The 72089-nt window shown below is 44.4% G+C and overlaps 1 protein-coding gene across 1 annotated transcript; it reads right to left on the bottom strand.

The window, feature by feature from the left end:
• Positions 1 to 47055: 47055 nt before the first annotated feature.
• Positions 47056 to 52180, bottom strand: LOC123189571 (plant UBX domain-containing protein 1). Its single transcript, XM_044602015.1, has 8 exons — positions 51892 to 52180; positions 50459 to 50561; positions 50300 to 50368; positions 50099 to 50172; positions 49274 to 49403; positions 48484 to 48588; positions 47956 to 48172; positions 47056 to 47466 (listed from the first exon to the last, which is right to left on the bottom strand). The coding sequence occupies exons 1-8, from the start codon at positions 52042 to 52044 to the stop codon at positions 47463 to 47465; spliced, it is 855 nt and encodes a 284-aa protein (XP_044457950.1). The 5' UTR covers positions 52045 to 52180; the 3' UTR covers positions 47056 to 47462.
• Positions 52181 to 72089: the final 19909 nt, after the last annotated feature.

The following is a 72089-nucleotide window of genomic DNA, read 5'->3' as shown; positions in this document are numbered from 1 at the left end:
GTGTTGTGTGCTTGTTCATATCTGTGCTTGAAGACTTTGACTGAAGACTTTCTCAATTTCCTCAGTTCAATTTCTTTAGTTTGTTTGTCTTCATCCTGTGTTATCCTGTGCTCACGCCTCATGTACTCTGTGCCTATCTTCATTTCATCATGATGACCATGCTTGTATTCTGTCATGTTTACTTTTGAGTACTTATTCCGCTGCTAGTAGTTCTTCGCTAAGGAATTTCCTCACCGGCAAATTCCTCAGTGAAAAATTTCATAAAAACCGCCTATTCACCCCCCTCTAGTCGATATAACACACTTTCAATTGGTATCAGAGCAAGGTACTCCCTTGTTCTGTGTGGTTTTGGTTTAACCGCCTGGAGTTTTAGTTATGTCGACCGCGGGTATGATGAAAGTGACATGCCCCATCTTTGAGGGTCACGAGTATCCCAAGTGGAAGGCCATGATGAAGAAGCGCCTCATGGCGATGAACAGCAAGCTGTGGACCGTCACTGAAATTGGTCTGACCGATCTGTGCAAGATGGTAGAAGCTGATGACATTCGCAAGTACACTCTTCTCAACCTCACGGCGAAGGATGTCATCTGCTCCTGTCTGTCTCAAAATTAGTTCAGGAATATCATGCATCTCGATCATGCGAAGCTCATCTGGGACCGTCTCTCTGAGGTCTATGAAGGCCATCGAACCTGTCATGATGCTTGGTTTGAGGACTTCAAGGAATATCTCAAAGCAATGACAATCGAACCAGAATCATCATCTTCTGCATCTTGCCTTATGGCAAAAGATGCTGAGGTAACTGAATGCTACCTTTCCGAGTCTAGTTATGATGAATCTGGTGATGAATTTGGACCCAGCTATGTCAAACTTGCTTCCCTTGCCACTAAACAACAAAGAGCTTTGGAAAAAGTTTACTACATGCTAAATAAGAGCGATGATATGTTGGGTGAAGAAATGGACCAGTCAAAAGCTTTGGCTGAAAGTGTTCAGAGACTTCATACTAAGTATGACACCCTTCAAGATCAACATAACACTCTTTTATCTGATCATGAGAAGCTTTCTTATGAATTTCTTCAAAGAAAGTAAGATCTTGAGAAGCTAAGAGTGAGTTATGAAGATCTTCAGAAGGAGCGCGATTCATTACTTGCTCAACAAATCAGCGCTTCTCAGGAAGAATTTGTTCCTCCATGTTTGAAATGCATTGAACGTGAACCTGCTAATTCTTCACCTGAATGTTCAAATGCTACTAATATTTGAAATTCTTCACATGCCCCTGCTATCACTAATTCCTCATCTGAGGACATTGCTAGTATCACTGACGATGCAGGGCTGAAGGAATTGTACATGACAGGCATGTACAAAAGCCTCAAAGGGCATCAGACTCTTTGTGATGTGCTTAAAAAGCAGATCCTCAACAGGAACCCTAGGAAAGAGGGTATTGCCTTTGAGAGGAAACTCAACGCTGATGGTACATTTTGGAAGCCTGAGCAGTACCCCAAAACTACATGGGTTGCTGCAAAGGGACCTCCAGTTGATCCATCTAACTTATCTGGATTTGCATGTGAATCTCCTCATTCTAATGATGAGTCATTTGACTCCAACTATAAACTGTTCAAAAATCAGAATGGTGAAGTATTTGCTAGATATGTTGGCACTAACTGCAGGAACAGTCCCCCTATGAAGAAAATCTGGGTTCCCAAAAGATGCCTTGAAAATCTTCATGTGAATGTCATCATGACGCCACCTGTGAAGAATAGGAACCCTAGATCAAATGCTTCATATGGACCAAATTCTTCATATGGATCCAAGTCCTCATACGGACAAAACTCCTCACATGGATCATATTCCTCAAAAGGATCAAAGTCCTCATATGAACATCATCGTGCTAACCCGTCTGTTTCGCAGGGAAGATCTAAGGATTATGGATATGTGCATTATTCTTTAAATTATTATGTCCATAAGTCCTCGAAGAATTTCTCTGCTTACTCTTATGCTTATTCTAACCCCTCTTATGTGAAACGAAATGGACTGGCTTCTATGCCATCCTTCTCGTATGGAGCTCGCAGAATGATGAACTCTTTGCCACCCCTTCAGATGTGGGTGGTGAAGAAAAAGAACTAATCTCTTCTGCAGGGTCAGGTCTCCAGACGTATGTAATCGTCTGAAGAATTTGCTGGAGACCTGAGAATGCCTGATAGGACGCAGGCTAATCATGAAGAAAGGAACTTTCATTTCTCACGTCCTCATATTGCTTTATCTGTTCTTTTGCTTGATGAAATTGATCTGATGAATTGATGTCATATTCTTCACTGATGAAGTATATGAGTTTGTAAGCTGCACTAATTCATCTGCAGGATGATCAACCCAAAGCCACTGAGTGGGTCCTCGATAGTGGATGTACAAACCACATGACTGGTGACAAGAATCTATTGATGGATGCTCCATTATCTCCGTCGCATCTGAAGCATATCATCTTTGCTGACAAAGGCAAAAGTCAGGTATTGGGTCTAGGTAAGGTTGCGATCACAAAGGATCGACACATGGACAAAGTCATGCTTGTTGAGTCCTTAGGATACAACCTTATGTCTGTCTCAATGCTTTGTGATCTTGATATGGTTGTTGTCTTTGGCAAGTACCATTGTGTTGTGGTTATGGAAGCTGACAATTCCAAAGTCTTCGAAGGCTTTAGGAGAGGAGACATGTATATTGTTGATTTCTCTACAGGACCACAACCAGCCGTGTGCTTACTTGCAAAAGCTTCAGAAGGCTGGCTCTGGCATCGACGACTTGGTCATGCAGGCATGAGGAATTTGCACACGCTTGCGAAGAAGAAGCATGTCATTGGCATCGAGAATGTCAAATTCCTCAAGGATCACCTATGCGGAGCCTGTGAAGCTGGGAAGATGACGAAGGCCAAGCATCCAGCGAAGACTATCATGACCACCACTCGCCCATTTGAATTGCTTCACATGGATCTCTTTGGTCCTAATCATTATTCTGCTGTTTCAAATGAAGCATCTCAATATGGCTTTGTTATTGTTGATGATTACTCTCGTTACACATGGGTACACCTTGTTACTTACAAACATGAAGTGCAGGAAGTCTTCAAACGATTTTCCTCGAGGGCTTCAACCAACTTTGGTGTGAAGATCAAGCACATCAGAAGTGACAATGGCACTGAGTTCAAGAATTCTGGTCTCGATGACTATCTTAATGAACTTGGTATTACTCATGAGTTATCTGCTCCTTACACTCCTCAGCAGAACGACGTCGTGGAGCGCAAGAACAGGACTCTTGCTGAGATGGCTCGCACTACGCTTCATGAATACAAAACGCCTCGTCGGTTCTGGACTGAGGCAATTGATACTGCATGCCACATCATCAACAGAGTATATCTTCACAAATTCTTCAAGAAAACTGCCTATGAACTCCTCACTAATAAGAAACCCAATGTAAGTTATTTCAAAGTCTTCGGTGCTAAATGTTGGATTAGAGATCCTCATCACAACTCAAAATTTGTACCGAAAGCACATGAAGGTTTTATGCTTGGTTACGGAAAGGACTCGCACACCTACAGAGTCTTCAACAACGTTCTTCACAAGGTTGTTGAAACTGTAGATGTGCGGTTCGATGAAACTAATGGCTCGTAAAGAGAGCACCTACCTACTGTGGTAGATCAACCAGCACCTGAGGAAACTATCAAGTTCAAGGCTACTGAGGATTGCATTCCCACTGAAGAATCTGTTGAAGAATTCATTCCAGAACATGAAGAACGTCGAGCTAGTGCACCTGAAGAAAATGCTGAAGAAAATGGTGCTGAAGAAAACGCTGATCAAATTCTTCAACGGTAACCAGCTCATCCTCGCATTGCAAAAGAAGTGCAAGTTAAAAAGATCATCAATGACATCAAAGCGCCAGGTCCTCTCACACGCTCAAAAGCTTCACATTTGTCTAACTTTTGTGGGCACTATGCTTTTGTCTCTATTACAGAGCCCACTAAGGTAGATGAAGCATTTCTGGAGCCTGAGTGGATTCAGGCCATGCAAGAAGAATTACATCAGTTCGAGCTCAACAATGTCTGGGAACTGGTCAAACGTCCAGATCCTCGCAAGCACAATATCATTGGCACAAAGTGGATCTACCGCAACAAGCAAGATGAAAATGGCCTTGTGGTGAGGAATAAGGCACGGCTTGTAGCTCAAGGCTACACACAGGTTGAAGGAATTGATTTCGATGAAACTTTTGCACCTGTTGCTAGACTTGAGGCTATTCGCATATTACTTGCTTATGCTAACCATCATGATATCACTTTATATCAAATGGATGTGAAAAGTGCATTCCTCAATGGTAAGCTTGAGGAAGAAGTATATGTTGCTCAACCCCCAGGTTTTGAAGATCCAAAGAATCCTGACAAAGTCTCCAGACTCAACAAGGCCCTCTATGGCCTCAAGCAGGCCCCACGGGCGTGGTATGATGCTTTGAAGCAATTCCTCATGACGAAAGGCTTCAAACCCGGTTCACTCGACCCTACTCTTTTCACTAAATCTTATGATGGTGAATTGTTTGTGTGCCAAATATATGTTGATGATATTATCTTTGGTTGTACTGACCAAGGTTATAGTGATGAATTTGCCTATATGATAAGTGAAGAATACCAAATGTCTATGATGGGAGAGTTGAAATTCTTCTTAGGTCTTCAAATTCGTCAACAACGCAATGGCATATTCATATCTCAGGAGAAATACCTCAAGGATGTACTGAGGAAATTCGGCATGCAAGATTGCAAAGGCGTCAAAATTCCTATGCCCACAAATGGCCATCTATGCACTGATGAAAATGGTATTGACTTCGATCATAAGGTATACCGCTCCATGATTGGTTCTTTATTGTACTTATGTGCATCTAGGCCAGATATAATGCTTAGTGTTTGCATGTGTGCCCGATTTCAAGCTACACCGAAGGAATCACACCATAAGGCTATGAAGCATATTCTTCGATATCTAGCTCACACACCAACACTTGGATTATGGTACCCCAAGGGCTCGGCTTTTGATCTCATTGGATATTCTGACTCTGACTATGCTGGTGATCGTGTGCACCGCAAGTCAACATCTGGTACATGCCATTTCCTCGGACGATCTTTGGTCTGTTGGTCCTCGAAGAAACAGAACTGCGTATCACTATCTACTGCTGAAGCTGAGTACATTGCTGCTGGTTCTTGCTGTGCCCAATTGCTATGGATGAAGCAAACTCTCAAGGACTACGGCGTCAACATGAAGAATGTGCCCCTCTTCTGTGACAATGAGAGTGCCATCAAGATTGCTCACAACCCTGTTCAGCACTCGAAGACAAAGCACATTCAGATTCATCATCATTTTCTTCATGATCATGTGTTGAAGGGCGACATTTATATTGAGCATGTGAAGACTGAAGAACAGCTAGCCGATATCTTCATAAAGCCCTTGGATGAGAAGAGATTTAGCAAGTTGCGGTGTGAGCTAAATATCCTAGAATCTTCGAATGTTCTTTGAAAAGGACACTCATCCTAACACTTATGCAAAATTGATGACTTAGATGTGCAACACATGAAGAAACGTTTCTCTTCAATTCAATGAAGAACAACACTCTTAGTGTGAAGAAATTAACGAAGAATTTGATCAGAACCCTACGATAATTGTACGCGGTGTCTGAAATCATCATTCTTATACGGTGGGTCATGCCACCACCAAAAGTTAAATTCCTCAATTATTCATATTCTTCAACTTTGCATTATCTTCACTGCTTCCGTCATTTTTCATCATTTGACTATATATATATATATATATATATATATATATATATATATATATATATATATATATATAAGTTTATGTCCCCTACAGCATTCACTTATTGCTAATTCTTCAAGTTGGTTCTTCTGCTAAGTGAATGTGATCAGACCCTTCCCCCTCTATGCTCTACTCAACCCAATCTATTCACAAAATCTTCATGTGCATTCTATTTGAAACTCGTTCAAAATCTTCACTGTGTCCTTGTCAGCTGAAGAAATTGCGAACGGAACTTTAAAACCTATCTTATTGAAATTTTCGGCTTTGCCGCTCAAACCGTTCCGCATCCCTCGTTATACTTATCCACTCACCCACAATCGCACACAATCTCCACCTCTCTGTATGTGGGTGACACATGTCAAGCGAATGAGAAGGGTCAGGGGCACGTTCGTCAAATTTCTTTGGGCGAGCAGTTTTTCACCGTGGCTATAAATACCCCTCTGCCCCTTCCTCACTTCTTTTACTCCGCTCGACCTCTCTCTCCAGCTCAAGCTTCTCAAACCCTAGCACCGCTGCTACTTCATCTCCGCCGGTGAGGAAGAGCTTCACTGCCTCGACCTCATCGCCGACGTACTCGCGCCGACCGCGGAAATCTTCACTCCACCGCCGTCATAGCCGTCTTCCTCCGCCAAGTTAGGGCATGGAAGATCTGCACAGACGAACTTCACATCTTCTTACTCCAGTTCATCGTGTTCTTCATCCAGAGTAATTAAAAGTTACTTTTACTACCCTCGTTGATTTGAATGATTATCTTCAAAATCTTCAAAGGTGTTTTTTTCATAATTTCACACACTAAACACCTCACAAGTCATCTGTTCTTGATTCGTTTCTCTAAGCATCAGTTTTCTTCAAGATTCCTCAATTGTGTGGATCTTCGATCTATACAACTCTGGAACCTAAGACAAAGAACGCTTAGTGAAATTCTTCAAGACTCATCTGGTTAAATTCCTCAAACTTGTTCTTTTGAAAAACCCTCTGAGAACGCATATGACCTCTCCAAATTCCTCGCAACTATACTCTGTTCACAGGTACACATGTCAGCTGCTGAATCACTAGGTTCTCATCAACTTAACTCATTTGTAGCGTTCCTCGAAGAAAAGTTGCATACTTCTTCAGAGAATTCAATTGTTCAAATTCCTCAACTGAAGAAAATGGCTGACGGTAAGAAGCCACTGTGATGGCCTGGCTTATTAGGGATGATAGACTACTCATATCAATAAGGAATTCCTTCTTTTCCGGTAGCCCATTCGGACAGAACTCCAAAGTTAAGCGTGCTCAGCTTGGAGTAGTGTCAGGATGGGTGACCGACCGGGAAGTTGCTCCCGGGTGCGCATGAGTGAGGACAAAGTGCGCAGAAAAGACTAGTATTGATCTGTGAGGCCAGTCTAGATCCCACCAGGAGTAACGACCACGGCGGGTGTGTCCGGGGCGTTACAAGTTGGTATCAGAGCCGACCCTTGCGGTTACACGGATGGTTGCAGACAGGTGCGCGGTCATGTTGTTCATGACGTTTGTGACCCGTCGTGGCACACGGCATGGCACATGTACCGGACTAGATGCACAGACGGTTGTGCCAAGAGGGAACGTTCCTGTGGCCCGACGAGGACGTCGGTTCCTCTGAGTGGGGGTGTATGTGATGGCCTGGCTTATTAGGGATGATAGACTACTCATATCAATAAGGAATTCCTTCTTTTCCGGTAGCCCATTCGGACAGAACTCCAAAGTTAAGCGTGCTCAGCTTGGAGTAGTGTCAGGATGGGTGACCGACCGGGAAGTTGCTCCCGGGTGCGCATGAGTGAGGACAAAGTGCGCAGAAAAGACTAGTATTGATCTGTGAGGCCAGTCTAGATCCCACCAGGAGTAACGACCACGGCGGGTGTGTCCGGGGCGTTACAGCCACAGAAAGGAGGAAAGAGGCCTGAGGTAAATATAGCGTTTGAGATCCCTGATGAAATATATGCTGGGTACTGCACACCTACTGAGGAAACCAAGAATGAGCGCAAAGTGCGCATTCAGAAGATAGAGAGGAGATGGGCAAGAGAATGGAGGGAGTACAGATACGTCACTCCTAAGTATATGAAGAAATCCGCACTCAATCCTCCATGCCCAAGAGCTCCATTGGCACCTGGCCAAATCGCTGATCCCACCAGCCTCAAGCGTGGTGAGGACTATCCTGATGAATGGGCCAAGCGCCAAGCCAAGTTGGCTAACCAAACCAAAGAAGCAGTGAGGAAATTCAATGAAGACTCTGCTGCTGCTGCTGCCTCTGCTGAAGCCTTTGCTGTCAAGCCAAAGAAGGCTATGTCAAAGAAGCCTGCGCGCAAGCCAAGTGCTTCACCAACAATGCCTCAAGGCCAAGTTTCTCAGCAATGCCCTCATGGCCAGAATCCTCAAAGCCCTCACGGCCAATTCCTCATGCTGCTCCTGTTCCTCCAAAGTCCTCAGCTCCTCCGCCTAAGCCCTCAGCTGTTCCGACTAAATCCTCAGCACCTGTGCATCTCGCCTCGTGCCAAAGGACTGCAGGCATCTCCATTGCCTTAGGTGTCTCAGCTAGTTCCTCAGCTGCACCAAGTTCCTCAGCTGGCCCCTCACTACCGAAGACAAAGGCCACTGCTGGACGAGGTCCTTGCCCAAGTCCTCAAAAGAAAAAGTCACGTTCCAAGTACCGTCTGAAGAAGACGAAGCTGATGATGATGAACTTGCAAAAATCATCAGAGACAGGCAAGTCAGGGCCGCTAGAGCCAAAGGATCAGAGGTGCCACTGCTTTTGGATCCCAAGTTGATCCTCGACTACATTGATGAAATATATGCTGGGTACTGCACACCTACTGAGGAAACCAAGAATGAGCGCAAAGTGCGCATTCAGAAGATAGAGAGGAGATGGGCAAGAGAATGGAGGGAGTACAGATACGTCACTCCTAAGTATATGAAGAAATCCGCACTCAATCCTCCATGCCCAAGAGCTCCATTGGCACCTGGCCAAATCGCTGATCCCACCAGCCTCAAGCGTGGTGAGGACTATCCTGATGAATGGGCCAAGCGCCAAGCCAAGTTGGCTAACCAAACCAAAGAAGCAGTGAGGAAATTCAATGAAGACTCTGCTGCTGCTGCTGCCTCTGCTGAAGCCTTTGCTATCAAGCCAAAGAAGGCTATGTCAAAGAAGCCTGCGCGCAAGCCAAGTGCTTCACCAACAATGCCCTCAAGGCCAAGTTTCTCAGCATTGCCCTCATGGCCAGAATCCTCAAAGCCCGGCCAATTCCTCATGCTGCTCCTGTTCCTCCAAAGTCCTCAGCTCCTCCGCCTAAGCCCTCAGCTGTTCCGACTAAATCCTCAGCACCTGTGCATCTCGCCTCGTGCCAAAGGACTGCAGGCATCTCCATTGCCTTAGGTGTCTCAGCTAGTTCCTCAGCTGCACCAAGTTCCTCAGCTGGCCCCTCACTGCCGAAGACAAAGGCCACTGCTGGACGAGGTCCTTGCCCAAGTCCTCAAAAGAAAAAAGTCACGTTCCAAGTACCGTCTGAAGAAGACGAAGCTGATGATGATGAACTTGCAAAAATCATCAGAGACAGGCAAGTCAGGGCCGCTAGAGCCAAAGGATCAGAGGTGCAACTGCTTTTGGATCCCAAGTTGATCCTCGACTACATTGATGTCTGGCACAAGGACCCCAACACTCCCATGCCTGACTTCAAGCTGACTCCTGGCCAAAGTCACATGCTGACCCACTTCATTCAAGAAGAAAAGTGGAAATTTGAGAAGGCCAGGCAGATCAAGAAACCGCAGTACAAGAAAGAGCGCTATCTGAAGAAAAACGTTGTCTCTATGACAACTGAAGAACTTGTCACTATCCAGACTGAGATCAAGAAACTCAGTGATGACTTTGACGCATATCGCGCTGATTGGCTTGGAGCCAAGGTTCGTTTTGTGAAACTTGCGGATAACTTCACTTCCAATGTTGCTGCCCCAACGCAACAGAAAATTTCTCAGACTGAAGCATCTGCTCAGCCTACTGAAGAAAATGCCAGCACCGCTGATGACAATCAGGCTGCTGAAGAAAATGTGAGTTCCAGGGATGATGACTGCATTCCAGCCACTGAAGAAATTGCCAGGGCACCCACTAGTGGTGCGCCTGAAGAAAATGAAGCCTATGACAAGTTCATTTGCAAATCCGATTGATGTTGTTCCCATCTCAACTAGACCATCAAAGGACCTTGTTCCTTTTGATGAAGAATATGTGATCCCTAGCGGATCTGATGAAGAAACTCCTTCTGCTACTTCATCTGAACCGTTGGATGAAGAAATTGAAGTGGATGCGATCCCTTCAACACCTATCATCTCCTCGCCTATGCCTCAGTTCACAGCTGAAGAGGCTGGCGTTGAAGAAATGGAAGATGAAGATGTGGACGTTGGCTGCTCCACACCTGTAATCAGTGATGAATTCTGGGAAAGTCAGCATCCAAACTCTCCAATGTTCACCCCCCTACAGCAAATTCCTCAGTCCCCCGCACAAACTGTACAAATGGGCTCTGAAGAAACTCATCCCACTGCATCTGTCCATGAGGAAATTTCAGCCACTAGCGCTGAAGAAACTGCTGCTGCTAAACAACCAACGACGCAGACTACCACTGAGGAGGAACCAAAAATTCCTCAGCCCGAAGAACCTGCGATTGAGATTCCTAAGGTCGTGATGCAACTCACTGACACTCCTCTGCCGAAGCCAAAGGATCCATTCTCACACAAGCAAAAGTTCAAGGCTGATGATTTCTTCGGCGAGCACGTATTCTTCGAAGATTACAACCCATATAACTCTGCTCGCATTAGGAAGAGGCGTTTCTGGACTGCTAGTGAAGCAAATTTCTATTCCTCAGTGTTGTTCAACAAGGAGAAGATCTTCTACCATGAGCATATTCCTCACATGGATATGGAATCTCTGCCGTGCTTCGCACCAGTCCTTAGTGTTCTTCATGATGCTGGACTGCTAAACTTTTGCTCTGACATCTGCGATTGGAATAAAGAACTGATTCTTCAATTCTATGCAACGATACACATCACCGGAGATGCTGAAGATGTGAATTCATGGGTGCTGGACTGGATGTCTGAAAACACTCACTACACTGCACTAGCCTCTGAATTGCTTCGTGCTCTACCACTCAGTCCTCCCCTTGAAGAAGCCCGTTGCATCTACAGTGAACCTGAGCTCACACATCATTACATGCAGGTGCTGATGAAACCATTGGAGCCAGGTCAAGCACCAAGAACCAAATTCCTCGTGAAGGAATTGTTGTATGTGCCCAGAACTGTCTATCGTATTCTTACGAGGACAATCAGTCCTATCAAAGGCCACGACTCATCTGATGAGGAAATTGTTGGCATCATGAAGAATCTGGTATCACGATTTCTTCATGAGGACTATGGCAAATGTTGCACTGTCTCCATTTGAGCTGAAGCCTTATGCACCTTGGATTATGAGATTCCTCAGGACAAGGTCTTCACCTAACTACAAAGCTGAATTCCAGAATCACCTCACCTACTTGCCCCCAATTGAAGTCCTCAAGCAGACATATTCCTCAGTTGATGGAAAGGGCAAGGCACCAGCTGTAATAGATGAAGGCATTCGTCCATTGGATGGTCAGTTTCGCAAAACTGCATCTTATTCCACCAATGATGAATCTACCACACATGACTCTGCCAATGCACCCAAGTCCACTCCTCAAGCCACTGCTCCGTGTGTGATGACTGACCATGAACTTCTGCTTAGTCTTCACCAGAAGGTGGATCGAAATCACAAATGGGTTAAGCGTCAGTTTGGTTCACTTCTTCACAACATGACTGCCACACACAATGCAGTGAAGAAAAACCACTACTACCTCCATCAAGTCTTCGGTCGGACCTGGGCAATCCTGTCACATCTGTATGGTGAAGAAGATCTGAAGAAAATGGGTCTCAATGAAGATTTTGACTGGTCTGCACCTCCACCGAAGAAATTCAAGAAGGTCAAGGTTCCTTCTCTGGTGGCCAGCTCATATTCTTCATCGCGCGACACTGATGAACATGAAGACTTGGACGACACTACGGCAGGCCCTACTACAACAAACGACCCCAACAACGCTGGCGCTCCTTCATCAACTTGATATTCTTCAGGGGCGTTAGTCCTCATATTCGATCCTTTTGGTCATTTGATGACAAAGGGGGACAATTTTGAGTTAGTCTTCAAGCGGGTCTTTCTATATGGGTGTTTTTTTGTTAAGTTACAACTCTCGTTCTTCTGAGACTTTATTGGATTGAGTTGTAAACTTAAACCCGATGGTGCTCTGATACTTTTGATATGATTTTTTGCATGCTTATTTCTCATATATGCTAATGCACGCATGCTGAATTACATCAGTCACCATATTTCATCATGCATTGCAAATTCTTCATTGTGATATGTCAAATGTGTGTATGAATTACAAGATATAGGGGGAGATCTCCATGATTCAACTCTGTGCATTGCTTCAAAATCAAATTCCTCACTATGCACATCTTCAGGAGGAGTTCTTCTATATCTTGCAATCAAATTCCTCAATATCAGTAGTTACACTTCATATGTTTATCCCCGTTGAAAACTTAACCTATATTGTCATCAATCACCAAAAAGGGGGAGATTGTAAGTGCATCTAGTGTCCCTTAGTGATTTTGGTGTATTGAAGACTTATAGGTTAAGGGACTAATGTGTTTGTGAGTGTACACAGGTCTATAAGTCTATGAGGAGCTTGATATTTACAGAGAAAGTCGACCCATAAAAATGAAGTTCTTTGACTGAAGACTTTGGATCACTGAAGACTTTCTGAAGACTTTGAAAGTGAAGAAATTGGTGTGACCTTGAAGACTTGGTATTCGTTCGAGGAACATGAAGCGCGAAGACTTTTGTTTTCGTAGTTTCATTTTCTCTTTTTGAGTCATAGGAAACACCGTACTGTTAAAGGGGGTCGAGGAAATACTAAGGAAAAATTTCCAAGTGATGCTCAACTCAAAATCCTACACCTACCAATCCCTTCGAGTGAAGCCATTGGAAATCTCATACAGTTCAGTCAATTTCTTCAGTGACAGAGACGAAGTTCTTCTGGTCTCTAAGGAATTTGTCCTGACTGAGGAGTTAGGAATTCGACAGTGCGGATTGCCTACACAGTGAGGAACATGATAGCCCTGAGGATTTTGCTACTCAAAATTCCGACCGTTGCTGTGCTATGCGCCAGCTGTCCCAAAATATCTATCCACCTAACGGTCATATCATTGAAGGGCATTTATGTCTTATCATGTCGGGCTACTCCCTAGGCTATAAATAGCCGCCCCCTACAACCACTAGTTGGTTGGCTGCTCCGAGAAAAACTGACACTTGTCATTTGAGAGCAACCCATCCTCCGAGGACTTTGAGCGAAAATCATCAAGTGAGGAAAAACCCAAACCAAAACCCAAACACCTACAAACGCCCCAAGTAATTGAGCATCACTTAAGAGATTGATCCTGCGTGGATCCGACGCTTGTTACCTTTGAAGAATGTGCTTCTTCCAGACGGTTAGGCGTCATGGTCTAGAGCATCCAAGAGGAATTGTGGATCGTCGAGTGACCAAGTTTGAGAAGGTTTGGAAGTCTCCTGAAGACTTACCACGAGTGATTGGGTGAGGTCTGTGTGAGCTTAGCTCAAGGAGAATACGGTGAGGACTGGGTGTCCTGAGCTGCGTGTTCAGGACTGGGTGTCCAGGACTGTGTGTCCTCGAGTTTAAATACTCAGCTGCTCCAAATAGACGTACAACTGAGACATCAGTTGGAACTGGTCTACCAAATCATTTTCTTCACCAAGCTTACTGGTTCTATTTCCTCAACTCTTTCATTTCCTCATAAATGTGTTGTGTGCTTGTTCATATCTGTGCTTGAAGACTTTGACTGAAGACTTTCTCAATTTCCTCAGTTCAATTTCTTCAGTCTATTTGTCTTCATTCTGTGTTATCCTGTGCTCACGCCTCCTGTACTCTGTGCCTGTCTTCATTTCATCATGATGACCATGCTTGTATTCTGTCATGTTTACTTTTGAGTACTTATTCCGCTGCTAGTAGTTCTTCGCTAAGGAATTTCCTCACCGGCAAATTCCCGAGTGAAGAATTTCATAAAAATCGCCTATTCACCCCCCCCCCCTCTAGTCGATATAACGCACTTTCATGATGCTCAATTACTTGGGGTTTGTAGGTGTTTGGGTTTTGGGTTTTTCCTCACTTGATGATTTTCGCTCAAAGTCCTCAGAGGATGGGTTGCTCTCAAATGACAAGTGTCAGTTTCTCTCAGAGCAGCCAACCAGCTAGTGGTTGTAGGGGGCGGCTATTTATAGCCTAGGGAGCAACCCGACATGATAAGACATAAATGCCCTTCAATGATATGACCATTAGATGGATAGATATTTTGGGACAGCTGGCGCATAGCACAGCAACGGTCGGAATTTTGAGTAGCAAAATCCTCAAGGCTATCATGTTCCTCGCTGTGTAGGAAATCTGCGCTGGCAAATTACTAACTCCTCAGTCAGAACAAATTCCTCAGAGACCAGAAGAACTTCGCCTCTGTCGCTGAAGAATATGACTGGACTATATGAGATTTCCAATGGCTTCACTCGAAGGGATTGGTAGGTGTAGGATTTTGAGTTGAGCATCACTTGGAAATTTTTCCTTAGTATTTCCTCGACCCCCTTTAACAGTATGTTGTTTCCTATGACTCAAGAAAGAGAAAATGAAACTACGAAAACAAAAGTCTTCACGCTTCATGTTCCTCGAATGAATACCAAGTCTTCAAGGTCACACCAATTTCTTCACTTTCAAAGTCTTCAGAAAGTCTTCAGAATACCAAAGTCTTCAGATGAAGAACTTCATTTTTAGGGTTCGACTTTCTCTGTAACTATCAAACTCCTCGTAGCCTGATAGACCTTTGTACACTCATAAACACATTAGTCCCTTAACCTATAAGTCTTCAATACACCAAAATCACTAAGGGGCACTAGATGCACTTACACTATTAAAATGGTTGTGATGTGGTATGATGGGGTGGTATCCTCCTTTGAACGATTCGAGTGGCTTGACTTGGCACATGTTCACGCATGTAGTTGAAACAAAATCAACATAGCCTCTACGATATTTATGTTCATGGTGCATTATATCCTACTCATGCTTGCATTCGGTGTTGATTAATTTTAATGCATGTTCATGATTGTTGTCGCTCTCTAGTTGGTCGCTTCCCAGTCTTTTTCTAGCCTTCACTTGTACTAAGCGGGAATACTGCTTGTGCATCCAATTCCATAAACCTCAAAGTTATTCCATATGAGTCCACCATACCTATCTAAATACGGTATCTGCCTGCCGTTCCAAGTAAATTTGTATGTGCCAAACTCTAAACCTTCAAATAAACATTCTGTTTTGTATGCTCAAATAGCTCATGTATCAACTAGGGTTGTCTGTATCCTCCATGCTAGGCGGGTTATTCTCAAGAGGAGTGGACTCCGCTCCTCATTCACGAGAAAATGGCTGGTCACCGGGATGCCCAGTCATATGCTCAAATCAAACCAAAATAATTGCAAACAAAACTCCCCAGGACTGTTGTTAGTTGGAGGCACCCGGTGGGGGAGTATAAACTTTACCATTCTGCTTGGGAACCGCCTATAATGTGTGTAGCATGGAAGATATCGAGATCTCTCGGTTGTTATGTTGACAATAAAAGTATACCGCTCAAAATATTATTAATCTCTATTTCAAAATCGAGCTCTGGCACCTCTACAAATCCCTGCTTCCCTCTGCGAAGGGCTTATCTATTTACTTTTATGTTGAGTCATCATCTTCTTATCAAAAAGCACCAGTTGGAGAGCACCTCTGTCATTTTCATCCATTACTGTTAGCTTACATTAAGTATGACTGTGACTGGATATCTTTTACCATGAATTACAATGTCTAGTCAGTCCTGGATCTTTAAAGGTGCTCTGCATTTATGTTTTGCAGTCTCAGAAAGGGCTAGCGAGATACCATCTTGTTATATCATATCATGATTGTTTTGAGAAAGTGTTGTCATCCGAGGTTTGTTATTATTGCTCGCTGATACGTCTCCAACGTATCTATAATTTTTGATTGCTCCATGCTATTATATTATCTATTTTTTATGTTAATGGGCTTATTTTTACACTTTTATATTATTTTTGGGACTAACCTATTAACCGGAGGCCCAACCCAAATTGTTGTTTTTCTGCCTATTTTAGAGTTTCGCCGAAAAGGAATACCAAACGGAGTCCAAATGGAATGAAACATTCGGGAGCGTTATTTTTGGAACAAACATGATCCAGGAGACTTGGAGTGGATGTCAAGAGTCGATCGAGGAGGCCACGAGGCAGGGGGCGCGCCCACCCCCCTGGGTGCGCCCTCCACCCACGTGGGCCCCTCATTGCTCCACCCACCTACTTCTTCCTCCTATATATATCCATATACCCCACAAAGATCCAGGAGCACCACGAAAACCTAATTCCACCGCTGCAACCTTTTGTACCCAAGAGATCCCATCTTGGGGCCTTTTCCAGAGCTCCGCCGGAGGGGGCATTGATCATGGAGGGCCTCTACATCAACTCCATGGCCCCTCTGATGATGTGTGAGTAGTTTACTTCAGACCTTCGGGTCCATAGCTAGTAGCTAGATGGCTTGTTCTCTCTCTTTGGATCTCAATACAAAGTTCTCCTTGACTCTCTTGGAGATCTATTCAATGTAATCTTCTTTTGAGGTGTGTTTGTCGAGATCCGATGAATTGTGGGTTTATGATCAAGTCTATCTATGAACAATATATGAATCTTCTCTGAATTCTTTTATGCATGATTGATTTATCTTTGCAAATCTCTTCAATTTATCAGTTTGGTTTGGCCTACTAGATTGATCTTTCTTGCAATGGGAGAAGTGCTTAGCTCTGGGTTCAATCTTGCGGTGCTCGATCCCAGTGATAGAAAGGGAACCGACACGTATTGTATTGTTGCCATCGAGGATAAAAAGATGGGGTTTATATCATATTGCATGAGTTTATCCCTCTACATCATGTCATCTTGCTTAAGGCGTTACTCTGTTCTTATGAACTTAATACTCTAGATGCATGTTGGATAGCGGTCGATGTGTGGAGTAATAGTAGTTGATGCAGAATCGTTTCAGTCTACTTGTCTCGGACGTGATGCCTATATACATGATCATGCCTAGATATTCTCATAATTATTCGCTTTTCTATCAATTGCTCGACATTAAATTGTTCACCCACCATAATACTTATGCTATCTTGAGAGAAGCCACTAGTGAAACCTATGGCCCCCGGGTCTATTTTCCATCATATAAGTTTCCAGGCTACTTTATTTTGCTATCTTTTATTTTCAATCTATATCATAAAAATACCAAACATATTTATCTTATTATTATCATCTCTATCAGATCTCACTTTTGCAAGTGGCCGTGAAGGGATTGACAACCCCTTTATCGCATTGGTTGTGACGTTCTTATTTGTGTGTGTAGGTACGAGGTGACTTGCACGTGGTCTCCTAATGGATTGATACCTTGGTTCTCAAAAACTGAGGGAAATACTTACGCTGCTCTACTGCATCACCCTTTCCTCTTCAAGGGAAAACCAACGTAATGCTCAAGAGGTAGCAAGAAGGATTTCTGGCGCCGTTTCCGGGGAGATCTACGCCAAGTCAAGACATACCAAGTACCCATCACAACTCTTATCCTTCGCATTACATTATTTGCCATTTGCCTCTCGTTTTTCTCTCCCCCACTTCACCCTTGCCGTTTTATTCGCCCTCTTTTCCTTTTTCCCTCTTTTTCCGTTCCCCTCCTCTTTTTCTATTTGCTTTTTTGCATGTTTCTTGTTTTGCTTGTGTGTTGGATTGCTTGTTTGTCACGATATCAAGATAATACTAAATTGTGTGACTTTGCCAATACCAACAATAATGATTTTATTAGCACTCCGATTTCTCCTCTTACCGATGCTGAATCTTGTGAAATTAATACTGCTTTGCTGAATCTTGTCATGATAGATCCGTTTTCTGGCCATCCTAGTGAAGATGTCGCTACCCATCTAAACAACTTTGTTGATTTGTGTGATATACAAAAGAAGAAAGATGTGGATAATGATATTATTAAGCTTAAGCTATTTCCGTTTTCGCTTAGAGATCGTGCTAAAGCTTGGTTTTCGTCTTTGCCTAAAAATAGTATTGATTCATGGAATAAGTGCAAAGATGCTTTTATCTCTAAGTATTTTGCTCCTGCTAAGATCATCTCTCTTAGAAACGATATTATGAATTTTAAGCAACTTGATCATGAACATGTTGCACAAGCTTGGGTGATGATGAAATCAATGATACGTAATTGCCCATCACATGGTTTGAATTTATGGATGATTATAAAAAAATTATGCCGGATTGAATTTTGCTTCTAGAAATCTTTTAGATTCGGCCGCGGGAGGCACTTTTATGGAAATCACTTTAGGAGAAGCTACCAAACTCCTAGATAATATTATGGTTAATTATTCTCAATGGCACACTGAAAGATCCACTAGTAAAAAAGTGCATGCAATTGAAGAGATTAATGTTTTGAGTGGAAAGATGGATGAACTTATGGAATTGTTTGCTAATAAGAGTGCTCCTACTGATCCTAATGATATGCCTTTGTCTACTTTGACTGAGAATAATAATGAACCTATGGATGTGAATTTCGTTGGTAGGAACAATTTTGGTAACAACGCGTATAGAGGTAATTTTAATTCTAGGCCATTTCCTAGTAATTCCTCTAATAATTATGGTGATTCATACAACAATTCTTATGGAAATTATAATAAGATGTCCTCTGATTTTGAATCTAATATTAAAGAATTTATTAGTTCGCAAAAGAGTTTCAATGCTTTGATTGAAGAAAAATTGCTTAAGATTGATGAGTTTGCTAGGAACGTGGACATAATTTCTTTTGATGTTGATTCATTGAAACTTAGATCTATTCCACCTAAGCATGATATCAATGAGTCTCTCAAAGCCATGAGAATTTCCATTGATGAGTGCAAAGAAAGAACCGCTAGGATGCGTGCTAAGAAAGATTGTTCTGTAAAAGCGTGTTCTTCTAATTTTCATGATAATAAAGATGAAGATCTAAAAGTTATTAATGTGTCCCCTATTAAATTTTTGTTTTGCAATATGAATCTTGATAATTATGGGACTGGAGATGAGTCAACTTTAGTTAGAAGGCGTCCCAAAAATTCGGAGTTTTTAGATCTTGATGCAAAAATTGATAAAAGTGGGATTGAAGAGGTCAAAACTTTAAATAGCAATGAACCCACTATCTTGGATTTCAAGGAATTTAATTATGATAATTTCTATTTGCTAGATTGTATTTCCTTGTTGCAATCCGTGCTAAATTCTCCTCATGCTTATAGTCAAAATAAAGCTTTTACTAAACATATGGTTGATGCTTTGATGCAATCTTATGAAGAAAAGCTTGAGTTGGAAGTTTCTATACCTAGAAAATTTTATGATGAGTGGTAACCTACAATTAAAATTAAAATTAAAGATCATGAATGCTATGCTTTGTGTGATCTGGGTGCTAGTGTTTCCATGATTCCAAAAACTTTGTGTGATTTGCTAGGTTTCCGTGAATTTGATGATTGTTCTCTAAACTTGCACCTTGCGGATTCCACTATTAAGAAACCTATGGAAAAGATTAATGATGTTCTTATTGTTACCAATAGGAATTATGTGCCCGTAGAATTCATTTTTCTTGATATAGATTGCAATCCTTCATGTTCTATTATTCTTGGTAGACCTTTCCTTAGAACGATTGGTGCAATTATTGATATGAAGGAAGGGAATATTAGATTTAAATTTCCATTAAGGAAAGGCATGGAACACTTCCCTATAAAGAAAGTTAAATTACCATATGAATCTATTATGAGAGCCACTTATGGATTTCCTACCAAATATGGCAATACCTAGATCTATCTTCGCTTTTATGCCTAGCTAGGGGCGTTAAACGATAGCGCTTGTTGGGAGGCAACCCAATTTTATTTTTGTTCTTTGCTTTTTGTTCCTGTTTAGTAATAAATAATTTATCTAGCCTCTGTTTTGGTTGTGTTTTTTGTGTTTAATTAGTGTTTGTGCCAAGTAGAACCATTGGGAAGACTTGGGGAAAGTCTTTTTGATCTTACTGTAAAAAACAGAAACTTTAGCGCTCACGAGAATTGCTTCCCTTTTTTTACTGGAGAGTGCTATTTAGTTAATTATTTTTGCATATTATTAATAGATAAATTCCTCACGTCCAGCAATTTATTTTATTTTTTGGGGGTTCCAGAAGTATTCGAAACCTACAGATTACTACAGACTGTTCTGTTTTTGACAGATTCTGTTTTTCGTGTGTTGTTTGCTTATTTTGATGAATCTATGGCTAGTAAAAGAGTTTGTAAACCATAGAGAAGTTGGAATACAGTAGGTTTAACACAAATATAAATAAATAATGAGTTCATTACAGTACCTTGAAGTGGTGGTTTGTTTTCTTTTACTAACGGCGCTCACGAAGATTTTCTTTTAAGTTTTGTGTTGTGAAGTTTTCAAGTTTTGGGTAAAGATTCGATGGATTATGGAACAAGGAGTGGAAATAGCCTAAGCTTGGGGATGCCCATGGAACCCCAAGGTAAAATACAAGGACACCAAAAAGCCTAAGCTTGGGGATGCCCCGGAAGGCATCCCCTCTTTTGTCTTCGTTCATCGGTAACTTTACTTAGAGCTATAGTTTTATTCGCCACATGATATGTGTTTTGATTGGAGCGTCTTGTATGATTTAAGTCTTTGCTTTTTAGTTTACCACAATAATCCTTGCTTTACACACCTTTTCAGAGAGACACACATGAATTGGAATTTATTAGAATACTCTATGTGCTTCACTTATATCTTTTGAGCTTTATAGTTTTTGCTCTAGTGCTTCACTTATATCTTTTAGAGCACGGCGGTGGTTTTATTTTATAGAAATAATTCATCTCTCATGCTTCACTTATATTATTTTGAGAGTCCTTTAGAACAACATGGCATTATAAAAACTTTCATATAAGTGCATTGAATACTAAGTGAAGTTTGATACTTGATGATTGTTTTGAGATATGGATATGGTGATATTAGAGTCATGCTAGTTGAGTAGTTGTGAATTTGAGAAATACTTGTGTTGAAGTTTTTGATTCCGTAGCATGCACGTATGGTGAACCGTTATGTGATGAAGTCGGAGCATGATTTATTTATTGATTGCCTTCCTTATGAGTGGCGGTCGGGGACGAGCGATGGTCTTTTCCTACCAATCTATCCCCCTAGGAGCATGCGCATAGTACTTTGTGTTGATAACTAATAGATTTTTGCAATAAGTATGTGAGTTCTTTATGACTAATGTTGAGTCCATGGATTATACGCACCCTCACCCTTCCACCATTGCTAGCCTCTCTAGTACCGCGCAACTTTCGCCGGTACCATAAATCCACCATATACCTTCCTCAAAACAGCCACCATACCTACCTATTATGGCATTTCCATAGCCATTCCGAGATATATTGCCATGCAACTTTCCACCGTTCCGTTATTATGACACGCTTCATCATTGTCATATTGCTTTGCATGATCATGTAGTTGACATCGTATTTGTGGCAAAACCACCGTTCATAATTCTTTCATACATATCACTCTTGATTCATTCTCGGTACACCGCCGGAGGCATTCACATAGAGTCATATTTTGTTCTAAGTATTGAGTTGTAATTCTTGAGTTGTAAGTAAAAAAAGAAGTGTGATGATCATCATTATTAGAGCATTGTCCCAGTGAGGAAAGAATGATGGAGACTATGATTCCCCCACAAGTCGGGATGAGACTCCGGACGAAAAAAAAGAGGCCAAAAGAAAAAAAGGCCCAAATAAAAAAATGAAATGAGAGAAAAAGAGAGAAGGGACAATGTTACTATCCTTTTTCCACACTTGTGCTTTAAAGTAGCACCATGATCTTCATGATAGAGAGTCTCTTATGTTGTCACTTTTATAAACTAGTGGGAATTTTACATTATAGAACTTGGCTTGTATATTCCAATGATGGGCTTCCTCAAATTGCCCTAGGTCTTCGTGAGCAAGCAAGTTGGATGCACACCCACTTAGTTTCTTTTGTTGAGCTTTCATACACTTGTAGCTCTAGTGCATCCGTTGCATGACAATCCCTACTCACTCACATTGATATCTATTGATGGGCATCTCCATAGCCCGTTGATACGCCTAGTTGATGTGAGACTATCTTCTCCTTTTTTGTCTTCTCCACAACCACCATTCTATTCCACCATAGTGATATATCCATGGCTCACGCTCATATATTGCGTGAAGATTGAAAAAGTTTGAGAACATCAAAAGTATGAAACAATTTCTTGGCTTGTCATCGGGGTTGTGCATGATTTAATACTTTGTGTGATGAAGAGAGAGGATAGCCAGACTATATGATTTTGTAGGGATAACTTTCTTTAGCCATGTTACTTTGAGAAGACATGATTTCTTAGTTAGTATACTTGAAGTATTATTATTTCTATGTCAATATTAAACTCTTATCTTGAATTTTTCGGATCTGAACATTCATGCCACAATAAAGAAAAATTACATTGAGAAATATGTTAGGAAGCATTCCACATCAAAAATTCTGTTTTTATCATTTACCTACTCAAGGACAAGCAGGAATTAAGCTTGGGGATGCTTGATACATCTCCAACGTATCTATAATTTTTGATTGCTCCATGCTATTATATTATCTATTTTGGATGTTAATGGGCTTATTTACACTTTTATATTATTTTTGGGACTAACCTATTAACCGGAGGCCCAGCCCAAATTGTTGTTTTTTTGCCTATTTTAGGGTTTCGCCGAAAAGGAATATCAAACGGAGTCCAAACGGAATGAAACCTTCGGGAGCGTTATTTTTGGAACAAATGTGATCCAGGAGACCTGGAGTGGACGTCAAGAATCGATCGAGGAGGCCACGAGGCAGGGGCGCGCCCACCCCCCTGGGCGCTCCCTCCACCCTCGTGGGCCCCTCGTTGCTCCACCGACCTACCTCTTCCTCCTATATATATCCATATACCCCGCAAACATCCAGGAGCACCACGAAAACCTAATTCCACCACTTCAATCTTCTGTACTCAAGAGATCCCATCTTGCGGCCTTTTCCGGAGCTCCGCCGGAGGGGGCATTGATCATGGAGGGCCTCTACATCAACTCCATGGCCCCTCCGATGATGTGTGAGTAGTTTACTTCAGACCTTCGGGTCCATAGCTAGTAGCTAGATGGCTTGTTCTCTCTCTTTGGATCTCAATACAAAGTTCTCCTTGATTCTCTTGGAGATCTATTCGATGTAATCTTCTTTTGCGGTGTGTTTGTCGAGATCCGATGAATTGTGGGTTTATGATCAAGTCTATCTAGGAACAATATTTGAATCTTCTCTGAATTCTTTTATGCATGATTGGTTTATCTTTGCAAGTCTCTTCGAATTATCAGTTTGGTTTGGCCTACTAGATTGATCTTTCTTGCAATGGGAGAAGTGCTTAGCTTTGGGTTCAATCTTGCGGTGCTCGATCCCAGTGACAAAAAGGGAACCGGCACGTATTGTATTGTTGCCATCGAGGATAAAAAGATGGGGTTTATATCATATTGCATGAGTTTATCCCTCTACATCATGTCATCTTGCTTAAGGCGTTACTCTGTTCTTATGAACTTAATACTCTAGATGCATGTTGGATAGCGGTCGATGTCTATATACATGATGCCTATATACATGATCATGCCTAGATATTCTCATAATTATTTGCTTTTCTATCAATTTCTCGACAGTAATTTGTTCACCCACCGTAATACTTATGCTATCTTGAGAGAAGCCACTAGTGAAACCTATGGCCCCCGGGTCTATTTTCCATCATACAAGTTTCCAATCTACTTTATTTTGCTATCTTTTATTTTCAATCTATATCATAAAAATACCAAACATATTTATCTTATTATTATCATCTCTATCAGATCTCACTTTTGCAAGTGGCCGTGAAGGGATTGACAACCCCTTTATCGCGTTGGTTGCGAGGTTCTTATTTGTGTGTGTAGGTACGAGGTGACTTGCGCGTGGTCTCCTAATGGATTGATACCTTGGTTCTCAAAAACTGAGGGAAATACTTACGCTGCTCTACTGCATCACCCTTTCCTCTTCAAGGGAAAACCAACGCAGTGCTCAAGAGGTAGCACTCGCTAGCTGGTTATGCCATTGATATGAGTAAACATAAGACCTAAATGTTATTGTGAATATGCTTAGTTCATAATATTTGCTGAAAACTTGAATGCTGGCTTTACATATTTACAACAATGAGAGCAAACAGAGTTTGTAAAAGTTTTTCTTTATCACTTTCAGTTTATCAACTGAATTTCTTGAGGACAAGGAAAGGTTTAAGCTTGGGGGAGTTGATACGTCTCTGTCGTATCTACATTTCCAAACACTTTTGCCCTTGTTTTGGGCTCTAACTTGCATGATTTGAATGGAACTAACCCGGACTGACGCTGTTTTCAGCAGAATTGCCATGGTGTTATTTTTGTGCAGAAATAAAAGTTCTCGGACTGACCTGAAAATCAACGGAGATTATTTTTGGAATACATAAAAAATACTGGAAGAAGAATCCACATCAGGGGGCCCACACCCTGTCCACGAGGGTGGGGGCGCGCCTACCCCCCTGGGCACACCCCCCTGCCTTTCAACTTGTAGACTGAAAATTGGGGGAAACGGATTGCTAAACAGATAGATGTCAATGCGACATCAATCCACTTTGATCCTGTGGGGGGATTCTTGAGAACAAGGGTTACGATTGATGTACAAAAACCCTTGCGCCGTTGGATTCTAATTGATTCAGCGAAGAGAAAGTCTCAGGACTCGTATGATATTCAATATGAGCACGTGCTGAACTTTTGTTTCTCGTGTGGTCATCTTGGCCACTCTGATTTGTTTTGTCCTACTCTGGGCACCCGTGATGAGAACGGAGATCTGCCTTTTAATACCAGCTTGTGTGCGCAGGAGGACAGAAAGGTAGCTGCTTCCAGTGATGGCTCGTCTAAGGAGCCACAAAATTCTGCAAACAGTAAGAAAGATGCAGCTTCATCGAACAGCAAATCAGGTGTGAATGAGGAGGTCAACTCCCCAAAGAAGAGAGCTCTATACAAAAGAAAGGGTGGCCCCCAGAATGAAAAAGTTTATCATAGGGTTGAAACATTAGTTCTGCCAAGTACTGGAAATCTGACAATCACAGGTGGCAATCCTACTAATATGGTGGTGTTCACAGCTCAGAAATCTGATGATTCAGCTGGTGTAGAGGGAGATGGGGGAAAAGACACTAGACTCATGGAGCCTGATCCAAAGAAGAATAAGCCCACCCCTCCCACATCCTTTGAAAATTCGGCAGCGGCTGCTGGTCAGCCCTACCAGGAGCCATGAAATGCCTGAGTTGGAACTGCCTAAGGCTTGGGAACCCCGAGGCAGTTCGAGAGCTTCGGAAATTAACGAAGCAAGAAGGGCCTGCTTTGCTCTTTGTTTCAGAGAGGAAGATCAGAGCTAAGAGGGTGGATATTTTGCAACATAGTCTGGGTTTTGCGGGATGTTTTGCGGTGGATAGTGCGGGTTTAAGTGGTGGAATTGGCCTGTTTTGGTCAAGTGATGTAATAGTCGAGCTAAAGAGTTATAGTTTTGGACATATTGATGTCATGGTCCGGGAAGCAGATTTGTCTACTCTGGAATGGAGGTTTACGGGGTTTTATGGAGCCCCAAGGACTGAAGATTGTCACCATAGCTGGCGATGCTTGATAATGATGCATGCAATACCACACTATGTATGGTTGGATGTGCCTCGGAGATTTCAACAAGACTATGTATGGTACGGAACATTATAGCAGGGCTGCGAGATCGGAGATGCAAATGCTAGCTTTTCGAGAAGCTTTGGAAGATTGTTCCTTGCATGACCTAGGGTTCTCAGGGGTACCATTTATGTGGGATAATAAACAAGGGGGCTATGAATGTTAAAGCCTGCCTCGATAGAGGTGTAGCAAATGAAGCTTTCCTCCAGAGATTCAATCTGGTGTGTGTTCTTCATATTAGCACGGTGGAATCAGATCACTGCTTTGTTTTGGTTGAAACTCAATTTGCTCAATCATCGCAGAGACCAAAACTATTTTGGTATGAGGATGTATGGCAGTCCCATGCAGAGTATGACAATTTTGTTGCTGAGGCGTGGAGAAGGAATCATCCTGGGCAGGGCCTTGCAGGAATACAAGACACTCTACATGAGCTCCAAAGTGAGCTAGGAGCATGGGGTGCTAAGGAGTTTGGGTGCCTTGCCAAGAAGGTGAAGAAGTTACAGCCCAAGCTCGAGATATTGAGAAAACAATCTATTGGCACAGGCCCATCGGATGAAGAGAAAGCCACAGTGCTGAAACTTCACGAAGCATTGAGGCAAGAGGAGGTATGGATGAGACAACGTTCCCGAGTGCCGTGGCTGCGGAAAGGTGACCGCAACACAGCTTATTATCATGCACAAGCGGTGCAGCGAAAATGTTTGAATAGAATTGCCAATCTTCATCATGCTAATGGATCTTTTTGTGCATCTGAAGCCAAAGATATGGCGGAAGTGCAGTCATTCTATCAAAATTTATATTCCTCTCAAGTTTATAATGATATGAGTGATCTGCTGCAGTACGTTCCTGAGCGTGTTACGGGGGAAATGAATATGTTGCTGGATAAACCCTATGAACCCAAGGAGGTCCGTGCTGCCCTTTTCCAGATGTCACCTTCGAAGGTTTCGGGAGTCGATGGTTTTACCGCGGGCTTTTTCCAAAGGCATTGGAATATTATTCAAGGAGATCTAGTACCCGCAATTCTAGGTTTTCTTAATGGGGGCGAGTTACCTTTGGGGTTCAATGATACTTCGATTACACTTATACCAAAGGTACGGAACCCTCAGTGCATTGCTCAGTACCGACCCATATCTTTATGTCCGGTTCCCTATAAGATTGGGGCTAAGACGATCACTAATCGCTTGAAAGAGCTAATGGACATTGTGGTTAGCGAGGAGCAAAGTGCTTTTCTCCCCGGCAGGTTGATCACTGATAATGTTGTGGTGGCTTTTGAGAGTGTCCGCACAAGGAGACGGAGGAAGAAGGGGAAGAAGTATTCTTGTGCTGTCAAGTTAGACATGATGAAGGCCTATGATCGAGTCGAATGGCATTACTTAGAGGCAATTATGACTAAGCTTGGGTTTAGCGGCAACTTTGTGAACTTAATAATGAAGTGTGTTTCTTCGGCCAAGTTTACAGTCAGAGTTAACGGGGAACTTTTGTCGTTTTTTACACCATCTTGTGGTTTGCGTCAAGGAGATCATGTATCACCTTTTCTCTTCCTATTATGTGCAGAAGGCCTTCCTTCACTGTTGAATTCATATGGTTCCCCTTATATTGATAGAGGCATCCGCAACTTTTGCAAAAAAAAAAAAAAAAAAACCTCGGGGGCTCCCGCGATCACCCAGGCGATCTGGCGGCGACGGAGTTCGAGCGTGTGTAGATGGCGGCCTCGGCGCCGACGCCGGCGGACCCGCTGGAAAAGGGGTCTATCTCTCCTGAAGTCGGCCTCGTCGGGGGCCTCTTCAGCGGCCAAGAGTGGTAGGAGTTTTGGCGGAGATCAAGGCAAATAATCCGGTGGGCGAAGAATCCCCAACGGTGCCTCAAGCAATCAAGGAGAAGAATGGAGAATTTGTTCTGCAATTTGGAAGGTGTGATCCCCTCTGATCTATATGGGGTAGAATCGATCGGGACAGAAGGCGCCATAACTTCCACGGATTCAGTGGTCTGTGATTTGGAGGAAAATACGGGTTTAGGGGAGGATGTGTCTTTGTTACCTAATGTTCTGGTGATTTCTTCCCCTGGATTGGAAAGTAGTGAGCGAAATTAGGGGGTCGTTCATATCATCAATTCTATCTATGGAAGCTGCAAAATTGTGGTGAATTTCTTGTGCGGTTTTTATTTCTTTTGTTGACAGCAGAGAGATTAACGCTGCATTTGTTTGGAAAGGGCAAAATTATGGTCTTGCTTATCTCATTAAGGCTAGCCATTATTCCCTATTGGGCGTAAGGGCTGGGCGTAGAGGGTGCTATATTTGTGGGATTTGGGGGAGACTCTGTTCGTCTCAAAGTTCTTCCAATTTCTACTTTCTGCCACCTGTACTTTTCTCGCTCTGTTGGGGCTCAGCATTGAGCGGCATGGCAAACAAGGGTGAGGAGATGGGGAGGCGGGAAGCGGCGGAACTGACCAGGGATGCGAACCCAAGCGGAGTGACGGTGTCGGCTGGGGGGTGCGCTCACCGCCAGCACTCTTGGGCGTCGGAGCTTCTGTGCTTCCGGGCACTCCTGACCGTGGAGGGAAGTCGGCGTCGAGGCACCACAGAGGCGAGGGTCTCCCTCTCATCATCAACATGGAGGCGGCGCACAAGGCCGTCAGCGGCCACCTCATGGCCGGACGCCTCTTGTCCCCTTTCCAAGCAAATCTGTGCGCCATCATCGATGAGCTTTGGGCCACGGCATGGAAGCACCAAGGAGTGGTCACTGTACAAGAGGTGGACTCCGATGACGGAAGGTTTATCCTCAACCTTGCCAACGAGGGTGACCGGCGGTTCATGCTAAAGGCACAGCCGTGGCACTATAAGCGGGACGGTGTTGTCTTTGCTGAGTTCGACGACAAGGGCGACCCAGCCGAGGTTGACCTTTGGAGTAATGGCCATTTGGGCCCAGGTACGCGACCTCCCTTTTGAGCTAAAGACCGAGAGCATGGGTTGGACTCTTGGGGATCAATTAGGGGAGGTGCTTGAGGTGTCACACCGCAACCATGTCATTGTTGAAAAATTCTTGCGGGTCCGGGTGGAAGTTTTATTGCATGAACCTCTAAAGAGTACAGTCGAGTTTACTTCTTTGGGTAGTTCAAAGATAGTCAAATATTATGTAAGATATGAAAAATTACCTCTGTACTACGAGTGTTGTGGGATTGTAGGTCATACATCCGAGAGATTTTGTAACATCCCAAGTGATAAGAGAGTAGCTAGCTATCCTAAAAATCTTAGCGTAGAAGCCTACTGGAAAGGCCAAGGTGCAAGTAAAAGAGCTCTTATGTTTGGGGGCTCATCGCGTGGTGAGAAGGCCCCGATCACCGGTATCGACATCAACAAGGCTGCGAAGACGATGGACGTCGTCAAGGTGGCCTCGGCCGTGAGCGGTCTCACGGTCTCCGAAAAGGAGGTTGTTGATCCCGCAAAATCGGCAGCCATGGCCATCTTCACGCCCGGCCGGGAGGGCAGGGATGCTAGGGCTCCCTCATCGGTGCTCTTGGGTGTTGCTACTAGTCAGGTGAACCAGGCAAGGGCGCCCTCTGCTCCAGCCAACCTTGGCCAGGAGGGCCAGGGGCTGGCAATGCACATGGCTTCGCATGGCCAGAAGGGCCATGCAACAGAGCGGATGCACAGTACTAATGCCCCACGGGTGAATGTTGCTGCTGCTGCTGGGAACCACTATGTTGTATAGAAGAATCAAGAGAAGACCCTGGCCGGCTGGCCCAAATTTTATTCTGCATGTGCTCCGGCTGCTAGTGAACAACCCATCATAGCGGCTGAGTTTCAGAAAGAGTAGCTATTGTTCCAGCCAGGCGTCCTGGAAGCTCTTTCGGGAGCTGTCGCAGCCCTCCTTGCTGCCTCATCCAAGGCGGACCAATCAGATGATATTTGTTTTACTTTCAACGCTGCAAAAACTAGTATGCAGGGTCACCAAAAGAGGAAGGGAAAAAAGAAAAGAGTGTAGGAGTGGCCGTGGGAGCTGAGGAGGCCCGCAAAAAACCGTAGGGGAAAAGAGGAGACACGCAGTAGACAAACGCCGTACGAGTAGTGATATAGAATTCTCTTTTGAGAAACACATGGATAGTTATGACCACATACTATATGGCGACATGGACGTAACAGACGTTTCCTCCAAGCGTGTGTGTGTGTACGGGTAGGGTGGAGAAAGTTAAGAATGCGAAGGGTGTGATCACATATGTAGTGAAGGAGACAGATGAGAAGGAGGAGGACTTTGAGCAGAAGGAGAGGGAATCGGTTGGGGAAGAAAAGGAAAATGTTGGGGCTTCGGCGCCTCTGAGGAGGAGGACCGCCGAGCCAAATGAAAATCATAAGTTGGAACTGTCGTGGTATCCTCTCCTCCATGGTAGTTCGTGAGCTCTTGGATCTACAAGAGCGAACCAAGGCAGAGTTAATTTTTCTTTCTGAATCTCATTTGAATAAATGTAAAGCCGATGAGCTATGTCGTGTTTTAAATTTTGATTCGATGTTTGTAGTGGAGAGTGATGGTCGGGCCGGTGGCCTCGTTTTGTTTTATCATAAGATGAATAAAGTTGTTTTGAACTATGTGTCGAATAATTTTATTGATGTGCTTTTTATCAGTGAGAATGTAGTACAATGGCGATTTACAGGTTTCTATGGACATCCAAGTTGGAGTGAGCGTACACATTCTTGGGATGATATCCGTGATTTTGGGAGATTATAATGAGATTTTACTTTCTTCAGAAAAGGAAGGGGGTGGTGCGAGGCCTAATGCTATGATGAGGGACTTTCGTAATTGTTTGGGAGAATGCGGTCTGGAAGACATGGGCTGTATTGGTGATCTGTTTACTTGGAGGAGAGGCGAAATTAGGGGAAAGACTTGATCGCGGGGTCTGTAATGTGGAGTGGGCAAACAAATTTCCTCGGGCTGCAATTGTAAATGAAGAACATATACACTCTGATCATTGGCCTCTCATCCTCGATACGGAATATTACGACAGAAATATTTTTGAACAGCCAAAGAGACGAATAAAACAGTTTGAAGCTCGATGGCTGAAAGAAGAGACAGTTGGGGAAATAGTACGTACAGCCTGGGATAAAGCGAAGATGTTAGGTATTGGACCGTCCCTCCGCTGATCGTACTAGGGCGGTGCATATGGATTTGCATACTTGGGACCGTGATACGCTGAGGGGACCGAGAAGAAGAATTAATAAACTCAGAAAAGAGTTAGAGAAGTTAAAAAGAGGACCGATCAACACGGAGTCTCAAGCACGACAGAAGGAGATTCTAGTCCTTGTCAAAAATCTACTAGAGCAAGAGGAGATCTACTGGGTACAACGGGGCCATGCAAACTGGCTATTACATGGCGATTGTAATAACTCCTTTTTTCACAATGCGGCAATGGCTAGAAAAAAGAGAAATCAGATAAAAATTGCTTGATGAAAACGGTGTCTGGGTGCAAGATAAGGAGATGAAGAACCATATTATGGGATACTTCTCAAGACTCTTCACCTCGTAAGTTAATCAACCTGACCCGGGGGTCCTATCTCTTGTCAAAAGGAAAGTAACAGATGAAATGAATAATGCTCTTGTAGCCCCTTATACGGCCGAGGAGGTTCGGAAGGCCCTTTTGATATTGGAGATTTAAAAGCACTGGGTCCGGATGGGTTGCATGCTATTTTTTATAAAAGATTTTGGCCCTTGTTAGGGGATGACCTAATAGAAGAGGTACTCGGGCGGTGAATACTTGTACTATTCCTGATGGTTGGAATGAGACTACAATTGTAATGATCCCAAAGATTAATTCTCCCGAAAAGGTAACTCAATTTCGACCAATTAGTCTGTGTAATGTCGTGTATAAGGTAATCTCAAAAATGATCGCGGCTTGTTTGAAGATAATCTTTTCAGACATTATTGTTGGGGAACGTTGCAGAAAACAAAAATTTTCCTACTCGTTTCACCAAGATCATCTAGGAGTTCATCTAGCAACGAGTGATTAGATGCATCTACATACCTTTGTAGATCGCGCACGGAAGCGTTCAAAAGAACGGTGATGATGTAGTCGTACTCGACGTGATCCAAATCACCGATGACCAGCGCCAAACGGACGGCACCTCCGCGTTCAACACACGTACGGAACAGCCACGTCTCCTCCTTCTTGATCCAGCAAGGGAGGGAGGAGAGGTTGAGGGAGATGGCACCAGCAGCAGCACGACGGCGTGCTGTTGATGGAGCTGCAGTACTCCGGCAGAGCTTCGCTAAGCACTATGGAGGTGGAGGAGGTGTTGGAGAGGGAGAAGGAGGCAACCAAAGGCCAAGGCGTTCAGGTATGAAGTCCCTCCTCTCCCCCACTATATATAGGAGGGCCAAGGGGGGTGGCCGGCCCTAGGAGATCCAATCTCCTAGGGGTGCGGCGGCCAAGGGGGTTTCCCTCCCCCCCAAGGCACCTAGGAGGTGCCTTCCCCTCCTAGGACTCTTCCCCCTTCAAACCCTAGGCGCATGGGCCTATGTGGGGCTGGTGCCCTTGGCCCATTAGGCCAAGGCGCACCCCCTACAGCCCATGTGGCCCCCCGGGACAGGTGGACCCACCCGGTGGACCCCCGGGACCCTTCCGGTGGTCCCGGTACAATACCGATAACCCCGAAACTTGTCCCGATGCCCGAAACAGGACTTCCCATATATAAATCTTTACCTCCGGACCATTCCGGAACTCCTCGTGACGTCCGGGATCTCATCCGGGACTCCGAACAACATTCGGGTTACTGCATATACATATCCCTACAACCCTAGCGTAACTGAACCTTAAGTGTGTAGACCCTACGGGTTCGGGAGACAAGCAGACATGACCGAGACGACTCTCCGGTCAATAACCAACAGCGGGATCTGGATACCCATGTTGGCTCCCACATGCTCCACGATGATCTCATCGGATGAACCACGATGTCGAGGATTCTATCAACCCCGTACGCTATTCCCTTTGTCTATCGATATGTTACTTGCCCGAGATTCGATCGTCGGTATCCCAATACCTCGTTCAATCTCGTTACCGGCAAGTCACTTTACTCGTACCGTAATGCATGATCCCGTGACCAGACACTTGGTCACTCTGAGCTCATTATGATGATGCATTACCGAGTGGGCCCAGTGATACCTCTCCGTCATACGGAGTGACAAATCCCAGTCTTGATCCATGTCACCCAACAGACACTTTCGGAGATACCCGTAGTCTACCTTTATAGTCACCCAGTTACGTTGTGACGTTTGGCATACCCAAAGCACTCCTACGGTATCCGGGAGTTACACGATCTCATGGTCTAAGGAAAAGATACTTGACATTGGAAAACTCTAGCAAACGAACTATACGATCTTGTGCTATGTTTAGGATTGGGTCTTGTCCATCACATCATTCTCCTAATGATGTGATCTCGTTATCAATGACATCCAGTGTCCATAGTCAGGAAACCATGACTATCTGTTGATCAACGAGCTAGTCAACTAGAGGCTCACTAGGGACATGTTGGTGTCTGTTATTCACACATGTATTACGATTTCCGGATAACACAATTATAGCATGAATAAAGACAATTATCATGAACAAGGAAATATAATAATAATGCTTTTATTATTGCCTCTAGGGCATATTTCCAACAGTCTCCCACTTGCACTAGAGTCAATAATCTAGTTACATTGTGATGAATCGAACACCCATGGAATTCTGGTGTTGATCATGTTTTGCTCTAGGGAGAGGTTTAGTCAACGGATCTGCTACATTCAGGTCCGTATGTACTTTACAAATCTCTATGTCTCCATCTTGAACATTTTCACGAATGGAGTTGAAGCGACGCTTGATGTGCCTTGTCTTCTTGTGAAACCTGGGCTCCTTGGCAAGTGCAATAGCTCCAGTGTTGTCACAGAAGAGCTTGATCGGCCCCGACGCATTGGGTATGACTCCTAGGTCGGTGATGAACTCCTTCACCCATATTGCTTCATGTGCTGCCTCCGAGGCTGCCATGTACTCCGCTTCACATGTAGATCCCGCCACGACGCTTTGCTTGCAACTGCACCAGCTTACTGCCCCACCATTCAAAATATACACGTATCCGGTTTGTGACTTAGAGTCATCCAGATCTGTGTCGAAGCTAGCGTCGACGTAACCCTTTACGACGAGCTCTTCGTCACCTCCATAAACGAGAAACATTTCCTTAGTCCTTTTCAGGTACTTCAGGATATTCTTGACCGCTGTCCAGTGTTCCTTGCCGGGATTACTTTGGTACCTTCCTACCAAACTGACGGCAAGGTTAACATCAGGTCTGGTACACAGCATGGCATACATAATAGAACCTATGGCTGAGGCATAGGGGATGACGCTCATCTCTTCTATATCTTCTGCCGTGGTCGGACATTGAGCTGAGCTCAATTTCACACCTTGTAACACAGGCAAGAACCCCTTCTTGGATTGATCCATATTGAACTTCTTCAATATCTTATCAAGGTATGTGCTTTGTGAAAGACCTATGAGGCGTCTCGATCTATCTCTATAGATTTTGATGCCTAATATATAAGCAGCTTCTCCAAGGTCCTTCATTGAAAAACTTTTATTCAAGTAGGCCTTGATGCTGTCCAAGAGTTCTATATCATTTCCCATCAAAAGTATGTCATCTACATATAATATGAGAAATGCTACAGAGCTCCCACTCACTTTCTTGTAAACGCAGGCTTCTCCATAAGTCTGTGTAAACCCAAACGCTTTGATCATCTCATCAAAGCGAATGTTCCAACTCCGAGATGCTTGCACCAGCCCATAAATCGAGCGTTGGAGCTTGCACACTTTGTCAGCATTCTTAGGATCGACAAAACCTTCCGGCTGCATCATATACAATTCTTCCTTAAGGAAACCATTAAGGAATGCCGTTTTGACGTCCATTTGCCATATTTCGTAATCATAGAATGCGGCAATTGCTAACATGATTCGGACGGACTTCAGCTTCGCTACCGGTGAGAAAGTCTCATCGTAGTCAACCCCTTGAACTTGTCGATAACCCTTAGCGACAAGCCGAGCTTTATAGATGGTCACATTACCATCCGCGTCTGTCTTCCTCTTAAAGATCCATTTATTTTCTATGGCTCGCCGCTCAACGGGCAAGTCAGTCAAAGTCCATACTTTGTTTTCATACATGGATCCTATCTCGGATTTCATGGCTTCCAGCCATTTGTCGGAATCCGGGCCCGCCATCGCTTCTTCATAGTTCGAAGGTTCACCGTTGTCTAACAGCATGATTTCCAAGACAGGGTTGCCGTACCACTCTGGTGCGGAACGTGTCCTTGTGGACCTTCGAATTTCAGTAGGGGCTTGATCAGAAGTATCTTGATCATTTTCATTAACTTCCTCTCTAGTCGGTGCAGGCACCTCAGGAACATTTTCTTGAGTTGCGCCATTTTCCGGTTCAAGAGGTAATACTTCATCAAGCTCTACTTTCCTCCCACTTACTTCTTTCGAGAGAAACTCTTTCTCCAGAAAGGACCCATTCTTGGCAACAAAGATCTTGCCTTCGGATCTGAGGTAGAAGGTGTACCCAATAGTTTCTTTTGGGTATCCTATGAAGACGCATTTTTTCCGACTTGGGTTCGAGCTTTTCAGGTTGAAGTTTCTTGACATAAGCATCGCATCCCCAAACTTTTAGAAACGACAGCTTAGGTTTCTTCCCAAACCATAATTCATACGGTGTCGTCTCAACGGATTTCGACGGAGCCCTATTTAAAGTGAATGCGGCAGTCTCTAAAGCATAGCCCCAAAAAGAAAGCGGTAAATCGGTAAGAGACATCATAGATCGCACCATATCTAACAGAGTGCGATTACGACGTTCGGACACACCATTACGCTGAGGTGTTCCAGGCGGCGTGAGTTGTGAAACTATTCCACATTTTCTTAAGTGTGCCCCAAACTCGTGACTCAAGTATTCTCCTCCACGATCTGATCGTAGAAACTTGATTTTCCTGTCACGTTGATTTTCAACCTCACTCTGAAATTCCTTGAACTTTTCAAAGGTTTCAGACTTGTGTTTCATTAAGTAGATATACCCATACCTACTTAAATCATCAGTGAGAGTGAGAACATAACGATAGCCACCGCGAGCCTCAACACTCATCGGACCGCACACATCAGTATGTATGATTTCCAATAAGTCGGTTGCTCGCTCCATTGTTCCTGAGAACGGAGTCTTGGTCATTTTACCCATAAGGCATGGTTCGCACGTGTCAAATGATTCATAATCAAGAGACTCTAAAAGTCCATCAGCATGGAGCTTCTTCATGCGTTTGACACCTATGTGACCAAGGCGGCAGTGCCACAAGTATGTGGGACTATCATTATCAACCTTACTTCTTTTGGTACTCACATTATGAACATGTGTAGCATCACGTTCGAGATTCATAAAGAATAAACCATTCACCATAGGAGCATGACCATAAAACATATCTCTCATAAAAATGGAACAACCATTATTCTCAGATTTAAAAGAGTAGCCATCTCGAATTAAACGAGATCCCGATACAATGTTCATGCTCAAAGCTGGCACTAAATAACAATTATTAAGGTTTAAAACTAATCCCGAAGGGAGATGCAGAGGCAGCGTGCCGACGGCGATCACATTGACCTTGGAACCATTCCCGACGCGCATCGTCACCTCGTCCTTTGCCAGTTTCCGCTTATTCCGCAGCCCCTGCTTTGAGTTACAAATGTGAGCAACTGCACCGGTATCAAATACCCAGGAGCCACTACGGGCACTAGTAAGGTACACATCAATTACATGTATATCACATATACCTTTTGTTTTGCCGGCCTTCTTATCCGCTAAGTACTTAGGGCAGTTCCGCTTCCAGTGACCGCTTCCCTTGCAATAAAAGCACTCAGTCTCGGGCTTGGGTCCATTCTTTGGCTTCTTCCCGGCAGCTTGCTTGCCGGGCGCGGCAACCTCCTTGCCGTCCTTCTTGAAGTTCTTTTTACCCTTGCCTTTCTTGAACTTAGTGGTTTTATTGACCATCAACACTTGATGTTCCTTCCTGACTTCTACCTCTGCTGATTTCAGCATAGCAAATACTTCAGGAATGGTCTTTTCCATCCCCTGCATATTGAAGTTCATCACAAAGCTCTTGTAGCTTGGTGGAAGCGACTGGAGGATTCTGTCAATGACCGCATCATCCGGGAGATTAACTCCCAGCTGAGTCAAGCGGTTATGCAACCCAGACATAGTGAGTATGTGCTCACTGACAGAACTGTTTTCCTCCATCTTACAGCTGAAGAATTTGTCGGAGACTTCATATCTCTCGACCCGGGCATGAGCTTGGAAAACCATTTTCAGCTCTTCGAACATCTCATATGCTCCATGTCTCTCAAAACGCTTTTGGAGCCCCGGCTCTAGGCTGTAAAGCATGCCGCACTGAACGAGGGAGTAGTCATCGAATCGTGCCTGCCAAGCGTTCATAACATCTTGTTCTGCAGGGAGAACGGGTGCGTCACCAAGCGGTGCTTGTAGGACATAATCTTTCTTGGCAGCTATGAGGATGATCCTCAGGTTCCGGACCCAGTCCGTATAGTTGCTGCCATCGTCTTTCAGCTTAGTTTTCTCTAGGAACGCGTTGAAGTTGAGGACTACGTTGGCCATTTGATCTACAAGACATATTGCAAAGATTTTAGACTAAGTTCATGATAATTAAGTTCAACTAATCAAATTATTAGTGAACTCCCACTTAGATTAGACATCCCTCTATCCATCTAAGTATTACATGATCCGAGTTAAACTAGACCGTGTCCGATCATCACGTGAGACGGACTAGTCAACATCGGTGAACATCTTCATGTTGATCGTATCTTCTATACGACTCATGCTCGACCTTTCGGTCTTCTGTGTTCCGAGGCCATGTCTGTACATGCTAGGCTCGTCAAGTCAACCTAAGTGTTTGCATGTGTAAATCTGTCTTACACCCGTTGTATGTGAACGTCTGAATAAAACACCCGATCATCACGTGGTGTTTTGAAACAGCGAACTGTCGCAACGGTGCACAGTTAGGGGGAACACTTCTTGAATTTATTGTGAGGGATCATCTTATTTACTACCATCGTTCTAAGTAAACAAGATGCAAAACATGATAAACATCACATGCAATCAAATAATAAATGTGACATGATATGGCCAATATCACATAGCTCCTTTGATCTCCATCTTGGGGCTCCATGATCATCTTGTCACCGGCTTGACACCATGATCTCCATCATCATGATCTCCATCATCGTGTCTCCATGAAGTTGCTCGCCAACTATTACTTCTACTACTATGGCTAACGCGTTTAGCAATAAAGTAAAGTAATTTACATGGCGTTTCTTGATGACACGCAGGTCATATAAAAGAATAAAGACAACTCCTATGGCTCCTGCCGGTTGTCATACTCATCGACATGCAAGTCGTGAATCCTATTACAATAGCATGAACATCTCATACATCACATATAGATCATTCATCATTCATCACAACTTTGGCCATATCATATCACAAACCACTTGTTGTAAAAACAAGTTAGACGTCCTCTAATTGTTGTTGCAAGTTTTACGTGGCTGAATTAGGGTTCTAGCAAGAACGTTTTCTTACCTACGTTAAAGCCACAACGTGATTTGTCAACTTCTATTTACCCTTCATAAGGACCCTGTTCATCGATTCCGCTCCAACTAAAGTAGGAGAGACAGACACCCGCCAGCCACCTTATGCATCTAGTGCATGTTAGTCGGTGGAACCGGTCTCACGTAAGCGTACGTGTAAGGTTGGTCCGGGCCGCTTCATCCCACAATACCGCTGAAGCAAGAAAGGACTAGTAACGGCAAGAAAGTTGACAAATCTACGCCCACAACAAATTGTGTTCTACTCGCGCAAGAAGAACTACGCATAGACCTAGCTCATGATGCCACTGTTGGGGAACGTTGCAGAAAACAAAAAATTTCCTACTCGTTTCACCAAGATCATCTAGGAGTTCATCTAGCAACGAGTGGTTAGATGCATCTACATACCTTTGTAGATCGCGCACGGAAGCGTTCAAAAGAACGGTGATGATGTAGTCGTACTCGACGTGATCCAAATCACCGATGACCAGCGCCGAACGGACGGCACCTCCGCGTTCAACACATGTACGGAACAGCCACGTCTCCTCCTTCTTGATCCAGCAAGGGAGGGAGGAGAGGTTGAGGGAGATGGCACCAGCAGCAGCACGACGGCGTGGTGTTGATGGAGCTGCAGTACTCCGGCAGAGCTTCGCTAAGCACTATGGAGGTGGAGGAGGTGTTGGAGAGGGAGAAGGAGGCAACCAAAGGCCAAGGCGTTCAGGTATGAAGTCCCTCCTCTCCCCCACTATATATAGGAGGGCCAAGGGGGGTGGCCGGCCCTAGGAGATCCAATCTCCTAGGGGTGCGGCGGCCAAGGGGGGTTTCCCTCCCCCCCAAGGCACCTAGGAGGTGCCTTCCCCTCCTAGGACTCTTCCCCCTTCAAACCCTAGGCGCATGGGCCTATGTGGGGCTGGTGCCCTTGGCCCATTAGGCCAAGGCGCACCCCCTACAGCCCATGTGGCCCCTCCGGGACAGGTGGACCCACCCGGTGGACCCCCGGGACCCTTCCGGTGGTCCCGGTACAATACCGATAACCCCGAAACTTGTCCCGATGCCCGAAACAGGACTTCCCATATATAAATCTTTACCTCCGGACCATTCCGGAACTCCTCGTGACGTCCGGGATCTCATCTGGGACTCCGAACAACATTCGGGTTACTGCATATACATATCCCTACAACCCTAGCGTAACTGAACCTTAAGTGTGTAGACCCTACGGGTTCGGGAGACAAGCAGACATGACCGAGACGACTCTCCGGTCAATAACCAACAGCGGGATCTGGATACCCATGCTGGCTCCCACATGCTCCACGATGATCTCATCGGATGAACCACGATGTCGAGGATTCTATCAACCCCGTACGCTATTCCCTTTGTCTATCGATATGTTACTTGCCCGAGATTCGATCGTCGGTATCCCAATACCTCGTTCAATCTCGTTACCGGCAAGTCACTTTACTCGTACCGCAATGCATGATCCCGTGACCAGACACTTGGTCACTCTGAGCTCATTATGATGATGCATTACCGAGTGGGCCCAGTGATACCTCTCCGTCATACGGAGTGACAAATCCCAGTCTTGATCCATGTCACCCAACAGACACTTTCGGAGATACCCGTAGTCTACCTTTATAGTCACCCAGTTATGTTGTGACGTTTGGCATACCCAAAGCACTCCTACGGTATCCGGGAGTTACACGATCTCATGGTCTAAGGAAAAGATACTTGACATTGGAAAACTCTAGCAAACGAACTATACGATCTTGTGCTATGTTTAGGATTGGGTCTTGTCCATCACATCATTCTCCTAATGATGTGATCTCATTATCAATGACATCCAGTGTCCATAGTCAGGAAACAATGACTATCTGTTGATCAACGAGCTAGTCAACTAGAGGCTCACTAGGGACATGTTGGTGTCTGTTATTCACACATGTATTACGATTTCCGGATAACACAATTATAGCATGAATAAAGACAATTATCATGAACAAGGAAATATAATAATAATGCTTTTATTATTGCCTCTAGGGCATATTTCCAACAATTATCAGCACAACTCGGAGTGTGTTTGTGCCAGGACGGATGATTACAGATAATATATTAGTGGCATATGAATGCTTCCATACTATTAAGAAAAAAAGGAATGGTAAATAGGGTCTGTGTGCTATTAAACTGGATATGCACAAAGCTTATGACCGAGTAGAGTGGCCTTTCCTCAAGGAGATTATGCTCAGATTGGGATTTCAAGAAAACTGGGTAAACTTGATTATGCAATGTGTAACCTCAGTGGAGTACCGGTCCGGTTTAATACAGAAGAAACGGAGAGTTTTAAACCTACTAGAGGATTAAGGCAGGGAGACCCTCTATCTCCATACTTATTCTTATTATGTACGAAGGGGCTGACCGCTCTATTAGCGAATGCAGAGGAGAATGGGAACATCTCCGGAATAAAGGTTAGCAGGGATGCACCACCGATTTCAAACCTTCTCTTTGCAGATGATTCGCTGATCCTTATGAAAGCAAATGTTATGAACGCGGAGGCGTTGAAATCGGTTTTAAACTCCTATTGTGCAGCCTCGGGGCAGATGGTGAGTGTTGAGAAGTCTAGTATATTCTTCAGTCCCAATACCAAGGTAGAAGACAAGGCGCAAATCTGTACAATTTTGAATATTATGACTGAAGCACTTAACGATAAGTATTTAGGTTTGCCTGCAAATGTGGGTATGGACAAAAGTGATTGTTTCCAATTCCTTATTGATAGAATTGTTATGAAAATCAGTGGATGGAAAGAAAAATTGCTATCTGCGGGTGGGAAGGAAATTTTGCTCAAATTTGTTGTACAAGCTATCCCGGCTTATGCCATGTCCGTCTTTAAAATTCCTAAAAAAACTTGTAAGGGAATCATTGACGCGATGTCGCAATTTTGGTGGGGTAACGAGGACAACCAGAAGAGAATGCATTGGATGGCGTGGTGGAAGATGTGCGTCCCAAAAGACCAAGGAGGTATGGGGTTCCGAGATATCCACTGTTTTAATCTGGCATTGTTAGCCAAACAAGCATGGCATCTACTTGATAATCCTGAGTCTTTATGTGCTACGATCTTGAGAGCTAAATATTTTCCGGACGGCAATTTAATGAGTGCAAATCTAAAAAGGGGCTCCTCTTTTACTTGGCAAAGTATCATGGCGGGAGTGAACTGTCTGAAAAACGGTTATATCTGGCGAGTTGGAAATGGACATAATATTGATATATAGAGAGATGCATGGATTCCTAATTGTGCGAGTAGGAAAATTATTACTCATAGAAGGGGACAAATACTATCAAAAGTCTGTGACCTTATTGACCCAGTCACGAATTCTTGGGATGAAGATTTGGTGAGACAAACGTTATGGCCAATTGATGCTCAAAGGGTATTAGCAATTCCACTTCCCATGCGTAATATGCCTAACTTTAATGCTTGGAGCCATACAAAAAATGGTAAGTTCACTGTTCGATCAGCTTATTTGGAAGAATGGAACCAACAACATGGGAAAAAATTAGAACACGCAAACGGAATGGGTAGAACCAATGTCAACCCTATATGGGGTAAGATTTGGAGACTATCCTGCCCAGCAAAAATTAAAATTTTCATATGGCGTACAATGCGTGGTACCCTCCCATGCCGAGTTACACTTGCTAACAAACATATAAAAGTTTCACCGATTTGCCCTTCATGCTCAAATGGACCGGAGGATACAAAACACATCTTGTTTCAGTGTTAGAAGGCAAAAGAAGTTTGGGGAAAATTAGGTCTACAAGAGGTGATCCATAAATCCTGTATTGTTGACCACGCGGGAGAGGCGGTGCTAGAATTCTTACTCCTTATGAAAGATCAAGAATTAAACATTAAGGGATCCAGAATGCACATGAGTTAATAGCTATTACAGCTTGGTATCTATGGTGGGATAGACGTCAACTGGTCCATGAAGGAAAGTTACAGGATGCAAATCAAACTTCGATGGGGGCTCGTGCTATAACGGCAAACTATGTCAATGCATATTCCCCTAAGGCAACTCATAAAATAGGGGGACGGGGTATCCCTCCTAGGGGATTTGTGAAGCTGAATGTTGATGCCGCGTTCGATTATGATCTCCTTCAAGGTACAGCTGGTGCGGTCCTGAGAGATGATAAGGGAAGGTTCATTGTTGGAGGAAACTGGAGGATTGACTGGTGTGATAATGTATTAACAGCTGAAGTTCTGGCTCTTAAATTTGGTTTATTCCTAGCACAGAAGGCGGGCCTGCAATCGCCTTGTTGTAAACTCAGATAACATGGAAGTGATCGACATAATGAAAAATGGAGGACACTCGGCGGGAGCGGCAGCTGCAGTTTTTGATGATTGTTACTTTTTGGCTTGCGATTTTCCTAGAGTTAAATTTGAACACTGTAATAGGGAAGCAAATAGAGTGGCCCATGAAATAGCTAGGTTAGCAAAAATTTCTGCCAGTAGGGATTGGTTTGAGGAGCCGATGAAGGATATTGTACCTCTTCTTATGGACAATGTAACAATTATTTCTCATTAATAAAGTTCAAGTTTTATTTCAAAAAAAGATAGAGGCATCCATGTGTCCTTTCGGGCACCATGGGTGAGCCACTTATTATTTATCTTCATCAATGCAACACAAGAGAGCGTGGTTCGGCTGAATGAAATCTTGATGATATATGCTTCATGCTCCGGCCAGGCTGTCAATAGAGATAAAAGTTTAGTTTTCTTTTCGCCAAACACTCCAACTGATAGAAGGCATGAGATGAAAACTCCGTTGGGTATTCAAGTGGAGACGTTCAGTGAGCGGTATCTTGGACTCCCAACTACTGTAGGGAGGATTACTAGTGGTACTTTTGATCACATTGGCGAGAGATCGCGGAGTAAAATGAATGGTTGGGTTGAGAGACTCCTTGCTTGTGCTGGGAGAGAATCACTTATCAAGTCAGTTATTCAAGCAATCCAAATGTTCAGTATGAGTTGCTTCCTTTTAACGAAAAAGGTATGCAAAAGTCTGACGGCCAGTATGGCAAAGTTTGGTGGAGTGGATCCCTGGATCCTTGCTCTCTTCATTGGGTGGCGTGGGACAAACTCGCTTCTCTGAAAGCTCGCGGTGGAATGGGTTTTCATGACTTGAAGCTTTTCAACTTGGCGCTGCTTGGCAAACATGGGTGGAGGTTTATTACTAACCCAGGGTCGCTTTGTGCCCGGGTCATGAAGGGTCGTTATTTTCCTGATAGTGAATTCATGGAGGCTACGGTGCCAAAGACTTCCTCTGCCATATGGCGAGCGATAGTGGTAGGCAGGGCGGCGCTCCAAGCTGGTCTGATCAAGAGGGTGGGAGACGGGACTACAATCTCAATTTGGCATGATAGATGGATTCTAGGTCTCGCTACATTGTCGCCCATGGTGGTACCGGGTGGGACTACTCTTGAGACAGTTGATTAACTCATTGACCCGGGGAACTGGACGTGGCGTCGGGACCTGATCAGGGACGTGTTTAAATCCCCCGATGTCGATGCTATACTGAATATCTCACTACGGGCGGGTGGTGGTGATGATTTTCTTGCTTGGGCCCATGAAAGAAGTGGCATCTATTCTGTAAAATCGGTGTACCGTGCTCTTGTGACTCAGAAGGAGCTTGTAGCTCTAGAGGAAGGGACAGTTACCGGATCCTCACAGACAAAAGAACAGATGTGGAAGTCGCTATGGAAGCTCAAGGTGTTGCCGAAGGTTCGTGTTTTCTGGTGGAGAGTGGTGCGTGGAATTCTTCCAGATGAATGTACCTTGTGGCATCGTCATATAAAGGTAATCAGCAGATGTAATGTCTGTAATGCAATGGATGAGGATCTTATGCATGCCTTGGTGCATTGCTCCCATGCCAAGTTGTTCTGGGAACAAGCCTTTGCACAATTTGATCTTCGAAGGCCACGCTTGCACCCTGGTACATGGTCCCGTGACATTATATCGGATTCGTTCATTGGGGAGACTATGGCGCTGCGTGATGGAGTTATCTTTGCTAATCTACGTGGTTTTTCCCATGTGATCATGGAAACAGACTGTCTAAAGATTGTTAACCTCTGGGACACTCGCCACAATAGCCTTTCTATTGTGGCACCTTTACTTTTAGAAATTGGAGAGCTAGCTTTCTCTTTTTTTCTTTTGATATTCAACATATAAGCAGATCAGCCAATGTACCGGCCCACCTTTATGCTAAACATGCATGCGATGGTCACCGAAAGTTGGACTGAATCTAGACCCTCTTTCCTACTCACCTGCCTTATAGCTGATGATGCTAGGAGCTCTTTCGTTGAATAAAGCTTTCAAATTGGAACGCAAAAAACATAATGTGATACAACACATGACACAGATGCGATACGGCAATAGGCGTGAAGATGATTCCCAAGCGTTTCATGTACTGTTTGAAGTTTTAGCTTCTTGTACCACAAAAAGAAAAGACATTTCTTATGAGGTAGGTAGATAATGTGGAGCTGTTATCATCTCTCGTACGGAAATAGACCCTCATGCTGAAATTTGCATTGCGCTTGAGCCGAGCGGTAGCTTTCCGATCGGATTGCTCCTACGAACTGCGGCGATCAGATGAGGGGTTACTTGCTTGTCATCCGCTTGGATGATGGGACGACGTAACCACTGGCGACACGTGCGATGCGTTTTCCCACTTCACAAAGAAAACCATTCCATCACATTTTCAACCAGATCTGTGCACCAGCATCGCGATACGGATCGTCGTAGCGCGACGACGTCTGTCAAGTTGCTGCAAATAAAAGAGCCCGCTGCGGTTTGGACGGGGCAGATGAGATCGAAAATACATGCATAGCGAGGTCCGCACGGGTCACGTGTGTACTTGAACTGAAATGAAATATAATCTCTTTTCTCGGTCAGACGTATGCGTCCTCGATCAAGGCCATAGAATAGAAGGATCCGATCTGCGTTTGGCTTGAGAGAGAAGCACGGTACTGGTCTGTCTCGTTGTCTAGGCAGGGCCAACAAATAATGGGTCGCACTCGCACATGCTCCCCTCATCCAGTGGGCCAATGGGGGGACACGTGGCTATTTTGTCCCTTTGTGAAGCATCAACCGCAGATCATTCGGCACTGCAGCAGTATGTTGCTCTCTGCTGTGGAATTAGTCGGTTCCTCTCCTTGATATAGCTGTGAATGAATTAGGAAAAGTGGGTAGATTTGTTTTTAGCTCTAGTCCAAAAAGCGTCGTGGAGTTTGCCGACGTGGTCGATGTCAGGTGGAAATCCGGTACGTGGAGGCGGCCCACGCGTTTGACTAGGACCGGGTAAAGGGAAAGCCACGGAGCGGTCTGTCTGGCGGCTATCTTCGTACTCCTCCAACCAACCCCCCTGCAAACAGGGAGGCCAGCTTTTGTTTCTTTTCATTTCATACTCGAGAAGAGAAACAGCAAAGCCGTGGAGTCAGCGCCGGTCCAAGGTTCAGACACCGTCTCCACACGATTTTCTTCTCTCTGTGCGTCATCTCGCAGTCAGCTCCGAGATGGGTTACAGCATGAGGTCCATGTCGTGACCTTTTACTTTCGGAAAAACATTTGTTTCGGGGTCATGGTCAAGAATGCCTGCTCGAGAGCTCAACGAGGGTCACGACTGGGACGCAGCTTCGGTGTCTTAAAGACACCTGCCTTTGGGTCAGTGACATATGGGCCAGCCATCTGTTGGGCCCACATGTCATAGACACAAAGGTAGGTGCCTTAAGGCACCGAAGCATCGTCCCTAGGATTGAGACCTTTTTACGTTCGTTAGCCAACTAAGAGCAATTTCAACCGAATGATTCATTTCGTCCGACCATGTTTGTTTGGATCTGCGCGGACAAAAACGATTGCCCAACGCAGCGGACACGCGAGAGCTGCGGGACGAGACGCGGCCGAAAACTAGCGGGCAAGGCAGTGCGGGAGTTCGACCGAATAACAACGTGGACATATCTAAAATGCGTCCAGCCCCATTGAACGCACCGGCCGACCCAAATCAAAAAAGCAAACACAGACGGCCGGACAGGCGACCCAAACGGATAAAAAAGGATAAAATCTGCGTCTGTTTGGGTTGCTGAGATGGAGTTGCTTTAACCACATGTAAGCTGCAAGTCAACGGAGATGAACCAGCCACATCACATGTGTATCAGGTCGGATCGCTCCAACCTCAACAAAACGTATCTGTTTCTTTCGATGCTCACTCCAGCAAATAACCATGCAGAGAGAGAATAGAAATGCAAATGGAGCAGAAGCATCCAGCGACAGGGACATTGGCAAAGCAGCCACGTGAAGCTTTAGTATAGCAGCCCCGTGTGTCCCTTGGCATCTGTTATTTAGCAAATTAGCAATACACTAAGCCTGTGAGGCTGCGATTATTTAAACCTTCCCGTCAAAAGCATCCACTCAGCACGATCTTGCAGCCCCACGGCCACTAGCCATTGAAAATGCATGCTGCTTTGCGACTTACCATCGCCGCAACACTCATAATCTTTACTAGTTGCTCACTGAGGGAACATAAAATTTTGCTGCAGAAAAGCAAAACAAAGCCATGACATCATCCCTCGCAAACAAGATAACATAATGCAAAGTAACTCATGTTAGAAGCCACGATACTTTATTGGTAATTTTCCGGTCAACTCAAGCCATCTTTCTCATGAAGATGCTACTGGATATCATTCATGCAGTAAAGTGTAAACAACACGGGCCCTGTCATTTCCTTCGTTTCTATGGGGCCTTTTACACATATCTGAGAGGTGGGTTAACCAATACACACCCACAAAGCAGTTTGACTAGCCAAATTTACATGCTACCACCACGAACATATGAGATCTAATTCCGATGGTTCGACAACTCCTATGCAACACAGGATGAATTCTCCTACTAGGGCGGCATAGCTGAAGCCGTTGAACCATGAAATCTGATCAATCATGCATTGGGATTGCTGAGAGGCCTAATCAAGTGCTGTTGCGCGCTGGTGGTGCACTATTGACGCTCTGATGCTCTCACCTGCAAAAGGTTAGATAGACTGTCATTATCTAGCACAAAACAAAGAATGCTCCAGCAGAAAAAGGTGCAAGCAGGCAACAGAGAATATTCTTGTGGCATATTGTGTCAACACATACGAACCTGCAACTAGCTACTTTCACATATGTGTAATTAGCAAGTAAAATGCTACTCCTACTTGGAGAGCTATGATTCTGCACTAATTTGGTGAGCTCCTAAAACTAGCTCATTGTTCAGTTGTTAATGCTATATCTGGAGAGGATTTTTTTTATTAATGGACTACCATCACAGTTAAGAGTGCTGTTGGGATAGTCCACGAACTATCTCATTCTAAATAAAACTCTACAAAGGGACAAGTCAGCAATGAAATGATGATTTCATTTAATTCAGCACAAAACTCAAGACATGGTCGGTTATTCAACAACAACATACAAGTGATCATAACAAATTCAATGATCTTTCCTAACACTAAGACACTAGAAGCAACTGTACCTTTTGAACCACTTTGGTTTGGCTGATTTCTTATTTGCTGCTGGTGGTGGTGCAGAATCAGATTGGAATGCATAAGACTGATGAGCTGAATCAGAATTTGTCTTTGAATCATCAGGTTGGTCAGAAGGTTCCGACTCAAGTGACAGTCCATCCAAAGTTCGAATTTCTTCACGGAGATATGGTCCGGATTTTACAGCATCTGTATTTAACTCCGGCCCTGCATGCCAAACACACATGAATACCTCTAAAAACATGTTGATATCTGAACCAACAACATTGATTTAACATTAACAAGAATGAATTGCGCTATTCAATGCCCAATGGCAAGCTCATGCATATGCATATGACTAACAAGAGTCAAATGCTGAAATAGAATAGGTAATCATGAACATGTGCCTGTCTTCGAATGCACCAGAAACACAACTTTATATACGTAGAAAATGCATTTTTGTCAAGACACTCAAGCTAAGAAATAAAGATTGCTTATTTCCTCGTCATTGATACTATAGTTTTTAAGATAATACATACCTTCAGGCAGATCATAAGAAAAGAAGACATTAGCTCCAGGAACAAAGCCAATTGTGTAGAAGTCCTGCGAGGTGTCCATTATTCGCTTCTTTGGAGGAACTGTGTCTGTTGTGGAGTCAATAAAAATGATATTAAGATGTTGTAACTGGTACATCTCTAATACACGACTACAGATGATCTATGAAAATCCCAAGTGAAAACTGAAAAGTTCAATGGATGGATACTAGAGGATCCTCAGACTTCTACAAGTTCAAGCAAAGGTAATATGGAATATGGGTTCCAGGACAGATATTGTATCTAAAACATGCAACATCAAGCTGGCAACAATTTGGACACTGGTGATATTCAAATCAAGGGCACAAGAAAATGATAATGTGACCAAGCTTGTCAAAAGACCACACAATCAGAGCACTTTCACATTTGGGTACTTAGGAGCTCGACAAGTCGGTGCTGTAAATAGTTGCATACCAAACTGTTTTTGATTAATTTATAGCACTTCATAACAATCGATTAATAAAAATATGTAAAACCCTTTGCTCAGAGCACTGAAATTTTGTTCACATGATGCTAGACCATCGAACTATTTATAGGGCACTAGTAGTTTTCCTGTTTGTCATGATTGTCAACATATACGTTTGCTACTCATACACAAATGTATTATCATTGGTAACACTGAGCCAATCTTAACCGAACCAGGGTGAAATGAAAGGAACTGGTGAACAGGAAACGAGGAGAGGGAAAATATTACTTGTCAAACTCTACATCATCTGAAAAGAGAAGTGGAACTTACAAAGATAGAATGGCAGGTCTGGTCTAGCAATTACTTTCATGAGAAGATCCACCAGACTATGTACCGTCTCTGATGGATGGAACTCAGCCTCAAGAATGTAACCATCAGGGAATCGAACCCTCGCCACTGCCTACAGTTAAGAAGGTTAGCAACAAAATGGAATTTGCCCTGAAACTAGATTCAGAGAGGGACGAACACATAAACCAATTAAATGAGGATGACACAGGGAACTTTCTACTACTAAATTAGTAATACTGAATTAATAAGGAAAGGCAAAAGAAGCTACTTTGAAATATAAATACTCCCTCCGTTTCTTTTTAGTCCGAGTATAAGGTTTGGTAAAAGTCAAGTTTTTAAAAGTTTGACTAACTTTGTATTGAAAAATATCATCATTCACAATATGAAATCAATATTGTCAGATGCACCATGAAATGTATTTTCATACTACTATATAGTTTTAGTATTATATATGTTCATATTTTTCGATATAAATTTGGTCAAATTTTGTGTAGTTTGACTTTGACCAAATTTTATACGTGGAGTAAAAAGAAACGGAGGGAGTAATCCAAACAATGTGCATCATTTGAAGTATTTCTTCATAGGATTTCACATGCCAGCAGCTAGACTTTGCAGATATATTTATTCTACGAAACAAATTTTCCCTTAGAACATGTCCGGAGGTACTGTTAATATAAGGCTAGATAAAATCAATAAGCAAAATACAATGAGCTAGAAGATGAAAAGTGGTATTAGTACAAGTGCTATGCCACTCCTACATAATCATAATAATTAAACAGTAGCATAGTGCATCATATTCCTTCCTACCTTTGTTAGCCTTGCTCGTTGAGCAGCAAGTTCTGCTTCCCTTATTTTACGAGTCTTCAGAACTTTCGATTGTTCTGCAAGGTGTCAAATTTTAAACATTGTTACAGTTAAGAAATTAGAAAGCTTGGACAATGCCAAGTAGGATGTTTAAGTAATAAATGTAAATGTTCCCAGACAATATCAAGAGAGTATTTAAGTAACCTGCAAGCCTATTTGAAATCAACTTGTAATAATCACTAGGCTGAAGCTCATAAAAGTCATCGTCTTCCTCTGCATGAACCATGTTTTCATGTCACAATGCAATTACCATAAAGACACATAATAGAATTGAGTAAAGCAAAAGCAAGTAAAAGGATTTACCCTGATCTGCCTTGGCCAATTTGCTAGTCATTAGCTCAAATGTTGTGCTTGTAAATATCCGGATCTCATGTCCAAGCTCTTGTGACACTGCTTTCAGCTTGTCCTGTGATTTTGAAGAAAATGTAGTTGTCAGACTTCATTTTACGTTTTACTTTTCTATTCATGGAAAATCATAACACAGAGGTTCTGACCAAAGAAGAACAGTCTTTCATGGGCAGATGAATACAAGTGCTACAACTGATTGTTTTACACTTCATATAATTATCAACCTATCGATGATTTGGACACAAAGTATAAACCAACCGCCTGAGCAGAAAAGTCTACAGACTCATGGGTGCTTATTCGAAAAAGGATCAATGTGAGAAAAAATACGGCACAAAAATGTATTCGAAATGAAGCCACAGATGTCTTTCTGAAGTTCAAAGACAGCTTTCGATTATATTTGACACCAGAGGGCACACAATTACGAATAATTGAGCATCTATCACAGGGCAAGCAAAAGAGTATTGATGTTGTCAATAACAAGTTGACAGCATGTAGGTTTCAGCCATTACGGTGTTTTGCAGAGCACCTGGCAGCCTCCCTCCAAACTTGTCCCAAGATACAGTACTGCTTTTCTGCCAATCAACCGATAACCATATATGCCTAGCACGACCAAGGCATTGTGAGAACATAAAGAGCTTCACGTAGACGAAGCTACAGATGGCCCCTAAACTTGTCATGGCCATCAATGTTCATACAGACAGAATCTCTCAAATGCAAACCATAGAGGCTACAGCATGCCGTGGTAAAATGTTAATCCTTCAGTTTCAAGTATGTTGCCAGCAATCTCACACAAAGAAACAATAACAGGCACTTCATTTGCTGGGATCTACAAAATCTTTTTGGACCTTAACAGATCTACAGAGCCTATTTCCCCCTTGAAACCTCGTGCTGCCAACAGCAATAAAGACGAACCCTCAATTGAAAGAACCCATTGATTAAAACCTAGGTCAAAGAACTCGTCTTCCGCAAGGCATACATCCAGCCAGGCGGATTCCCCAATCACCCACCATGCGGCTGTACAAGTATGGAATCACTCCTCCATACACAAAGTTGGCAGGTAAAGAAGCATCAAGAACTGCAATCTCTAGCACAACGCACCAATGCCCACGAACCAGCGCACCATCTCGGCGCCCTTTCCAGCCAAGAACGCCCCGCTAAGATGCTAACCCCCGACGCAAAGAATCAGGAAAGAGCGCGCCCACCGCCCGATCCCAGGCGCGAATCCTCGCTTTACGCCGCCCATCCCGCCGCCAAGAACTCCGCCCCCCACCCAAGATCGCGCGGCCTTCACCGTACCCATCCCTCCAAGAACTCCACCCCGCCAAAGAACTCGCCCAAGAAACCCAAGAGACGGAGGCGCGAGAGGGAGGTAGGGAGGGGAGATGTACCGGAACCCGGGGCGGCGCCTGCTGCTCCGGGCGCGTCTCCTCCTCGTCGAGATCCATGGACAGCAGCAGCTCGAGCCCTCCCTCGTCCTCCACCCTTTTCCGGCGCCTGGAGCAGAGGAGGAGAGGGTTTATTTGGGGGTACTCTGCTTCCATCGGGGTCGGACACGGCCTTCGTGGCACCGTCAGGGAACCGGCTTCGTGACGGGGCACCGCGGGGGGGAGGTCAGGTGGGGCCTCGGCTGCAGGTCGGGTCGGGTCTGGTAAAGGTACTGGTGCTGGTGCATGCAGGCGCGTGACCGTAGCCCCTTTTATACTGGTTTGTGTGGCACGGTGGGGGGCGCGGCCGAGTTGCGGAGTCTGACACCCGGGCCCCGGGCGAGTGGTGAATCTTTTCGTGGAAGATATCGTTTTCTTTTTGCCGGATTTTATTGGAAGATATGTGGGGGCCACAAAGAAGTGGCCCTGAGTCCTGTTTGGAACGCGGGTAAAATATATTATATGAATGGTGTAAAACATCGGAGCGAGAAAGGTAAGTATAGGTAAATCATAGAAATGGAAACTATTGAATAATATTCAATTGCTGGTGTGCTGGAAGTGAGGGTTTTTTAATTTAAATTAAAGAGGAAAAAACCAATGTTGATCGTTTCATTTGTAGGGTTAGATTTTTTTTGGATTTTTTCTCTTAGGATTCATCTGCGTTTAAGTATAGATAAATCAGAGGAATGGAAACTATTGAATAATATTCAATTGTTGGTGTGCGGGAAGCGAGGGTTGTTTAATTTAAAGAGGAAAAAAAACTATGTTGATCGTTTCATTTCATTTGTAGGGTTAGATTCTTATGATTTTTTTTCTCTTATGATTCATTTGCGTTTTATTTTGAAAGGAAAGTATAGGTAAATTAGAGGAATGGAAGTGAGGGTTCTTTGATTTGGTGCGTTTGGTTGTTGGGCTATCCCACCCCGAGACAAGGGTAGCCCTTTTTTTGTCTAAACGCTAGTTGTTTGGTTCATGGATGGGAAAGAGTAGAGCTACCTGGATGCTAGGAATATTCTTTTAAAAGGAGGCCTCCGCCTAGCCGCGAAAATCTCACACAAATAGGCATCCGTTGCATACGACACAAAGGCAACCCACGAAATATTTTTACATGACCCTCTCATTTCGTTCAACTCCCACAAAAAGTCAACCCTATCCCTTCCTCCACTATCTTAGCCTGGGCGTTCAACTTTACCCAAACAATCAGGTCGGGTAAAAAAGATTCAGGTTTCCAAAATTAACACCCAAAAAATCCTTAAAAAAATAGCTACCCAACAATTCGGGTGCCCGAAAATTTGGTTCGGGTAGCCTTGATTACCCGAAATATGGCATGGTGAGAAAAACATTGGCTCTAGATGTGGAAATGTCGAATGAGAACATGGGTTGGTTGTGGTGTCGCATCGGATAAGATGGAGGCTTTTGTCGTCACTGGAGCTCATCCACGGGGTGCAAGTTGGCCTAGGACGAGACGATCGGCACATGGTTCCAGGTGGCGCGCAACGTCTGGTTGTAGGCGACACAGTGGCTAGGTAGAGCAGCAGTGCACTGGGACCTGCGAGAGCAGAAGGCTTCGCGTTGCAAGGCATTGTGGCGGTTAATGGTCACTGCGTGGGAGGCATGGAGGTGGTGGTTGCATCATGGACTGGTGGTGGTGTTGCCTGTGGAGGCTGGGAGATGGGAAACTGGGGTCGGGTCGAGGTCGGGAATGACCGAATGTTGGAAATATGCCCTAGAGGCAATAATAAATTAGTTACTATTATATTTTCTTGTTCATGATAATTGTTTATTATCCATGCTAGAATTGTATTGATAGGAAGCTCAGATACATGTGTGGATACATAGACAACACCATGTCCCTAGTAAGCCTCTAGTTGACTAGCTCGTTGATCAATAGATGGTTACGGTTTCCTGACCATGGACATTGGATGTCATTGATAACGGGATCACATCATTAGAAGAATGATGTGATGGACAAGACCCAATCCTAAGCATAGCACAAGATCGTGTAGTTCGCATGCTAAAGCTTTTCTAATGTCAAGTATCATTTCCTTAGACCATGAGATCGTGCAACTCCCGGATATCGTAGGAATACTTTGGGTGTGCCAAACGTCACAACGTAACTGGGTGGCTATAAAGGTGCACTATGGGTATCTCCGAAAGTGTCTGTTGGGTTGGCACGAATCGAGACTGGGATTTGTCACTCCGTGTGACGGAGAGGTATCTCTGGGCCCACTCGATAGGACATCATCATAATGTGTACAATGTGATCAAGGAGTTGATCACGGGATGATGTGTTACGGAACGAGTAAAGAGACTTGCCGGTAACGAGATTGAACAAGGTATCGGGATACCGACGATCGAATCTCGGGCAAGTACAATACCGCTAGACAAAGGGAATTGTATACGGGATTGATCGAACCCTCGACATCGTGGTTCATCCGATGAGATCATTGTGGAACATGTGGGAACCAACATGGGTATCCAGATCCCGCTGTTGGTTATTGACCGGAGGACGTCTCGGTCATGTCTGCATGGTTCCCGAACCCGTAGGGTCTACACACTTAAGGTTCGATGACGCTAGGGTTATAAAGAAAGTTTGTATGTGGTTACCGAATGTTGTTCGGAGTCCCGGATGAGATCCCGGACGTCACGAGGAGTTCCGGAATGGTCCGGAGGTAAAGATTTATATATGGGAAGTCCTGTTTTGGTCACCGGAAAGGTTTCGGGTTTTATCGGTAACGTACCGGGACCACCAGGAGGGTCCCGGGGGTCCACCAAGTGGGGCCACCGGCCCCGAAGGGCTGCATGGGCCAAGTGTGGAAGGGGACCAGCCCCAGGTGGGCTGGTGTGCCCCCCACAAGGGCCCAAGGTGCCTAAGGGGAGGAGGGGGCAAACCCTAAGGGCAGATGGGTCTTAGGGCACATGCCTGGTGCGCCTCCCTCTCCCCCTCCCCTTGGCCGCCCCACCAGATGGGATCTGGGCTGGCCTCCGCCCCTAGGGTGGAACCCTAGGTGGGGGCGCAGCCCCCCCTCCCCCCCTATATATAGTGGAGGCAAAGGAGCAACCCATAGACGAAGTTTCTTCTCTTGTTGGCGCAGCCCTACCTCTCTTTCTCCTCATATCTCATGGTGCTTGGCGAAGCCCTGCTGGATCACCATGCTCCTCCACCACCACCACACCGTTGTGCTGCTGCTGGATGGAGTCTTCATCAACCTCTCCCTCTCTCCTTGCTGGATCAAGGCATGGAAGACGTCACCGGGCTGTACGTGTGCTGAACGCGGAGGTGCCGTCCGTTCGGCACTAGGATCTCCGGTGATTTGGATCACGACGAGTACGACTCCTTCAACCCCGTTCTCTTGAACGCTTCCGCTTAGCGATCTACAAGGGTATGTAGATGCACTCTCCTTCCCCTCGTTGCTGATTTCTTCATAGATAGATCTTGGTGACACGTAGGAAAATTTTGAATTTCTGCTACGTTCCCCAACACGGAACCTGGTAGGAAGCAGGAAATTGGAAAAAAAATTACGTGGGGGCATTTTGGCTAGGCTGGGATGTTTGGACCTTTGGGAAGATTTTTTTACTAGGTTCCTATTACTTCAGGTAGGTCGAGGTGCGTGACTGTAGACCTGAATTTTCTGAGTAAAATCCGGGGTTTCAAAACTGCTACTCGAGAATGTGTTTGGCTTTTTTGGGTTTAGGTTTTTCGTGTTCGACTTTTGAATACCAGGTTTTATGCCCAAACTGAGTTCCATCTTTATTCTTTCTCCCGTGACGGCGGGCGGCGGTGGAAGCTAACTGAAGCGTGGCGATGGAGGTGAATCTGTGATTGCATGGATCTCTCCTTTCTTACCTTCTTACCTATCGTGCCACATCCTTCCTCCGCCATCTCTCCGATTGGAGCTACAACCAAGCAGAGGTGATGGCAGCGACAAGCAGAGGTGAGTGTTGCAAATAGCTGCCAGAGCCCTGTGGAAGGAGGCGGTTCTCTCCGGTCGGGCGTGCCTGTCGGGCTTGCCAGCAATGTGTGTGGGTGTGCGGTGTGCACATGATGTGCTTGTGTGTGCGTGTTGTACTGACATGTGTGTTTCTTCCCATAATTATCTCCCCAAAATACTGATTCTTTAATCAATGTTGTGTTACAGCAGCTCAAAGGGAAAATGCGACAAGGAAGTAGGAGCTACAACACCCCCCCCCCCTCTCCCTTGAAAATGTTGAACTATGTATGTGAAAATGGTGAACTATGATATGTATTGAAGTTAAAGTTTGGCTTGTACTATTAATGAGTTTGTTTGGGCATGCATGATGTCAAAATTTAGTTACATTTTTGGGTTATTATTGTACATATCATAATTGATTGCCTCATGTTAACAAATAACAAATTAAGGGGTAATCTCACCACCTCGAACAAAAAGGTCACCACAACCCCTATCCATTACTCATCCCTCAAACCAAACACTCGAATGGCTATCCCTAACTATGGTTTATCCTTCAAACCAAATAAAACACAGGCTAACGACCTCACCCACAAACCAAACAAAAAAAGTGACTATCGCTAGCCACTTGGATGGGAATACCCATGGCCAACCTAATATGTCCCTATAACCAAACACATCCTAGCGGTGGCTCGCTGACGATGTCTGGTTGTTGGCCTTTACTGAACTTCATGGTGTCGAAGTTGAAGTGGTGGTGTTCCCCGATCCGCGTGGTTCAGGTTCGCCAATGCGACTGCGAGGCTTGTATTACTGGTTATTTATGGCAGTGCTCCCCTCCCAGGGGATCCTTAGGTGGAGAGGCTTGCGCCTCTGGCTAAAGTTTAGCCTTTGGCAAGGGTCGATGCATGCGATGATGGCGCTTGGGGGTAACTTTCCCCTTCTTGGAGGCATTGTTGAAGAGTGATTCTCCTCCGCCAGATTGGGACCATTTGGTTTTGAGGTTGTCATGGGGACTGATTGATGTGGTTGGATCCTCAACCAAGGTTTGGTGGGGCCGTCATGGGTGGCTCTAGGCAAAAGCTTGAATCTTCCACGGGGATTCGATGCCTACAGTGACGAACTCGATTGGTGTCATGTCTCCTTCTTAAAGGGGTCTTCAACGAAGAACCCGCTCATAATCCCTAGGTGGCGGAGTTCTTAATAGCCCGATGTGGGCGTAGTCATTTTTCTTTCTTTTATCATTTTCGTTGTGGTTTTCAGCCTAGTTTCGCTGATTAACGAGATTGCTTTGTATGTTATTTTTTGAATAAAGACACCTAAAAGGCATCTTAGATCTGATTAATATGAAGAAAAACAAAATCCAATACAATGGATAGACAACTGGATGTAGAACGACTAGTAGAAAATAAAATCACATTAAAAATTATACAACTCGTCTTCTTCCTTCAATTAAAAGCTGCCCACCGAAGATTGAAAATTGCAGTGAACCAATAATAAAGGCAAGGGATACGTGGAAACACCCTCGCCATACCAGGCTTTGAAGGTTGTATTAGTTACTTGTCAGGCTTTGAAGGCCGTATTTGTTACTTGCTCCTTCAGATGAGATCTATAAATCATTGAAGCCACATCGGCAAGAGCATCACCCCATGGAGAATAGGCTTGCAATTCATCATCATCAGTTCGAGCAGTTGGAGAAACCAGGCCATTAAAAACAGTATAACAGAGCGACCTACGACCCCTCTCAGCGATTTGACTCATGTACCCGTCCGATCAATGGTACGAACGCGTCAGATCATTCTATCATCCTGCGGCATCCATGACCTCTCGTTTGCCTCGGCAGGCCCGTGCGAGCCGGCCAGGCCAACTTCAAAAGGGCCGCTGCTCCACTGATCAATTTTGGAGCCTTCTAATGAACTGGGCCGCATGGTCGTGAGGGGGGACAGAAAATCAGGCCTTTATCTTAAGCCCAGTTCCTTCTAACCAGACGAACCAGGCTCGGTCTACTCGCAAGGCGGAGCGACGACGACAGGTTGGGAGGCGGAGTGGCGGCGTGGGGAAGGCCATGATGGCGCCGCAACAGTTTCTTCAAGGTTCAAGCTTGATGGCGCCGCATCAGTTTCTTCAAGGTTCAAGCTTAATGGCGCAGAAGATGGCCGACCTTGCGTTTCCACTTCTTCTAGCTCTAACGAATGGCAGTTTCTGCCTACAAATACTCTCCTCCGCTCGCATCATCATCCTTTTCTTTTCTGTGGTATCCATGATCGCGAGGCTACAACAGCGGAGACGGCGCAAGCTAACCACCAAGCTTGCAACCATCGAGCTTGCATATGCTCTGGGCGTCCAGCGGCACTACCAACCCCCTATTTTGGCGTCCAGCGGCGGCGGAGCTCAAGAATTTTACGGTGGCTTGCTGACCATGGCCAATTACCCGGTTGCCGCAAGCATACTGAGGCCTCCGAGAAAGTAAGCAGCAGGCACGAGTAGACCGACTGATAGCAACGGCGAATCAACGGCCGACCCGGCTCTTTTGTCCTTTTGTTCGCAGAAGGGAGATCCTGTGCGCTAGCTATATCTGTTATGGATGGAGCCCTCACTCAACCGACCTGCAACATGATACCCTACTGGCTGATACACGCTTGATAAGTGAATCAGGAATTCTACAACTTGGACTATATAACATTTGCTCCTTTTCCGTTGAATGGCTCTTTGACCTTCGCACTTGAATTGATTGATGAATTGTCTGGTGTGATGTGAAAAAAAAATACGATGACAGTTTCATCATTAACCTCAGGTAATTATCCCTCCTAAATACTCTAACACTGTTAATCTTCTCTGCTCACAACCAACCGCAGGTTTCTGATGTTGCCATCTTATTTTCGATTTGGTTGTTGTTAATCAGATATGAAGACGTTTCTGCGGACATATTTTTCAGCTACATGTACTATGTACCAAAAACATGTTGTTTCTGTACTTCAAATATTACTCATCAGTTAACTATGCAGCTGCAGATTGGTCAATGAATAATGAATGATATAAGTTTGCTCAAAACAAAGTGTGTCTATTGTAAGAGCTACGGATGCGTGTTTCCTCCCTCTTCCCAGTATATTGATCCTCAGTAAGTTATCTTTGGCTCACGTAAGTACATTGTGTTCATGTTCAAATCCATTTTTATCCATCTAATTGTAGAGCTTCAACTATTACTATGACCCAAGCTGCAACCAGCTTTTGACTTCTCTTCTGATTAAAGAAAACAGTTTTTTATCAACCTGCACCGCTCGTTTTCTATGCTTTATCAATATCAGGTCATTCTTCTTCTGATTAAGCAAAATATTTTCCGAGTTACTTGTATGTGTGATGGTGCAGGAGCCTTTCTAGAGTTAGATGATTTAAAACGATGCTCGATTCACTATAACCAACGTTGGACGTCTAAGATACAGTTGCGTTGAGTAAAACTAATAATGTGCAACTTGATGAACAACATATGAAAATAATTATCAGTTCTATAATTTCAGCTGCACTTTAGATGATAATGGAGCCTATGCTAGGAACATTGAGGTATGTTCCGCTAGCTGCATTAGCTATTTAATAAGTTGAGTGCACGAAAAATTGAATATATGCATTTTTATATCTGCTAGAATTCTCCAGAAGTTATTGGACTAATGAGTGGTTAAGTGTTAGGGATGGCGATACAGTAACCGTCATGCCTTTTCAATGGTAGTTACTGAATTAGCTCATGCTTTTCTATTGCTTGCTTCCTTAAAAAAATCAGACACGCTCCACCACCTATTCAAACATCTTAGCAGATGTCATACGTAAACAAACTTTTATGATGGAATTGTCACCCTTTGATTTTCCAACCTATACCTAGAGCTTGAACCAATATGCGGCACTATCCGCACTGATTTACTATAGCAATTCTTTATTCCCTCCTTAAAACTAAAGGCTTTTAGACTTTTTACATATTTAAACAATTCTTTCATTAAGACGGGCGCCGCAACGCGTGTCTTTATGTTCTAGTGCCACAAAACAACACGAAAGAAGATACCAAAGTCGCCACACCTTGTCGACATCGCCTGGAAAACAAAAAACTAAGAAAAAGAAAAGGAGATGGGCGAGGCCGCCGGACATGGAAGAGGAGGGGGACCGAGGCAGCGGCTAGGGTTGGAGTTGTGGGTGTCATGGGATCTGAATCTTTCTAACCATGCACACCCTCTGTATTTTTGCCCTTTATGAAATTATTTGAGCACCCATCCCTTTAACAAGGTTCCATTCAAAAAATTATAAAAATTGGGTATATTTGACCCCTCTTTTTTTGGCAAACTTCTGATCTATTCATCTTCAATCATGACACTACAATAAACATGAGAAGTAATAAACACGAATATAGACGAATAAAGACCTGATCCAAGCAGATCCATAGAAGACAACCACCGACCAAATCCCGCGAGATTTGACGAAGATACTCCTCCACATGCCCTTCGATGATGCTAGACGCACCACCGAGATGGGGGTTAGGCATGAAGAACCTTATTCCATCTCCAGAGAGCCATTGCCATCTTGCTTTCTTGAGCAGGATGCAAACCCTAACAAAACTCGAGGAGAGACGAATGGTAGTTAGATATTTTTATGTTTGACCTCTCGTTACTTCTATGAGGTTATTACCAACTCGCTTCTTTGTGGTAAAAAACAATTACTTCCTGCCATTGGAGGGAGTATAATAAACATGTTTACCTGAAAACTAAAAAGTGTGCGCGCGTTATTTGGACATCTCGAGCGGTCGTTCTGTCACACACATGCATGTGTATTTTTTTGTCTCGTAGCGCAGTTGGTGCTGGCATTAAATGTGTTTACACTAGTCCCATCAGTTAAAGAAAACAGATCCACGTATTTTTATTTCGGGATTTCAAATTCTTTTAAAGCCGTATCTTTTAAACCACACGTTAGAATTCAGTCATGTTTTCACTGTTGGATTCATCGCAACGAGATCTTTGAAATTGATCCCGCATGGATATGTTTTGACGAAATTTTTTTGATGCCAACTTTGATGCTATATTGTGCAACTAAAATACTGCATTGTGCAACTTTAGTACTACATGGTGCAACTTTTTTTAAAATTAGTTGGCTTATAATTTATTCTAATTGTACACATATTGATGTTTTAGTTGGCTTATAATGTAGTCTAGTTGCACACACATTAATGTTTAGTTGCCAGAAGGACTAGTTGCACACACATATACTCAGTTGGCTTGTAATTTAGTCTAATTGCACACATATTGATGTTTAGTTGGCAGGACACTAGTTGCACACACATATGCGTAATTGACGCCGCAATGTAGTCTAGTTGCACACACATTGATATTTAATTGACAGGACTAGTTACACATATATATGCTCAGTTGGCGTGGCAATGTAGTCTAGTTACACACACATTGATGTTTAGTTGGCAGGATTATTGGCACACACATATGCTCAGTTGGCAAGGAAATGTAGTCTAGTTGCACACACATTGATGTTTAGTTGATAGAAAGACTATTGACACACACATATGCTCAGTTGGCACGGCATGTAGTCTAGTTACACACATATTGATGTTTAGTTGGCAGGAAGACTGGTTCGTTCAAACATACCTATGAGGGATCTAGTTTTAAAGAGCACGTCGCGAAGATTCCAACTATGAAAACAGATTGCAATTCTGATGTGTGGATTAAAAGTTATGCCTTTTTAAAATTCTAAAACCACAAATAAATGCATAGGAGAACAAAGTGCATGCACCGAAAGATATGGTTGTGTTGCTATTTAATACGTTGCGGGAAAATGGATTAGACGAGAAAGATTTTCTAATTAGGAGAAGGGATAAAAGATTTCCTTAAATAACAGGCCGCTCGCTAATCATACTGGGCGGCTGGGTGCCGGCTAGACGCGTCCACATGTTTAATCTTAGAATTCATTTCTAAAAACAAAAATTCATAGACAAAAAGTGGTACGAAAGAAATGCAATTGCACGACTCTAAAATGACCGGCTAGTGCTATGCCCAATTACAGAAGCAAATATCAAGTGGAAACACGACACACGCGTGATCTAAAAACATTACGCACGCAGAAACAGAATCGCAACGAAGCACGCGCGCACAACGTTCTCCGGTGCACGCACGCCACGTCACCTAATTGGTTTATTTTATGTGCACGTCACCCTATTGTTGGTGCCCGTACTCCGTAGACATCGCGCCGTCGGGATTGACGGCGGCCGGCCGGCGCTCAGGGGCTCCCCTGTAATGGCACCCCGGCGGCCGCTTTACCACCGTAACAGTGCGCCCACGCCTCGGGCGGGCAGTACCACAGGAGCACGCTGAAGCACGACTGCTCGCGGACGCAGGTCAGCTCATCGCAGCATTTACGGCTGACCCCGTGCAAGTCGTCGGAGAAGAGCGCCTTGATGAACTCCCCCGAGCACCGCCTGGACACCTTCGTCGCCGTCTCGTAGCAGCCGCCGGGAGGGAGGCCGACGACGGGCGACGCAAGAAAAGCGACGGCCAGGAGGAGGAGGAAGAGGGGCACGTGGAGCCGCCGCCGGAGCGCCATTGTTGACCGGAGCACTAGATCGATTAAGTTGTAGTAGGAGCTGGTTCTCTCACCTGTATCTCTCTCGGTTGTTTCGCTTTCACGTACTCAAGGCACACAAGCGCAATGCCTTCGATAAATTGAACTAGCCGCCCGGCTCTTAGTTATGCATCACGCCGGCCGTACGACTTGCTCCTTCAACCAGTAACTGCATGACCTATTCCTCTGCGCGCACACGATCATGCATGGATAAGATAACGAGTGATCTGGCCTCCTATAATCTCTCTAGTCTAGTCTGACGCGCGAAGCTCGATCCCCCGCACCGCACGCGCAGGGAATATATAGGTGGAGAGAGAAGAGCACAGCGGGGACAGCAATAAACTCGGCAGCACACTACCTCCAGCCGAATGCCTTATTATATTCACATAATTAGTAATTTATTTTCTTTCTTCCTGATTTAGAGATGTACAGTGGTTAATTAGTAAGTTAATTTTATTCTCCTGACTTATCTTTCCACCGCCTCTGCATTTATTCTAGGAGACACTCCTAGAATAGCACCAATATACACGAAAGTCCCCTTCTATTCTCGATCTCATTTCAGCTCAGGATGAACAGGAAATTCAAAAGAAAAAAAAAACATCGAAAAATTCTGATGAGACTCCAGCGATCGTTTTGTTCGCTGGCTCGTCGATCCACCAGCGAACATTTTCCTTCGCTGGGGAGCTCTCTTTTTTTTAGTCTGCGCTGGGGAGCTCGTGAACCTGGTTTCCCCCTTTCGGCTACAAGGCCTCCAGGCCCAAACAAGATTAGATCTGAAAAATGAAAAATGCCATGCTGTAAAAATTAGAGAACATTTTTTATAGACCAAAAACAAAAGGTGCCATCTTTTAAAATGACATGATAAAAAATTGCCATCTCTTAGTAAACAAAATGCCATCAAGCCATCTCTTAAATAAAAAATGTCATCTCTTAAATAACAAAAATGTCATCTCTTAACATTAAAATGCAATCTCTTATAAAATAAATAAATAATATCATCTCTTAATATTAAAAATGCAATCTCTTAAAATAAAAAAGGCATATCTTAATAAACAAAAAAATGCATCTCATACGATAAAAATGCCATCTCTTAATAGTAAAAATATGTCATCTCTTAATATTAGAAAATGCTATTTTTAGAAAAATGTTGTGCACTTAAAAATAAAACTATCATGCCATTAAAAATAAAAAATGCCATATCTCATTAATAAGAATGCCATGCACTTAGAAATAAAACCGCCATGCCATTAAAAATGGAAATTTCATCCTCTTAAAAAAATGTCATGCACTTAGAAATAAAACAGCCACGTCATTAAAAATAAAAAACGCCATCTCTCATTAATAAAAAAAGCCATCCTCTTAGAAAATGTCATGCTATAAAAAAATCAAACCACCATGTGAGAAAATAAAAAAACAAGATTTTTTGATTGAAAAATACATGTGGCATTTTAAACACAAATGGTTCACAAAGGCCCTCCAAGCCTAGTGGCTATGGGTGTTCGGGCACACACATGAGGTTGTAGATTGCACCTCAGAAGAAAGTAGGTTGCAGGTTCTGCTCCAAGATTCATGTGACGATGGGGAGGGCGTTCGCTAGGTTAGTCCTCTGGTGAACGGCCGTTAGTTGGATTTTTTGAGAAAAAATGCTTCGAACTTTACGCTACCCTTTCGGGGAGGGAGTGAGTAGAAAATCGATTCTTATTTTATATTGAGGGCAGCCCATCGCCCGGGAGGCCCACCAATGGGCCAACCTCAGGGTCCAAAGAGCCAAGTCACAGTGAGGATCCTTCGCCTAATAGGAGGAACGACTTCTCGAAGGTTCTTCATCTTAGCGTGCAAACCAAGGGCCCCTCTACCGATCAAGGCTCAAGGTCCGTTATGAAACTTGTAAACCCTAGGCGTCATCCTCCTTTATAACGTGAGCCCAGTTGGTAGTTTGGGAGAGCTCCAAGTCATCGCCCACGTGCATCGAGTAGATGCGGCTTTGCTCAAGCCAGGACAATTGGGCCTGCCCAACCTGCCCCACGACCGGGTTTCTTTTCCTTCAATTTTTTACCCAAATAACTAACTATTGTTTTTCTAGTAGCTACTTATTTAAAACACATTGTAAATAAAAAATATATTTTATAAAATGTTCAACCTGTGTTTATATATAAAAAAATCAGTGTCTACAAAAATTGATTGTATATTAAAAAATGTTAATCATGTAATTAACAAAAGTTCATCGTATATTGATAAAAGCTCAGTGTATATAACCAAAATTTTCATCACATGTGTAAAAATCTTTAGTGTGTGCTTGAAAAAATGTTCATATACTTAAAAAATCAGTTTGTATTTGAAAAAAGTATTCACCATATATTGCAAAACTATAAAAATAAAACAATGTAGAAAACAAATATGAAAAAAATAAAAATGAAAACGAATAAGAAATTGAAACAGCAAACCAAAACCAAAATAAAAAAATTCAGAAAAGAAAAAACAAAGCGAGAACACAATATGCGTGTCAAATGGGTCGAGCTATCTTGCTTCTCGCTTAAGCGAAGTTGCGCCTATATGACGCACGCGGGCGTCATACAGGATTGGTTGTACTTTGAAAGCCATCTAACATCATGGTCATCGTCTCACTAGCGGTCATCACCTCATACTTGTACCCCCCTACACGAGGTGTTTCCCACCGTTACTCAAAGCAAGGTAGGAGTAGAGTATTACCTCCACCATGAGGGCCCAAACCTAGGTAAATTCCTCATATGAAATTTCCCTTGGACTTTCGGTTGCGCTCTCTAGCCTACCGAGGCTATTGACGGCTTTCGGTACCGTCAGTTGGCATGCCAGTCACAAGGTTGCACCGGTCGTAGGCCAAACCCAGATCAGATCTTTAGTCATGCCCGACGAGTTTGCATCGGGCGAGAGCTTCATCTTTGGCTCTCACATCTTCATCGCGGATGAGGCAGGCAGCTCTACACTAGCGCGCCGCCTGAACCCTCTTCTTCGGCATGTCGTGTTCATCATCGACCGCTATGGTAGCATTAGGCTTCGTGTCCCATCACATCTCCGAGCTTTGGATGCGGCTCTGAAGCATGCCTTCAACCCCAGCTTTAGCCTTCGGCCGGGAGCACCACTAGCATTCGCATCAACTCTAGCGATCAGGACCAGCGACACATCCGTGCTCTGTGAAGCTGAGGCGTTGGAACGATAATGCAACACTCCTCCAACCCAACCAGACATCCCATATGATCGCAATGGTGTGCACCAACTGCCCGCTGTCGATCATGAGTGAGAAGATTGCATCTGGGACGGATGACTCGGAGGACAAGGATAGCTCCGCAAGCTCTCCCTCAACAACTGATAACTAAGATGAGGACCCTCCCTAGGCCATCAACATGGAGCAGGTCCTCATGACAACCCCATGTGAGTTGTAGAACAGGGGATCAACAACAGTACCAACCGTGCTTCTATGCCCAATGCTATGCCGGTAATCATTAACCCTAGCGGGGTCGCTCCTATGGGTGCCATCCTACTTTGGGTCCAGTCCCTCCTACTTCAACCCCTCTAGTTTGGGGTCCTCTCGGGTTCATCACTTTGGGCACTGGACCCACGGGTTTCATGACCCTTGACGCCCGGGCTTCGGGGCTCGTCACATCAATGGCCACTTCACCCGTGGCTACAAAGGCCGCACTGCGGTTACTTAGCACACCCCTAATAGGGGAAGATCCAACTATGCGAGCCATGGAGGCCATGCGGCAAGCCACTATGGATGCTCACCCGCGGTTCCAAAAGGAAAAGGACATGTTGCAGCATGACGAGATCATTGGATGAAAACCATGGCAAACGGGCGTCGTCGGCAATCGCGACGCCATCCCCGCGCTACGAAGGCCGCCCTCGCAGCCTATAGACGCGAGGTCCGCAGTGACACTGACAACATCGAAGAGCCCGAGTTCATACACAATTCGACCTGCAATCTCCATGCGACGGCCGCTCTCTCTTACTCACAACTCATGAAGGTGGTGAATGACTATGCAACCAGCGAAAAGGCATGGGGACTACATGCACTTTCAACTGGAATGAAGAGGAAGCGTGCGTGATCGAAAGTTGGTTGTGCGAAAATTCACCGAAACATAATCGAAGGCCACGAGAAGCTCATGCACGGTACTTTTTGTCGGATCATACCTTGCCGCTGTATGTGTTCCGGCGAGGTTTCCACATGAAGAACGGCTATTCCGTCAAATTTCCAATGACATGGAAGCCAATCAACCTTTCTTCCCGCATCAGAGAAATGTCGTTGGTCTCCTAGATTTGTCCTCTTTATCAAAAGGTGACCGCGACGGATGATTGCATATGGCGTTCCTGCATATGCATTGGATGGGTATCTTCAAATAGCCGAAGCTACAATCATAAAGTGAACGGAAATGTTCGCTGAAACTGTAGTGAGAGTTTATGGAGAATGGTATCCACAAGCACCCAATGTCGAGGACACTGTCATGCTTCTAGCGATGCATGAAGCAAAGGGTTGCACTAAAATGCTAGGGAGTGTTGATTGTATGCACTCGAGGTGGAAGAATTGCTTTGAAACTTGGCATGACCAAATCACGGGGCATTGCCATGATCCAACAATAATTTTTGAAGTTGTTACCTCTGAAGACTTGTGGATTTGGCATTGCTACTTTAGGTTGCTTGAATCCGACAATGATATCAATGGGTTGCAGAGATCTCATGTGTTTGCAAAGCTAGTTGTTGGTACTTCTCCACCTTTGCAATTTCACAGTGAATGACTATCGATATGCCCAAGGCCACTATCTCGCATCTATTCATCTTGGTCAACATTTGTAAACACAATTTCTAATCATGAGACCATGAAACTTGAGCATTTTGCCAAGGCGCGGAAAGCTCATAGGAAGAACATTGAGGGGGCATTTGGAGTGTTACAAGCCTGCAAGCAAGGTTTTCAACTATCTTGGGGGCATGCTTGTTTCTGGAACAAAGATATCTTGAAAAGTATTATGACATTTTGTGTGGTCCTACGTAACATGATCATCGAGGATCAAGGGCGGTGCCAGCTATCTGGCAAGCCTTGGTGGCTAACGTACCTAAAAAATTCCGTCAAAAAAACCTACTAGTACAAATACATGCACATCTTAATTCAAATCTGTATGATTCTGTGTGTGTCGGGCTTGAGTGGTTGTTGACTTGCTGGTGGGCTTTATGCATCCGCAAGTGGGCCTGCGAGTACACCCCACCGATGAATCAAAACACGAACACACAATCCAGCTGGCCAAGTCGTCTAAAGTTAATTTAGAATTGGAATAGGAATTCGAAATCCCCCACAAAAAAGAAATTGTACTTCAAATTTTGACTCAAATTTTGTTGGCGTTGGCTAAAATAAGCTCCAAAATTCCATGGAGCCCCTATATTGAAACTAATAATTAGTTTTGGATTTTGGTTGTACTTGTTAAATACAAAGTAATATATATCTTAGTATTCTAGCGAGCTCTTGCATAATTGCATTATGCATACATGGTTTGCTTCTTCATAAATTTTGCCACAAGTAAAAATCATTTCTGCCTCCACCATGGTCAAGCCTCATCGACTATGAAAATATTGACGCAATCGTCGAGCCTCATAGGCACACAAACAACATTCAAGCATTTCTTAGGGTCCACCGAAAGATTGAAGACCATGGTTCCCATCATGAGCATCTCATTGGGTATCATTGATAGCAAACTAGAGGTGTGTGTTTAAATTTCTTTTATTTTTTTCTTGAACAATTTATTTGTTGCATCTGAATTGCTTGTTAATTTGGGTTATTTGTTGTATTTGGATTTATAGTTTGTGATAATATTTGTTGAATCATTAATTTGTTTGATATAAGTTGTTGTTAACAGTGTAGAAAAAAACAGGAAAAATATGAAGACCGCATTCTGGCGCACAATCTTCCGAGCCTCCAAAACATTATGAACCGCAATCCATATGTAGTATAAAGGTTGTGAATGTGACGACTATGCTGGAGTTGCTCTTGATGTGTTTGAAATGGTGTGTCACTGGTCATTTGATTTCCCTTGCTTGACATCAATTTTAAAGCAAAAATATGCCAAAATGTTATAACTATGCAGAGTAATTTAGAGCATACAAAATTTACTAACCCTTACTATAGCTTCAATTTTTTAAAAATATTTTCATCGCTGCCTCTTAAACATGGACGAACACGGCCAAGCGTATCGCTGAGGTATAGTCATGTAGAAAGACGGACACGAATGAAATGCACTAACTAGTCATCTCTTTTTTTTTCTCGAATATGCACGAGTGTGCGTACTATATGTTAAAGGAAGAGGATGGGGACGAGAGCCCCTCCACGTTGGCGTTTAATGTTACAAAGATACATGGGAACCAACTCCATTGGACAGCCGGGCACTAATCTAGCCTAACTACTCCCCTCAGCCCACCGAATTAGCCCTCCGAGGAGAGGCTCTACATTTCCTTTGAGGATGCCAGCTTGTTTCCATGCTCGTCCTTCAGTGTCAATTCTGGTCGTGAGTGCCCCGAAGGAGAGGGGGGCTCCCTCGAAGACAATTGCGTTTCGGTGCTTCCAAATTTCCTAGAGCACTAGAAGTAAGATGGCACGCGTTTCCTTTGCACCTTGGCCTTGAGTAGTAGTGGACGACACACCAGTCTTGCAGCATCGAGTCCTAACTCGGCGTCCACTGTGGCCTATTAAGTGCTCCACACATGACAGCCCAAACCTCTCTGACGAAGCCGCAGCCCAACAGAAGATGATCAATGGTCTCCTCATGCTGATCACAGAAGGGGCACACGTCCTGATGATCCAGCCCGCGCCTAGAAAGTCTGTCCGAGGTCCAACATCTATTGTGCATCACGAGCCAAAGGAAGAAGCGGCATCGTAGTGGGGATTTGGATTGCCATGTGAATTGTGTTGTCGGCTCCACTTCTCGTCCCGCGAACCTGGCATCATACGCAGAGCTCGTTGAGTATTGCCCATTCGCCTCCCAGCTCCAAATGATGCGATCGGCCTCATCCGGCATGAGCACTGTCCTGGTCACCCGGTCCCATAGGAGCATATATTCGTTTAGCTGCTGGCCAGTGAGGCCGGGCCTGATGTCTAAGGCCCAATCGCCCATTGAAATCGCCTGGTGGACCGTCCGTGATGCTCGCGCGCTAGGTGCAATGATGGTGTATATGGACGGGGCCACATCCTGAGCTGTAAAGCCAGCGAGCCACCGGTCTTCCCAGAAGCAAGCCCTCAAGCTGTTGCCAACCATAGTTTTTGCCGCGGCCCTGAATAGCTACCTCGACTCCTTCGGAACTGTTATCTGGAATTCAGCCCACGTTCTAGATTGATCAGTATGCTGGAGCCATAGCCATCTGGATTGAATGGCAATGTTCAGCCACCGGAAGTTGGGAAAGCCTAGGCCTCCTGCCCATTTAGGTGCACACGCGGCCTCCCAGGCCACTCTACATTGACCACCATTCGCGCTCTCACGTGCACACCAAAGGAATCCTCTGCAGATTTTCACCATGGCCTTGATCACTTTCTGAGGGATGTCAAGCACCATCATCACATGAATTGGTATGGCACAAAGGACCAATTTGATCAGCAATAAGCATCCGCTCTTAGGCATAGAGGCGGCCCTCCAAGTTGGTAGCTTGTGCGCAAGGTAGTCCACAAGACCCATAAGCTGGCCCGATGTTTGCTTTCTTATTGATAATGGGAGGCCAATGTACTTGCAAGGATATGTGCCCGTCGGGCATCCCAGGAATTGCTCCACCCTTTCCATATCAGCTATAGTGCATCTGATCGGCGATGTTGTACTCTTGGTGAGGTTCACTCTAAGGCCCGATGCCTCGCCAAAGCACTAAAAGATCCAGGCATTGGTGCGTAGATCCGCTTCATTCACTTTGATAAAAAGCATCACATCGTCAGCAAACAGCGATAGCCACTGTTGCATCCCCACTCTGGCCAGTGGAGTCAAGAGAGCATGGGAGGCCGCTAGTTGGAACATTTTGTGCAACGGCTCCATAGCCAAGATGAAGAGCATCGGCGAGAGAGGCGCACCTTGTCTCATGCCCCTTGCATTGTAAATGGGCCTGCCGGTGTATCCATTTACCATAACTCACGTAGATGAGGTGGCCAGGAGTCCACAAACCCACTCTATCCACCACGCACCAAAACCCATCGTCTGCATCACCTCAAGGAGAAAAGGCCAATGGACCGTGTCGAAAGCCTTCATGATGTCGAGCTTAAGCATGACCGTGGGTTCTCAAAGGGCATGGAGCCGGCATGCCATGCATTGAACCAACATGAAGTTGTCGTGGTTCGACCGTCCTCTGATAAAAGCACTCTGGTGTATGCCAGCAAGCGTGGGAAAATCGGAGGCCAACCTGACGGCCATTGCCCTGTCGAAGATCTTTATCGCCCCATGCATGAGGCTGACCGGACGGAAGTCCTTTAGATCCACCGCACAATCGATCTTGGGAAGTAGAGTAACAATGGCTTTGTTGATCGCCGGTAGTCCCCGCATGTCACCTTGGTGGAAGAGGTCCATGGCGCGCATGATGTCGTCTTTGATTATGTGACAGCAGGAAGCATAGAACCTACCGGTGAAGCCGTCCAGTCCCGGCGCCTTGTTCATGGGCATAGATTTGAGTACCTTCTCAATCTCCTCCTCCGTGAAAGGCACCTCGAGGTGTGCCAGGTCTCTATGAGGCAGGTTCAGGACTTCCAGATTAAGTGCCTACGTCCGCAGTGGGGCGTCGCCCAACAAGCGATCGTAGAATCCATCCACCATGCATGAAAGCTCGTCCTGGCCCGTGGCAACAGCCTCTCCCTGCCTGAGAACGATGATCATGTTACGCCGCTGGCGGTGACGGGTGTGGCTGTGGAAGAACTTGGTGTTCGCGTCCCCTTCGCAGAGAAAAAGGAGGCGGGATCGCAATCTGGCAATCGTGCGCTCAAGGGAGGATAGTACAAGCAGCTTCCTCTTCAAAATCTTTCGCAGTTCCCGCTCCTGAGAGAAAAGATCTCTTGTGTCCATGGCAGAATCAAGCTGAAGAATGACCTCAAGCGCAATCGCGATTTGCATCTTAACATTGCCGACCCACCGGTCACTCCACTTCTTCAAGGCCTTCACCGTGGCCCTAAGATTTTGATCAAGAATGACATAAGGGTTTCCATCGTGTCGGACCGATTCCCTAGCAGCCCTTACTGTGTCAAAGAACCCATCCGCCTTCGTCCAAAAGGATTTGAACTTGAACCTCCGACTGATGTCTACTACACAACCTTCTTCTTGTAGACGTTGTTGGGCCTCCAAGTGCAGAGGTTTGTAGGATAATAGAAAATTTCCCTCAAGTGGATGACCTAAGGTTTATCAATCCGTGGGAGGCGTAGGACGACGATGGTCTCTCTCAAGCAACCCTGCAACCAAATAACAAAGAGTCTCTTGTGTTACCAACACACCCAATACAATGGTAAATTGTATAGGTGCACTAGTTCGGCGAATAGATGGTGATACAAGTGTAATATGGAAAGCAGATAAATGTTTTTGTAATCTAAAAATGTAAAACCAGCAAGGTAACTAATGATAAAAGTGAGCGTAAACGATATTGCAATGCTAGGAAACAAGGCCT

The sequence above is a fragment of the Triticum aestivum genome, chromosome 2A, assembly GCF_018294505.1.
Source record: "Triticum aestivum cultivar Chinese Spring chromosome 2A, IWGSC CS RefSeq v2.1, whole genome shotgun sequence".
Taxonomy (NCBI): Eukaryota; Viridiplantae; Streptophyta; class Magnoliopsida; order Poales; family Poaceae; genus Triticum; species Triticum aestivum.
Note: the sequence above shows the minus strand (reverse complement) of the source record. Positions and strands in the feature narration are given on the sequence as shown.

What these genes read in the sequence shown, in the direction of transcription:
- LOC123189571 (XM_044602015.1), bottom strand. Translation starts at nt 52,044, where the DNA reads ATGGAAGCAGAGTACCCCCAAATAAACCCTCTCCTCCTCTGCTCCAGG. An exon ending in GATTTCAAATAGGCTTGCAG is followed by an intron (nt 50,173 to 50,299) that starts GTTACTTAAATA and finishes GACACCTTGCAG; the next exon opens with AACAATCGAAAGTTCTGAAG. An exon ending in AGACCTGCCATTCTATCTTT is followed by an intron (nt 48,589 to 49,273) that starts GTAAGTTCCACT and finishes ACTCCACAACAG; the next exon opens with ACACAGTTCCTCCAAAGAAG.